The sequence below is a fragment of the Pseudophryne corroboree genome, chromosome 4 (genome assembly GCF_028390025.1).
Source record: "Pseudophryne corroboree isolate aPseCor3 chromosome 4, aPseCor3.hap2, whole genome shotgun sequence".
In the NCBI taxonomy this organism is placed as follows: domain Eukaryota; kingdom Metazoa; phylum Chordata; class Amphibia; order Anura; family Myobatrachidae; genus Pseudophryne; species Pseudophryne corroboree.
Genome location: NC_086447.1, coordinates 637,887,107 through 637,959,195, shown reverse-complemented (window position 1 = coordinate 637,959,195; position 72,089 = coordinate 637,887,107). Strand labels below are relative to the sequence as shown.

General features: G+C 45.2%; 1 protein-coding gene and 1 pseudogene across 1 annotated transcript; both read right to left on the bottom strand.

The window, feature by feature from the left end:
* Positions 1-30,460: 30,460 nt before the first annotated feature.
* Positions 30,461-30,580, bottom strand: LOC134911944 (5S ribosomal RNA; annotated as a pseudogene).
* A 390-nt stretch (positions 30,581-30,970) lies between these two features.
* Positions 30,971-33,800, bottom strand: LOC134911659 (uncharacterized). Its single transcript, XM_063919756.1, has 3 exons — positions 33,691-33,800; positions 32,190-32,595; positions 30,971-32,094 (listed from the first exon to the last, which is right to left on the bottom strand). Exons 2-3 carry the CDS (start codon positions 32,589-32,591, stop codon positions 31,519-31,521), a joined length of 978 nt encoding a protein of 325 aa, XP_063775826.1. The 5' UTR covers positions 32,592-32,595; positions 33,691-33,800; the 3' UTR covers positions 30,971-31,518.
* Between the last annotated feature and the right edge of the window lie 38,289 nt (positions 33,801-72,089).

Genomic DNA, 72,089 nt, shown 5'->3' with positions numbered 1-72,089 from the left:
CAAAGCGTGTAACGTGCTCTACCTGGTGCAATGTGTATAACGTGCATTACCTGGTGCAAAGTGTGTAACGTGCTCTACCTGGTGCAATGTGTATAACGTGCTTTACCTGGTGCAAAGTGTGTAACGTGCTCTACCTGGTGCAATGTGTATAACGTGCTTTACCTGGCGGAAAGTGTATAACGTGCTCTACCTGGTGCAATGTGTATAACGTGCTTTACCTGGCGCAAAGTGTATAACGTGCTCTACCTGGTGCAATGTGTATAATGTGCTGTACAAGGTGCAATGTGTATAATGTGCTCTGCCCGGCACAAAGTGTATAACGTGCTCTACCTGGCGCAGTGTGTATAGGAGGTTCTACCTGGTGCAATGTGTATAAGTGGCACTACTGTGTGGTGTAATGTTAATTGGCACTATTATGTGGTCACGCCCCTTCCCCACAAAGCCACTCCCCTAAATTTTTGCTGCGCGCCTTCGCGCGCACTGTTTCTTCTTTTGGGTATAGCAGGTGGAGCACCAATTCTGTTTCTGCCAAAGGGCGCCAAAATGTCTAGTTACAGCTCTGGTGCAGGGTGTCCTGTATGCTACACAGCCCAGCAGCACTGTCACCCCCCCCCCCCCCCCCCCTCCCCTTTGCAACACTTTTGTACTGTCCAAATCAACTCTGTGTTTTTATATTTGAATCATTAATAAGATTAATAAGAACCTTCATTCCAATGGGACCCAGAATAGGACAGGTAGGACCCCAATTTTTAATAGTGAGGGGTCCCTGGGACCCACTTTTTTTTCCGTTCAGCGTGATCACTGGGTTATGAGGTGTAATATTAATTTGAAGTATTAATCCCGCCTACTTTGGAATTGGTTCTGCCTACAGTTGGTTTGGTGCCACCCACATGAGGCCACTTTAAGAAATTTTTCCAGGGCCACTTTTGTTTCCCAATCCGCCCCTGGCTGTACCTACCTCTGTGTCACTGAAACATAGAAACATAGAATTTGACGGCAGATAAGAACCACTTGGCCCATCTAGTCTGCCCCTTTTTTATTTTATCCTTTAGGCAATCTCAACCCTTTTTTAACCTTGATTCTTTGTAAGGATATTCATATGCCTGTCTCAAGCATGTTTAAACTGCCCTACAGTCTTAGCCTCTACCACTTCTGATGGGAGGCTATTCCACTTATCCACTACCCTTTCTGTGAAGTAATTTTTCCTTAAATTTCCCCTGAACCTCCCCCCCTCCAGTCTCAATGTATGCCCTCGAGTTCTAATACTTCTTTTCCTTTGAAGAATGTTTCCCTCCTGAACTTTGTTAAGACCCTTGATATATTTGAAAGTTTCTATCATGTCCCCCCTTTCCCTTCTCTCCTCCAAACTATACATGTTAAGATCTTTTAGCCTTTCCGGGTAAGTTTTGTGATGTAGGCCATGCACCATTTTAGTTGCCCTTCTTTGTGTTAGGGTCTCCTGCCCTGTGCTGCCACGTCGTCATGGCAACCGGGAGACAAGTGCTAGTGGAGTAACCTGAGCGCAGCTGATACTCCGGTTCGGGTCTTTTGCTGTGCAGTGGTTATAGGCTCTGTGCACGGCAGGGGATCCGGTGCTGGTTTTTGTGCTCACAGTCTGTGAGGTCTGAGTGGGGCGTGGACAGCACCTGCTTTATAAGGCCTCTTTTCAGGGTAAGCAGATGCTGCTGAATCTTTGTTGGTTAGTCAGTTCATGAAAGTTAGCCAGTACTGTGTAGCTTTGTATTTGTTTGTTGCTTACTGCAAATAGGCCTGGGGATTTGGTATTACACTCTGCCAATCCAGACCTAGCAGTAAGACTGGAGTCAGTCGTTTAGCTTGCTGGGGTTCTGTTACCACTCTGTGAACTTAGCAAGTTTGCGGCTGTATTCTAAGACTTGCCTGTCTAATCCTGTCTCACTGTGCTAGGTGTCAGGGGTCAGTTTAGTGGCAGTAAGCTAAAACCTGTGCACTGCAAGTGAGAAATAGGATTGTGGAGACTCTCCTTGTGTCTATCATTCCATCTCTGACCAAGGAGTTTACTGCCACACCCGTTGGTAACCCTTTAGGGTTTTGCTGTTGCCTTTAGCAACAGCATTTCGGGTTCTCTATGTATTAAAACGCAACATCTTGCTTTTTCCATCTGTGCAGTTCTAATACAAAGGAGATACCCAGTTCCTTAGCCTCTGGGCTTCTCTGTTCACTTTGTGTGTATTTTGTTACCCTATTACCTTCTGTGTACGTTATGTCATATTCCCCAGTTTGTCTGTGAGTCCATTTGTTTTGCATAACAGTTCAAACACCAGTACATTCCTGCAGACACTGGAGTGCATAACAGTTCTGACACCAGTACTTTCCTGCAGGCACTGGTGTGCATAACATATTCAGCAGCCTAATACTCCTGTTGAAATTTTGTGGGAATATGGAGCATACCCCTCAAAATACGTTGCAACAGGTGGTCGATCAGGTGCAGGTCCTGACTCGACAATTTAATGATTTGTCCATTAAAATGCACACCTCCCAGGCTGCTGGTGGAGCTCCCGCAGCAGCAGCACCTGCAGGGGTTAAGGAGCCGAAAGTAAATCTCCCGGATCGTTTTTCTGGAGATCGCTCGCAGTTCTTTTGTTTCAAGGAGAGCTGCAAGCTATACTTCCGGCTTAGGCCTCAGTCTTCTGGGTCGGAGATTCAGCGGGTGGGCATAGTGATTTCCTTGCTACAAGGAGACCCACAGGTCTGGGCATATGGGTTGCAGCCTGACTGTCCGTCGCTTAAAAGTGTTGATGCTTTTTTTACGGCACTGGGCATGTTGTATGATGACCCTGACAAGACGGCCTCAGCCGAGGCTCAGATTTCGATCCTTAAGCAAGGGCGAAGGCCAGTTGAGGTTTACTGTACGGAGTTTCGGAGGTTGGCCCATGATACCCAGTGGAATGACCCAGCCCTGAGACACCAATACCGAAGAGGTCTTTCTAACCAGATAAAGGACCAACTGGTACAATATCCCTTGCCTGATAGCTTGGATCAGCTCATGCAGTTATCCATCCGGGTGGATAGACGGCTGAGAGAGCGTAGGCTTGAAAGGGAGACTGAGATTTCCTTCCTTCCCAAGGGAACCTCAGACTCTGAGGAATTTTCTGAGGAGCCTATGCAGATTGGGGCTACCCGCCTCTCCTCGCGTGAGAAGACGCGGAGGAGACAGCAGGGGTTGTGTTTGTACTGTGGGAATAAAGGTCATGTGGTAGTATCATGCCCAGAAAAGCCGGAAAACTTCAGGGCCTGAGGGTGATGGGAAATATCCTGTCAGGCCAGAAGTCAGAATTTCCCAAGAAGACTTTTATCATTCCGGTGACCTTGAAGATCCTCGGTCAAACTGTCAAGACTGAGGCCTTTGTGGACAGTGGGGCCGACGGGGTTTTTATGGACCGCCAATTCGCCCTGAAACACTCTGTTCCCTTAGTACCCTTGGCATCGGAAATTGAGATTTGTGGGTTAAACGGGGAACCATTATCCCAAGGTAAAATTACCTCTTGCACTAGCCAGATTTCTTTGTTTATTGGAGCCACACACTCTGAAAAATTGTCCTTTTATGTGACTGTCTGTACTTTTGCCCCATTGGTGTTGGGGTTACCCTGGTTAAGGGCCCACAATCCTCAATTTGACTGGGTCTCTAGGGAGATTCTTAGTTGGGGTACTGATTGTTTCAGGAGTTGCTTGAGCCTTCCAGTCAGGCTCTCGCAGCTAAGTTTGCCAGGATTGCCAGGGTGTTATGCAGATTTTGCGGACGTGTTCTCCAAAAAAGTTGCAGAGGTACTACCTCCCCATCGCCCCTATGACTGTGCCATTGATTTGTTGCCAAATGCTAAGCTTCCCAAGAGCAGGTTGTACTCCCTGTCACGTCCTGAGACTCAGGCTATGGCAGAGTACATTCAGGAGAACTTGGCTAAGGGATTTATCAGACCTTCACAGTCTCCAGTTGGGTCGGGGTTCTTCTTCGTGGGTAAAAAGGACGGTTCGTTGCGACCCTGCATCGACTTCAGGGAATTGAACCGTATCACGATTAAAAACTCATACCCACTGCCTCTCATTTCGGTCTTGTTTGACCAGCTTCGTACTGCCACCATTTTTTCTAAGATTGACCTACGCGGTGCGTACAATCTAATCCGAATAAGAGAGGGGGATGAATGGAAGACTGCCTTTAATACCCACTCAGGGCATTATGAATATTTGGTGATGCCTTTTGGGCTCTGTAATGCCCCGGCAGTCTTCCAGGATTTCATGAATGATGTGCTCAGGGAATATTTGGATAGATTCTTAGTTGTATACTTAGATGACATCCTAATCTTCTCCCATTCCCTGGAGGAACATCGGAAGCATGTACGCTTAGTCCTCCAGAAACTCAGAGACCACCGGCTTGGGGCGAAGCTGGAGAAGTGCGAATTTGAAGTTCAGCAAATCGCATTTCTAGGATATATTATCTCCCCAGAAGGTTTCCAAATGGAGGGTTCCAAGGTACAGGCAGTCCTGGATTGGGTGCAGCCCACTAGTTTGAAGGCGCTTCAGCGTTTCCTGGGCTTTGCGAATTTTTATAGACTATTTATCGCTGGATTTTCGTCTATAGTGGCGCCCTTGGTGGCACTCACTAAGAAAGGGGCGGATGTTGCTCACTGGTCTTGTGAGGCTAAAGCGGCTTTTGCCCGTCTCAAAAGGGCATTTGTTTCGGCCAAGGTGCTGCGACACCCAGATCCAGAGCGTCCTTTTGTGGTGGAGGTGGATGCCTCTGAGATGGGTATTGGGGCAGTGCTTTCTCAGATGGGAGTGTCTGATAATCGCCTTCATCCCTGTGCTTACTTTTCCCGTAAATTTTCGCCTGCCGAGATGAATTATGACGTGGGTAACCGGGAATTGTTGGCTATTAAGGATGCACTCGAGGAGTGGAGACACTGGCTTGAGGGGGCTAAGTTTGTGGTCTCAATTCTCACTGACCATAAGAATCTGGCATATTTAGAGTCAGCGAAGCGTCTCAATGCCAGGCAGGCACGATGGGCTTTGTTTTTTGCTCGCTTTAATTTTTTGATAACATATCGCCCTGGGTCAAAAAACATCAAGGCTGATGCGCTCTCGCGGAGTTTTGCTCCAATCCAGGAGACCACCGAGGAGCCGTTGCCCATTGTTTCCCCATCATGTATTAAAGTGGGCATTACCCAGGACCTCTTATCATTAGTCCTTAGAGCACAGGAGCAGGCTCCTCCAGACCTTCCGGTAGGTCTTTTGTTTGTGCCTCCTAGGTTAAGACAGCGAGTGTTCCTGGAATTCCATGCCAAGAAGTCGGCAGGTCACCCGGGTATTGCCAGAACTCGGGAGTTGCTATCTAGGGCGGTGTGGTGGCCCTCGGTGGCTAAGGATGTGGATCAGTGGGTTCGGGCATGTGACATCTGTGCCCGAAATAAGACTCCTAGAGGGGTTCCTGTTGGCCCATTACATCCACTCTCTATCCCATCTAAGCCATGGACCCACATTTCAATGGATTTTGTGGTGGACTTGCCCAAATCCTCGGGGATGACAGCCATCTGGGTTGTCGTTGACAGGTTTTCGAAGATGGCGCACTTCGTTCCACTGGTTGGGCTGCCATCAGCCAGACGCCTGTCTGAATTATTTATGCTGCATGTTGTGCGTCTCCACGGGTTGCCACTTGATGTGGTCTCTGACCGCGGATCCCAGTTTGTGGCCAAATTCTGGAGGGCATTTTGTTCCGATCTCCAGATTTCTGTCAGCTTGTCGTCAGGCTACCATCCGCAGTCTAATGGGCAGACTGAAAGGGTGAACCAGTCCTTGGAGCAGTTCCTCAGGTGTTATGTCTCCAAGTGTCAGACTGACTGGGTTGCTCATCTGTCCATGGCGGAGTTTGCCTATAACAACGCGGCTCACTCTGCTACAGGGATCTCTCCCTTCCTTTGTGTGTATGGGCATCATCCTAAGGCCAATTCTTTTGACCCCCTGGACTCCACGCCTGGTGGTTCCTCTGTGGTTTCGGTCCTTAGAGGTATTTGGCGGAAAGTGAAGAAAGCCCTTGTGTCTGTGTCATTAGTGACCAAAAGGGTTTTTGATAAGCGGAAAAGACCCTGCAGCTTCAAATTAGGAGACTTCGTCTGGTTGTCTACCAAGAATTTGAAGTTGAGACAGCCATCTCATAAGTTAGGGCCCCGGTTCATCGGCCCTTATAAGATCACCAGGGTTATCAATCCGGTGGCATTTCAGTTAGATCTGCCCCGTTCTTTGGGTATCAATAAAACATTTCATTGTTCCCTTTTAAAACGGGCGATTAGTAATCCTTCTTCCAGTGGAAGACCTTCCCCTCTTCTGATACGTGGCCAGAGGGAGTTTGTTGTTGAAAGGATTCTTGACTCCAAGGTGGTTCGGGGTCGGCTGTCATTTTTGGTGCACTGGAAGGGGTATGGCCCGGAGGAGCGGTCGTGGGTGCGCAGTTGTGATCTTCATGCCCCCAGACTGATACGCTCTTTCTTCTCGCAGTTCCCCGATAAACCCGGTGGTAGGGGTTCTTTGACCCCTCGTCAGAGGGGGGGTACTGTTAGGGTCTCCTGCCCTGTGCTGCCACGTCGTCATGGCAACCGGGAGACAAGTGCTAGTGGAGTAACCTGAGCGCAGCTGATACTCCGGTTCGGGTCTTTTGCTGTGCAGTGGTTATAGGCTCTGTGCACGGCAGGGGATCCGGTGCTGGTTTTTGTGCTCACAGTCTGTGAGGTCTGAGTGGGGCGTGGACAGCACCTGCTTTATAAGGCCTCTTTTCAGGGTAAGCAGATGCTGCTGAATCTTTGTTGGTTAGTCAGTTCATGAAAGTTAGCCAGTACTGTGTAGCTTTGTATTTGTTTGTTGCTTACTGCAAATAGGCCTGGGGATTTGGTATTACACTCTGCCAATCCAGACCTAGCAGTAAGACTGGAGTCAGTCGTTTAGCTTGCTGGGGTTCTGTTACCACTCTGTGAACTTAGCAAGTTTGCGGCTGTATTCTAAGACTTGCCTGTCTAATCCTGTCTCACTGTGCTAGGTGTCAGGGGTCAGTTTAGTGGCAGTAAGCTAAAACCTGTGCACTGCAAGTGAGAAATAGGATTGTGGAGACTCTCCTTGTGTCTATCATTCCATCTCTGACCAAGGAGTTTACTGCCACACCCGTTGGTAACCCTTTAGGGTTTTGCTGTTGCCTTTAGCAACAGCATTTCGGGTTCTCTATGTATTAAAACGCAACATCTTGCTTTTTCCATCTGTGCAGTTCTAATACAAAGGAGATACCCAGTTCCTTAGCCTCTGGGCTTCTCTGTTCACTTTGTGTGTATTTTGTTACCCTATTACCTTCTGTGTACGTTATGTCATATTCCCCAGTTTGTCTGTGAGTCCATTTGTTTTGCATAACAGTTCAAACACCAGTACATTCCTGCAGACACTGGAGTGCATAACAGTTCTGACACCAGTACTTTCCTGCAGGCACTGGTGTGCATAACACTTTGTACACTCTCTAATGTATTTATATCCTTCTGGAGATAGGGTCTCCAGAACTGGACACAGTATTCCAGATGGGGCCGTACCAATGACCTATACAGTGGCATTATCACTTCTTTTTTCCTGCTACTGATTCCTCTCCCTATGCAACCAAGCATCTGACTTGCCTTTCTCATTGCTTTGTTGCATTGCTTTCCTGCCTTCAAGTCACTTGAAATAGTGACTCCTAAATCTCTTTCCTCCTCAGTAGTTTCCATTATAGTACCCTTGATACTATACTTAGCCTTTGGGTTTTTGAGACCCAAGTGCATGATTTTGCATTTTTTAGCATTAAACTGTAGTTGCCACGTTCTTGACCATTTCTCAAGCCTACCTAGGTCATTAATCATTTGTTTGACCCCTCCCGCTGTGTCTACCCTGTTGCATATCTTTGTATCATCTGCAAAAAGGCATATCTTCCCTTCAATACCATCTGCAATGTCACCAACAAAGATATTAAAGAGAACTGGACCAAGTACAGATCCCTGGGGTACTCCACTGGTAACATTTCCCTCCATAGATTGCACTCCATTAACTACGACTGTCTGTTTCCTATCCTGCAACCAGGTTCTTATCCATTTAACTGATTTATAATCCACCCCCAGGCTTTCAAGTTTATTTAGCAGTCTGCGATGTGGGACAGTGTCAAATGCCTTACTAAAGTCTAGATATGCTACATCTACAGCTCCCCCTTGATCTATTATTTTCATCACAGAGTCAAAAAAGTCAATAAGATTTGTTTGGCATGATCTCCCACCAGTAAATCCATGCTGTTTTGGATCCTGTAAGTTGTTTGCTTTAAGATATTCCACTACTCTTTCTTTTAATAGTTTTTCCATTACTTTCCCTACTACTGATGTAAGGCTTACTGGTCTGTAGTTACTTGCTTCTTCCTTGCTTCCACTTTTGTGCAGTGGAACTACATTTGCTCTTTTCCAGTCCTCTGGAATAGCACCTGTATTTAGTGACTGGTTAAATAATTCTATTAAAGGTGTAACCAGCACATCTTTTAGCTCTTTGAGTATCCTTGAGTGTATCCCATCTGGTCCCATTGATTTATCCACTTTTAGTTTTGAAAGTTCTGTTAGGACCTTCTCCTCTGTAAATGTATTTTCATCTACCTTATTTTTATGAATGTCCTTGCAATTTAACTGTGGCCCCATCCCTTCTTCTGTAGTAAATACTGAGCAAAAATAATTATTTAGGTGATCTGCTATTGCCTTGTCTCCCTCCACCAAATGCCCACTCTCTGTCTTAAGTCTTATTATTCCTCCATTTGATTTTCTCCTTTCACTTATATACTTAAAAAAAGTTTTGCCCCCTTTATCTACTGACTGGGCCATTTTCTCCTCAGCTTCTGCCTTTGCACGTCTGATCACTTTCTTAGCATCCTTCCGTCTGTCCAGATACACCTCTTTGTCGTTATTATTTTGAGTCTGTTTGTATTTCCTAAAAGCCATCTTTTTTGCTTTCACACTAGTTGATACTACTTTTGTGAACCACACTGGCTTCCTTTTCCTGGTGCTTTTCCTAACCATTTTGATACAAAGGTCTGTTGCACTTAGTAATGCACTTTTCATTATTTTCCACCTCTCCTGCACTCCTTCCAAGTTCCTCCAGTCTGCCAATGAATCACTTAAACATCTCCCCATTTTTGCAAAGTCTGCATTTCTAAAATCCAACACCTTTGTTTTTGTGTGAGAGGAGTTGGATCCTGTCTTTATACTAAACCATACTGCTTGATGATCACTGGATCCCAGGTGCTCACCCACATATATATCAGATATCCCCATTTGTAAGAATTAGATCTAATATTGAGTCTTTGCGAGTGGGCTCCCTCACCAATTGCTTGAGAGATGCTCCCTGTAAGGAATGTAGAAATTTGCCACTTGTAGCTGAACTCAGTGGCGCACCCAGGGGGGGTTTACGAGCACCCAGAAACCCCCCTCCACTAAAAAAAAAAAAAAAAAAAAAAATATTTTTTTTTTTTTTTTAGCTGCATGAGTATTATTAATGGCTGTCTAGCGTCCTCTGCAGCCTGCTGTCTTCCTGGTGGCACTTGTAAGTGCAATAAAAGTTTACTTTATTTTAATTATAGTACATATATATCCATGTGCATACATATATACACATGTATATACATACATACATATAAACACACACACACATGATATATATATATATATATATATACACACACACATGTATATGTGTACTGTATGTGTGTGTACATATATATATATATATGTATGTATGTATGTTTAATATGCTATGTATATTTGTATGTGTGTGTGTGTGTGTGTGTGTGTGTGTATGTATATATATATATATATATATATATATGTGTGTAGATATATATATATATATATATATATATATATACACACACACACACACACACACACACACATAGTTTTACGGACCCAGCATATACTGGGTCACCTCAGTCCCCACCCCCGTGATTGGCTCCGCCCAGTTCTGGAAAACCCCCCATGCAAATCCTGCGTTTGCCACTGGAACTTGCAAAAGACCCCTCCCAATTTACATCAGGTAAATTAAAGTCTCCCATGATTATGACTTCTCCCTTAAAAGCCATTTTAGAGATGTCCAACAATAGGTTCCTGTCCAAATCCTGCCCCTGGCCTGGTGGTCTATAGATCACTCCAATGCGAATAATGTCCTTCTTCCCAGTTTCTATGGTGACCCAAAGGGCCTCAGTTTTGGCTTCAATATTTTGTATTAAAGTAGCATTTATGCTTTTTTTCACATACATTGCTACCCCTCCTCCTATTCTTCCTATTCTATCTTTCCTAAATAAATTGTAGCCTGGTATAGCTAAGTCCCAGTCATGATTCTCATTGCACCAAGACTCTGTAATTGCCACAAAATCCAGGTTATCCCTTGTCATTATCGCAATTAGCTCTGGAATTTTGTCTCCTAAGCTCCTTGCATTTGCAGACATAGCTTTAAGAATTTTTTCTATGCATTTGTTAGTAGTAACCATGTCCAGAGCGTACAAAATAAATGACAAGTTTAAAGTTGAAATTACCTGTTTGGGGATGTTGCTCAGTATTTGTTTTCTTTTACTAATCAGTAATCATACTCTGTCCTTTACACCATGACTATACCTTACTAAATATAAAGACATAGTACACCTGACCACAATGGGTAAATGTTCAAAGGAGGTAAACACCAGTCAGTATGCAATAATACACTGTTTCACTGAGCAACTTCCCCACACATGCAATGACATTTACAAGAAATCATTACATAAAGAAACATACATAAGTTTGCCTAAGAGAGAACTGTAGTGAGCAGATTGGGGATGCCTTTTCATAGGTTTTTTAAAAACAGATAATATGCATAAGATGAATTACATACTTTTGGGGCATTAAAGCAGTCCTTTTGTGGTAGTGTTGGTGTGTTGATGTTTCCCTTCTGTTTTCCTTCGGTTTAACGCAGGTATAACGCTATTTTTATAATAACACTTTTATGTCAGCACTTCCAGAGCCGGCCCTAACCAATATGATGCCCTAGGCAAGATTTTGGCTGGTGCCCCCTAGCACCACCGCTGGTTCTGCCTCTGACCTTGCACCTCTTTCCCAGCACCATCACCCCTCACCCATAGCAGTCCTTGTACCCCCTATATTTTAAATAGGAACAGTTCGAAAATTTGACGCACAGCCCAAAAAGGGGCATCTTCTTGCTGGGAAAGGGCATGGCCACACAATAGCAACTCCAATTCCAATTACGCCACACAGTACTGCAACTTTATTCACATTTTATCTTACGATAGTGTCCATAATTCATATTACATCCCACAGTAGTATCACTTTACCTTATAAACATTACTCCTCACAGTAGAGCCGCTTATTCACATTACATCACACTGAATTGCTCCTTATTCACATTACACCACACTTTATTGCTCTTTATTCACATTAGACGACACAGTAGTGCCCTTTCTATATGCAACGCCACATAGTAGAGCACCTTATACACGTAATGCCACACATTAGTAATGCATTTATACACAATTCCACACAGTAATGCCCCTTACACATATAAGACACATTAATGTCCATATAAACATAATACGCCTTATACATTATGACAACCTTTATTAATGCCCTTTTACACATAATGTACCTTACACATATGGCGCACACTATTAATGCCCTTATACACATAATGACACACATAGTGCCCCCTACACATTTGCTGCACATTATTAGTGCCCCTATACACATAATGACACACATACAGTAGTACCCTGTTACACATATGCCGCACATTATTAATGCCCTTATACACATAATGACACACATAGTGGCCCTTTACACATATGTTGCACATTATTAATGCATTTTTACATGACACACATAATGCTCTTTACACATATTCCGAACACTACTGCACAACCAACCCACTCACATGCACACAGCACTCACACTTCCACTAACACTGTGACCTCTGCATCTGCTTGGATACAGATGCGTCCTCACAAATCTTGCATCAATGCTAATGTAGGGCACCTTTTTTAATGAAAATGCATCTTTCTTGCATTGCTATGTGGCTAGGATGCACAAGCAGCTTCTGCTGACTAAACTGATATGCAGCATGCCTATATACTGTGTGAGACTGTGGCTGTATCTGCATATGAAATGCTACATACAGAATATAGGCATGCCGCATATCATTTTAATCAGCAGAAGCTGCTGATGCCCCTAGGCATATCAAAAGCCCTAGGCAATTGCCTAGTTTGCCTATGCCTATGGCCGGCTCTGAGCTCTTCTATGGAAGCACGACCAGCCGATGGCTATCCAGCCGTATACGAGACTTCAAATAGGAACAATATCCATGTGAATGCAATGATTGCAAACTCCACCCAATACAACCCCCCCTTTAAGCTAAGGCCATAAATTAGCTTAGAAAAACAGACATTACATACCAATAAGGCAGCCAACTATATCTTTACAAAGAGAAAAACATACAAAACAAAACAACACCCTTTTTCAATATACCTAGACTATTCAATCATGATATTCATTTGACATAATCAGCAAATGCAGTACAACTTGCTGGGATGTGTAGTTCCACGTGTCGTCATTAAGTATACTAGTATATTCTACTATATACTATATATCTACTATATATATACTATATATATATATATATATATATATATATATACTATATATCTACTATATACTACTACATTCTATACCTGTGGTGCATTTTAGTTTTGCAGTTTGCTGACAGGAAGGCCACTGCTGTACCTACCTCTGTGTCGTCAAGTATACTATCCATCCATACCTGTGGTGCATTTCAGTTTTGCACAGTTTGCTGACCACCAGTATATAATATATAGCATTACGGTACAGTAGGCCACTGCTCTATCTACATCTGTGTCGTCAAGTATACTAGCTTAGTCACACAGCGACCTTGGTGCGCCTCTTTTTTTCTTTGCATCATGTGCTGTTTGGGGACTATTTTTTTGAAGTGCCATCCTGCCTGACACTGCATTGCCACTCCTAGATGGGCCAGGTGTTTGTGTCGGCCACTTTTGTCGCTTAGCTTAGCCATCCAGCGACCTCGGTGCAAATTTTAGGACTAAAAATAATATTGTGAGGTGTGAGGTGTTCAGAATAGACTGGAAATGAGTGGAAATTATGGTTATTGTGGTTAATAATACTATGGGATCAAAATGACCCCCCAAATTCTATGATTTAAGCTGTTTTTTAGGGTTTTTTGAAAAAAACACCCAAATCCAAAACACGCCCGAATCCGACCCCAAAAATTTCGGTGAGGTTTTGCCAAAATGCGTCCGAATCCAAAACACGGCCGCGGAACCGTATCCAAAACCAAAACACAAAACCTGAAAAATGTCCGGTGCACATCACTAGTTAAAAGTAAATGTAAGGTGGTGATGCCCCAAGGTGGCCCAGCCAGAGCAATATAGGGAGCTCCACGCCCCAAAAGCTCACCCCCAAACCATACTTGCCTACTCTCCCGGAATGGCCGGGAGGCTCCCGAAAATCGGGTGACCCTCCCGGCCCCCCGGAAGAGCAGGCAAGTCTCCCGGAATCAGGAGTCCCCCTGCCCGTCCGCCCACTTAATGTGTAAAGTGGGCGGTCCGGGCAGTTGATGACGCGATTCTTGCTGAATCGCGTCATCATAGCCACGCCCCCTGCAGTGTAATGCCGGGGATCGCGGCATTACAGAGCGGGGGCGTGGCTTAAAGGATGTACCGCCAAAACTCCGCCCCCGTCCCGCCCCTGCTCCACCCCCATCCCACCTCCGGTCAACCTCCTCCCCACGCTACAGTCCTCCCCTGCCCCCTTGCTGAGCCGACCTGGCTGCTCTCTCCCGCAGAGAGCAGCCAGAATGTCGGCAAGTATGCCCCAAACTGACTTTGTATATAATTAAAAGGATCATACCTATGTCTTTTGTGCAGTCAGAATGTGCTGGTTCCCTGTTTAAAAGTCTGAGAGGCAGTGGGTGGGGTGCTAATCCAGAGATGAAGGCTGTCCCAATCCCTCAGGTGTGTATACACACACATAATATAGACCAGTGGTTCTCAAACTCGGTCCTCAGGACCCCACACAGTGCATGTTTTGCAGGTAACCCAGCAAGTGCACAGGTGTATTAATTACTCACTGACGCATTTTAAAAGGACCACAGGTGGAGCTAATTATTTCCCTTGTGATTCTGTGAGGAGACCTGCAAAACATGCACTGTGTGGGGTCCCGAGGACCGAGTTTGAGAACCTGTGATATAGACTATATGGAAACGAGGCCTGGACTGCACACCCTAGCTCAGAGGTTCTCAAACTCGGTCCTCGGGGGCACACACAGTGCATGTTTTGCAGGTAACCCAGCAGGTGCACAGGTGTATTAATTACTCACTGACACATTTTAAAAGGTCCACAGGTGGAGCTAATTATTTCACTTGCGATTCTGTGAGGAGACCTGCAAAACATGCACTGTGTGTGCCCCCGAGGACCGAGTTTGAGAACCTCTGGCCTAGCTTATTATAATGGGATGTGCTACCTTGCTGGGATTAAGTACTGTAATACTACAACATAGGAACAAAGGGTGCAGGTGCACCATTAAAATTATTATAACCATAATATAATATTAGAGGTTCTTGGCATATATTGGCCAGTATATGAACCTGCCCACCTCATACCTCCCAACTGTCCCGATTTTGGCGGGACAGTCCCGTTTTTCACGGTCTGTCCCGCTGTCCCACCCGCGGGTCGCAGTGTCCCGTGAGTGGAGGGTCAGTTGGGAGATCCCTCCCTGTCACTCGCTGCTCTGTGGAGAGCAGCGGTGAATAGATGCTGTGCGCATGCGCACAGCGTCTATTCACGGCAGAGAGGGACAGGGGGCATGACCAGCAGCTCTCACAGCGCTGTTCATGCCCCCATAATGACGAAAACGGGGGCGTGGCCTGTGATCGTGGCACTTGCTGCGAAGCCACGCCCCTTGTCATTAGGCCACACCCCCTAAAACGGGCACGCACCTTCGGCGCGCGTTGCCGTCCCTCCACCGCTGAGATCAAAGTTGGGAGGTATGCCACCTGCTTCACGGTGACCTCATCGGATAGGTCCCTAACACTATAGGGGTTCACCGCAGGGACGGAGAGCACCCCCAGACCACCCCAGCCAAACCACCCCAGGGCATCACACAGAAAAAAGGATAGGAGTGAAAGATCAGTGTTAAGCAAATGAAAGAGGCTGCTGAATGTAAAAGAAAAGAAGAGGACAGCAGTAAAGTGTTAGAATGTGAAGTTTAGCTGAGCAGTGTTAGAAGTGTAAAAAATATGTGAAAAAAGCTACATAAATATAAAACAAACACAATGTGATAGAAGTGTTAAAAGTAAATGTAAGGTGGTGATGCCCCAAGGTGGCCCAGCCAGAGCAATATAGGGAGCTCCACGCCCCAAAATCTCACCCCCAAACTGACTTTGTATATAATTAAAAGGATCATGCCTATGTCTTTTGTCCAGTCAGAATGTGCTGGTTCCCTGTTTAAAAGCCTGAGAGGCAGTGGGTGGGGTGCTAATCCAGAGATGAAGGCTGTCCCAATCCCTCAGGTGTGTATACTATCCCTTTATCCCGGGATGCTCATGGGTTACACAGGTTCTGTGGCTACTTAATACCAGGTGAAATGCAGGCTTTTAGTCAGCCAACCACAGAACCTGTGTCCCAGTTTAAAGAGATAGTATGGTAAACCGATATTATAGACCTTTTTAAATTGGAAGGCAACATACCTAAAATGAACCAGGCAAATGTCTCACTTGTACATATTTGCATGACTACTTGAGTAGTCCTAAAAAAAATAATACATTTATGGAAGTACATACACCATTCCCCAAAACAATTTTACTTTATTACCCTTTCACTATCATTTTGTGTAAACTGACATCATACTGCAGGCATTCCGAACCTCGGTCCTCAAGGCACACTAGCAGTCCAGGTTAGTGAAATCCATGCTTGCGCACAGGTGACGTAATTAGTTCTTCTGTTATTTTTTTATTTAACAATCTGAGCTGAAGCCAGGATATCACTAAAACCTGCATTGTTAGCGTGCCCTGAGAACCGAGGTTGGGAATGCCTGTCATACTGTATGTTCTGTGGGATTTGCTGAAGATCTTTTATGTTAATAAATGCATAGAGGGCGGCAAGGGGAAGGGTGAAATCTTCACTCCTAACAACAGATCAGATTACAGCTCCATCGAAAGCATGACGTGGGGGTTGAGTGAAACTTCTGTAAAAGGGAAGGGCTGTGTCCAAATAGCTCCTTCCTACAGTCATACAAATATGTGCACAGTGCATTACAGAGATAGAGAGCGTACCATGCAGCTTACACAGAGAGCAGACAGAAGGTCCTGAGAACACTGAGGACAAAATAAACCTATTACATCATTTGTGCGTAATTAAGTAATTTATATTTCTATAGACTGATGAATGTGCAATGTGAATGAAGCTGCACATGCATACTGTACGAACATTATTTGATTATTAAGTACTTAATTCGAAAACCATACCTTAAATTAAAAAAAATATATAAAAAATCTGATATACTTCTGTGTAAGGGGCCATCATACTTTCCAACATGGCTCTTTCCAGGAAAGACAAAATGCACTATTCCTGTACTTCCCTCTTAACTTATGTTTGCCCTCACCTGTGTTGAACAGATTAAAAGATAAGAAAGGTGTTTCAACACAGGTGAAGGTAATCATAAATGAATAGGGAAGTCAAAGAGCAGAGCATTTTGTTCCTCCTGGAATGGGTCATGCCGGTAGATATGGACCTGCTCATTTTCACTAATAGGTGTGTTACACATGCGGAGATGCTAGTTTCGACCCCTAATAGATAGCGTTGATTCACAGAGTTCCACTACTAGCTATTAGAAGGAGGACCCGGGTTGCGCAGAGGGATCCAAACGGATGCCTCTGCCATCTTTACACGCTGCCCTTATGGCTGCAAGCATAGATGACCACACGCATGCGCACTGGGTCTCGGCACCTGTACGTAACACTGTTACTTCGATAATAGTGTTAGGGATAGAGGGGACAGATGATTTTTTTTGGAGCAACTGTCCTCGCACCGAAGCAATACTGAATTGCTCATGTTATTACGTATTTATCACCACAACTCGCAGCGAGTTGAATACGTAATCATCATGGGCCAAAATCTGACTGGTTGTGAACTGTAATCACTGACTAAAGTTCTTGTGAAATGTCAGGTCTCAAAACCGTTTGTCAGCAGCACTGCACACCAAAGTAGTCAGCATGTTAACTTCCTTCATGAACTCGTTATGGAGCTCAACAGTGGCCACTGGAGAGTCATGACCTTCTATGACTACAAGAGTGAGCTGCAACAGCAGGAGAGTTTTGACTGACTGCAAGCTGCATTTGGGGATGAAGCACTGTCCCGAGCCACTATGTTTGAATGGTTTGCAGAATTTTTGCTGCATCCAACCAGTATCCGCCATCATTGAGGTCAGCATTGCTGCCATGCAGGCCACAGAAGATTTGATCTCATTGGGATCCATCCACTTGGTATTCCATGAAAAACTTGCCCTTAGCAAGGTTTTTTCAGACTGGGTACCCCATCAGCTGACTCAAGTGCGGACGGAGGCTCAGGTGACTTGGTGCCGCCACAATCTGGTCAGGTTTGATGGTGTTCGCTCAAACTCTGTCTGCGATATCATCAGTGGTGATGAATCCCAGATCTACAGTTTTGACCCCAAGACCAAATAACAGTCGGCCCAGTACAACCCAGTTGGAGGTGCGCCGCCACAGAAGTTCCAATGTGAGCGTAGCGTGGCCAAGCAGATGGTAGCTTTTTTTGTGGCCAAGACTGGTTATGTAGCTACTGTACCACTCATGCAGCAGCACACCATCACTGGGGCCTGGTACGTCAACCAATGCCTGCCGCAAGTACTGGAAGCCATTTCCAGGTGCCATCCAATAACTCTTGCACGTGATGCCCTTCTCCATCATGACAGTGTACCTGCCCACAAGCCGGCCAATCCTGCCTGTCATCATCAGGGTCCAACTGCTTCCTCTACCAGGACTGCCTCCCACTCACTCCTTTGCTTACCTCCTGAGACCTCTCTGTGGCTAGCACTCGCAGACCACTTTCGCCAGACCTGCCTGGTCCCTGCCTGTGTGTATCTCCCTTGAGCTTAATCTCTCCATTGTCACATGAGCGACCACTGGCCCTGCCTGCTGCTCCTGGTTCCCCGCTGTCTGGATAAGGCTAGCTGTGTGCTGCCCTGGTCATCGGGCTGCTGCTGCGGCTACTCTTGTTTGGGATCCACTGCTGCTCCACCGGCCTTCATCCTCTGAATGCTAGCGGACATTTTGTGTTTTACCAGTGAGGTATATGTTTCTCCTGAGCCTCCTCTAGCCCTGCTTGCTGTGCTGTGGTGAGTTTAGGAACCCCAAGGCTGGTCCTGGATTTCTTCACCATAAATTACTGTACAGCTTTCTATGATGGCTTTGCTTTTCCTTGAGTAGTGCTCCGGTGATCTAGGATGCTGGTGTGACCTCTCCTCATATCTCACCACTCATGTTTTCTGGGGGGTCATTCCGAGTTGTTCGCTCGCTAGCTAGTTTTAGCAGCCATGCAAACGCTAAGCCGCCGCCATCTGGGAGTGTATCTTAACTTAGCAATAGTGTGAATGATTGCATCGCAGAACGGCTACAAAAAAATATTGTGCACTTTCTGTGTAGCTTCAGGCCTACCCAGCGCTTGCGATCACTTCAGACCATTCAGTTCCGGATTTGACGTCACAAACACGCCCTGCGTTCAGCCAGCCACTCCTGCGTTTTTCCTGGCATGCCTGCATTTTTTTCGAACACTCCCTGAAAACGGTCAGTTGACACCCAGAAACGCCCACTTCATGTCAATCATTCTGCGGTCAGCAATGCGACTGAAAAGCTTCGCTAGACCTTGTGTGAAAATACATCGGCCGTTGTGAAAGTACGACGCGCGTGCACACTGCGCCGCATACGCATGCGCAGAAGTGCCGGTTTTACCCTTAATCGCAGCTCAGCGAACATTTTCAGCTAGCGATCAACTCGGAATGACCCCCTTTATGCATATCTACTAGTTCATGTTTCTGAACCAATGCAGTTCCTTGTCTCCACAGAGAATGCGGCACATTACACCATAACTGAAGACAATCGTTAAGCACCCTGATGCAAGGTAGGCCCAGTTTTACGTGGCAGAGGACCACCCAGTAGATAGCAGTATCTCGTACCATAGGGTGTTTTTGAAATCAGAAACACTTCCAAACGAACAGGGGAAGCGTAAAAAAAAAAGGAGCTTGTGACTGCTTCTGTAATGAGTATGTGATATGTGGTGAAGCGTACCTGGAGTCTCACGCCTGTCCAGTTGCGGCCGATCCGGTCGTCCAGTTCTTGCTTGTCGCGACGTCTGCCGGGATCTGCGTAGGATACCTGCGTAGGACCTGGGCAGAAGGACGGAGATACCCCAGTACGAGCAACACCCTCCCAGATGTGTAGGGACCACTACGGTGGGATACGATAACAAAGATTTTATTATAGAAGCGACTGGTCCCCGTTCAGGGAAACTGGGTTGGTGGGTAGAAAATTTAGTGCATTTCGGTTAGAATCATTACCATTTCTTACATAACATTCACAAAAGTAATATGAACATGGCATAATAATGACACAAATACATTTCAGAACTTTATCATTCCAGACAGGGGTTTCAGACAAGAAGATTTTACGAATACACTAGCAAGATGCTAAACTTGCCACTAGGTGGCACTATGAACTCAGTAGAGGGGTCTCTGGCCCAATGTATAGATAATCCGGAGAAGTCCAAGTGTATGTCCTTGCAAATAGTCCTACACAAAACGTCTGGCAAGTGCCCTCCTGCAGACAGGGCAGTGACACAGGGTCCTGTCTAATTTGAAGCGTATACAGCTGCAGAGGGTCGGTGAGCTACAGACCCAGAAAGTCACCAGTAACTCCTTGAATTTCCTTTACACTGGTTAGTGGTTGATTCAGCATACTATAGGCAACTTTTGGGGCTCAGAATGCTACCTCTGGTAAAGTGTGTATCGGAGGGACCATATAGTTGGCAGTGGTGTGCAGTATAAACTGGCAAGGTGGCTGGAGACACTGTGGGAGTCTTAAAATGGCTACCAGTGGTGTTGGACCCTATATAATCTGGTCCTGGGGGAGCTCAAGGTGGGGGTGTCCTCGTGGGCTTTCATTCGCTACCAGGGCACATTAGAGGGACGGGTACCTGATCGCCGCTGCACTCCCCAGGCGGCGCCGTCTCTTGGTGGTCAATTGCCGCTCTCAGCTCTCTCGGGCGCTCGCCTCAGCGCCTTCCGCCCGCGGCCCTCTGTATCTCCGGCAGCAGCGGGTTTTCCTCTTTCGGGCGCTCGCCTCAGCGCCTTCCGCCCGCCGCTCTCTGTCTCTCCGGCAGCAGCGGGTCTTCCTCTCTGCCTGGCGGCCGGGTGTGGCGTCACTCCCCGTCTCACTCTCAGAAGCGGCACAGCGTCGGCGGCTCTGGTGGTAGCGTCCACACCGCACCTCTCCTCCAGCCGCAGCTCGCAGCTCTCCCTTCTCTCCGGTCCTCTCCCCACTGGTCAGCGGCAGGGCGCACTCCGTCTTGTCAGCCGCCGCTCCGTTCATCTTCCTCCTCACGCATCAGCGATCGGGCGCACTCTGTCCCTCTCCCGCCTCCTAGCTTCTCTAGGCGCCAGTCCCGCCTACCTTTCTCCCGCTCTCTGGGCCGCCAATCCCCGTGAGCCGGCAGGTTCTTCCCTCCCGGGTCCTAGGGTCCTGCAGGTAGTTGTCGGGACCCGCTTTTGTTGCCTAGCAACTGGGCAACCCATTAAACCCTGCGGGTCAGCAGCTGCAGTTGTAGTTAGAAGGGGTCAGAGGGCCAGGTGCTAGGCATCACAAGTACACCAACCATTCCTTCCTAAGAACGCCCCCAGACACCTGTGACACTAGCCAATGGAAGTCTGGGGGTGGGTTTAATGAGGAAAGACAAGCTGAGTACTGTGTCCCGTGGAGCAGCAGCTTAGTGAAACACAGCAGCACTGCTGGTCCCCATTTAATGCAGCCAGCACATATATTAAATACAACATTACATGATAATTAATAATTTATCTCTAAATGGATCATATTTTCCTATTAAAATGTAAACCTAGTTGCATTGGTTTCTAAGATACATTATCATAGATGCATATAACTTTTAATTGTATTGACTGAATTGCCTTAGACACTCCCAATATACCAATCCATAACATATTATCATCTGGATTTAGTTAACACAGAAAGCTTTTCACATTTAAATTGTTCTCTTACCTACAGGTAATGAATAGTGGAACTACACTTACCAGCAAGTTGTATTGCATCTGCTGATTATCACAACTGAATACCATGATTGTATAGCTATAGGTAATGAATAGTTGATTTATTGTTATAAACAGATTTTAGCTGGTTTTATTATAAGTTATTTGGGGAATCTTTGATGGTCTCATCCCCACGCACCATTTGTTTGTTTTATTGCTTCAAATTGGTGATGGGCTAGGGGTGGGTCTAATCAATCAATGTTTGTTGGTCTTGATACTATGTGTAGTTTGGCTGAATAAGCCTTGGCTGAATCAGTCTGGGATGAATGTTTCTAAGGATGTCGTCTGTGACTTATTCTGGACTTAAACTGGACGAAAACTGAAATGAAACAACAAACAAATGCGGAAAATCCTTCGAAGGCCAACAATACTTGGACTGCATCCCAACTACAAATGTATGTTCACTACTAATATTCTCCATTCCTCACTGACTAGGGAAATTATACAATCACTTACTGCAAAAAACACCTGTAATGCAATTTTTACTTGGACCCTGGAAAGCAAAATTTGCACTGAGAAGCATAATTTATGAAGGAAGACCAACTTGCTATTTGCAAAAACTGTGTTATTTTCCATCCAGAAATTAACCACATTTTAAATACTTGCAAATCGTCTTTATTTCTGCTATTCTACTGCTCTCTCATTCAGCCACCACTCTTCCTCCTAATCACATTTTACTACCACTATTTACCCCATACACACTATGGCCAGGCTGGCAACATCCCCCATTAATCATTGTCTTCCTAATCCTTTATTCTGTCCCCTTGTAGCACCTCTATCCTTCTCTCCCAGTCTCCTACTTCTCATCCTCTCTCCTATTCTCTGTCTCCCATCCTCCCCTCTGCCTCCCTTCCTCTCCTCTTCTGTTTCCCCATTGCAATTACTTCTGCTCCTTCACAGGCTCTCTACCCCACCACTTAACCCTGCTCTCTCCCTCCTCTACCTGTCACCTCACCTCTCCTCCACCACTGTCATACTGCACTCCCTCCATGCCTCACTCCTGCAGTCTCCCTTCCTAGCCAAGGACACAGCATTAATTAATCTTACCTCAACGCTACAGCAACCCTGATAATCTCATTCACATCTCTCCCACAAACTCTTACCCCCTATCCTGTGCCCTCTGGAATGCCAGATCTGTTTGCAACAAACTGGCCCCTTCTCATGACCTTTTCATTTCCAACTCCCTGCATCTCCTGGCCTTTACAGAAACCTGAATTACTCCCTATGACACCACTTCTCCTGCTGCTCTCTCTGTTGTGGGCCTCACATTCTCACACTCACCCTGACCCAGGGGACGCCATGGTGGGGGTGTTGGGGTCCTTTTACCCTCTTGTTACACATACCAACTTATACCTCTAGAACCATCCCTTATATTCTCTACATTTGAGGTCCATGCGATACGCCTCTACCAATCTACTAATCTTCGAGTTGCTGTCATCTACCGTCCACCTGGCACTTCCTTCATATTCCTCAACAAATTTGCTTCCTGGCTACCTCACTTCCTCTCTTCTGACATTCCCTCCATTATCCTAGGTGATTTCAGCATCCCTATCGATAACCCCACAAAATCACCGGCCTCTAAACTCCTTAACCTCACCTCTTCACTTGGTCTCTCCCAGTGGACCACCTCACCCTCCCATGTGAACGGGAGCTCACTGGATCTGGTTTTCACTCACCGCTGCGATATTTCTGATTTCTACAATTCCCCATTTCCCCTTCCCTCTCACCAACTCTGACATCTTTCTCAGATGTATCTGGTGAGGAAGTCATGGTTCTCATCTGTTCCCCCCCCCACTACCACCTCCCCACTTGATCCTATCCCCTCCCACCTCCTCTGCTACCTCTCTCCTTCTGCCTGTTCCCATCTTTTCCACCTTCTCAATTTCTCCCTCTCATCAGACACTGTTTCCTCTGCCTTCAAGCATGCTCTTGTCTCCCCTATTCTTAAAAAACCTATCCTTGATCCAGACACCCTCTCCAACTATCGATCCATCTCTCTCCTCTCTTTTGCCTCCAAGCTCCTTGAGCGTATTGTCTATAACCGCCTCACTGCCTTTCTTTCCTCCCACTCACTGCTTGACCCATTCCAGTCTTTTTCCATTCTCTCCACTCCACTGAAACTGCCCTCAAAAAAGTCTGCAATGACCTCTATGCAGCCAAATCTAAGGGCCACTACTCTCTGCTTATTCTTCTTGACCTCTCTGCTGCTTTTTGATACTGTGGACCACGCTCTCCTTCTGCAAATCCTTCACTCTTTTTGTCTGCATGATACTGCCCTCTCCTGGCTGACCTCCTACCTCTCTGATTGTTCCTTCTCTGTCTCCTCTCATGACGCTACCCCCCCTTCCACTAACTGTTGGTGTCCCCCAAGGTTCTGTTCTTGGTCCTCTCCTTTTCTCTCTCTCTATGTCCGCTTCAGGTGAACTCAGTTCTTTTAACTTCCAATATCACCTCCAAGCTGATGACACTCAAATCTACCTTTCCTCCCCTGATCTCTCCCCAGCTCTCCTCACTCGTACCTCCAACTGTCTCTCTGCTATCTCTTCCTGGATGACCCAGTGCTTTCTTAAACTCAACATGTTCAAGACTGATCTGATCATCTTCCCACCCTCCTGCACAATCACCTCCCACAATATCATTATCCATTGATAGCACGACTACCTCCTCTAGCCCCCAAGTACACTGTCTTTGCGTAATCCTTGACGCCTCCCTCTCCTTCAAACCACACATTCAGCATCTCTCACAAACCTGTCATTTTCATCTCAAAAACATTCCCAGGATCATATCCTTTTCTCATCCAGGATCATTATCCACTCACTGATTATTTCCAGACTGGATTACTGTAATCTCCTCCTAACTGGCCTTCCTGACAATTTCCTCTCTCCATTTCAATCTATCCTCAATGCTGCAGCCTGGCTCATCTTCCTCACCAAACGCACTGCATACACCTCTTCTCTCCTACAAGCCCTTCACTGGCTTTCGCTTCCCTTTCAGAATCCAATTCAAACGTCTCACACTCACTTACAAAGCACTCACCCACTCCTCTCCCACTTACATCTCTGACCTTATCTCGCTTTACTCTCCCACCCGTCCTCTTCGCTCTGCTAATGCACGCCAACTCTCCTGTCTTCTGATTACTTACTCCCACTCCTATCTCCAAGATTTTTCACATGCTGCGCCCTTACTCTGGAATTCTCTACCACTCCCCCACAGACTCTCCACCTCTCTACAGAACTTCAAACAGGCTCTTAAGACCCACTTCTTTACCAAACCCAGCCAAATCTCATCCTATCCCTCTGTCCCATGCTCGCTCTACCCCATCTGTGTCACCCCTGTCTGTCTGCCCCTCCCCTTTAGAATGTAAGCTCTCACGATTAGGGCCCTCTTCCCTCATGTGTTTATCCTTTTCTTACTTTAATTATCCTCAACTGCCCAAATCCTGCAGTTTTCGGCCACCTCGATACTTTTCTCAGTGTCGTCTACTGATGTAGTTATGCTTAGTTACCCGGTACTTGTCACTGTTTTCCTGTTTTGATTATGTGCATATGTACTCTGTAATTGTGTGCTGCAGAACCCTTGTGGCTCCATATAAATAAAGGATAATAATAATAAATCCTTTAAATAGATTTGTAATGCACTTGGCAGTGGAGACCTCTTTTGTAGCATTGTGGTATAGTTAATTAATGGTTGTCTTCATATTCCCCCATGGTTTACCCCATATTACCCCATGACGTAATCAGTCACATTACTATCTATAGAATACACTCCATATGCAATCTTCATTCCCTACCATACACACTAGATTTAAGTTTGTTGGAAGCCAGTAAACCTATTAGTATGTCTTCGGAGTGTGAAAGGACCCAGTAGAAACTCACACAACCAAATTAGAACATACAAACTACACACAGATAGGTACTCAGTCAAAGTCAAACCAGTGACCCCAGGACTGTGTGGCATCAATGCTAAACACCTAGTACATTACCTCCAGGAAACTCCCACTGAGAATTTTGTCAAAATTGGCAAGTATGCACCGTAATTATGCAAAGAAATTAGCTGTAGAATTTACTAAAAGGCCAAATGTATGCTACTGTAATGATATCTCATATAATTTTTGGCTAAGACCTCAGGCTGTGACCTCAGGTAAGAGTGAAATCGGGATAAATAAGGGAGCAAAGAAGAGCAGAGAGTAATACAACAGCAAAAAACTCATCAGTGTAGTCTAACAGGACAAAAAGATGGCCACATGCTCTGTGACATTACAGCATACTTAACTACTTTTGAAAAAGTATTTTAGGGAGATTGTGAAGGTTACACTTATCAGCGCGGACGTATACTGCTACATCTGAGAGGCATGCCATAAAATTGACTTACGTCCAAATGTATATGAGCCCCAGAATTAGTAAGATCTACTTGTTATAGAAAAGACACTGATATTTTGCAAGATTTGTTCGTGTATTGGCCCTCATTCCGAGTTGTACGCTCGCTAGCTGCTTTTAGCAGCATTGCACATGCTAGGCCGCCGCCCTCTGGGAGTGTATCTTAGCTTAGCAGAATTGCGAATGAAAGATTCGCAGAATTGCGAATAGAAATTTCTTAGCAGTTTCTGAGTAGCTCCAGACTTACTCAGCCATCAGTTCAGTCAGTTTCGTTCCTGGTTTGACGTCACAAACACACCCAGCGTTCGCCCAGACACTCCCGTGTTTTTCCCAGAAACGCCAGCGTTTTTTCGCACACGCCCAGAAAACGGCAAGTTTCCGCCCAGAAACACCCACTTCCTGTCAGTCACAGTACGATCACCAGAACGATGAAAAATCCTTGTTATGCCGTGAGTAAAATACCTAACTTTTGTGTAAAATAACTAAGCGCATGCGCTCTGCGAACCTTGCGCATGCGCAGTAAGCGACTAATCGCAATATAGCAAAAATCGGCAACGAGCGAACAACTCGGAATGACCCCCATTGTGTTTTACCTAGAGGTTCCATATACTGTAAGTGGCCATGAGAAACCTTATTTAAAATGCATGTAGTCATAGGGATCATTGTGCCTTATAACTGTTAGGATATGGTGCACTCTGAGCCTGTCTCCTTCTACACAGCAGTCTATGGGTGCATCCCCTAGTGTTAATCCATACCTCCCAACTGTCCTGATTTTCACGGGACAGTCCCGTTTTTTGGGGACTGTCCCGCTGTCCCACCCGTGGACCGCAGTGTCCCGCGGTGGGGGGGACAGTTGGGAGGCTCAGTCTGTCGCTGCCCTGCTTAGCTATTCAGTGCAGACAGGGGGAGAGGGGGCATGCCAGCGGCTCACAGAGCGCTGGGCATGACCCCTCAGTGACAAAAACGGGGGCGTGGCTCACGATCGTGGGTCCTCCCGTGAAGCCACGCCCCCTTTTCATAGGCCATGCCCCTTTTCGGGAGCGCGAGCACCTTCGCCGCGAGTGTGTCCCTCTTTGAAATCGGCCAAAGTTGGGAGGTATGGTTAATCCCATAGTGCCAAGAGTCACTTGGAGGCGGAGCTATGTGATGTAAGCCCTGCTCCTCCATTTTAGAGTGAGTGAGAGAGTAAGAGAAACTGAGTCCTGGTGTGTGCAAGCGTGCAGAGCTGAGACCAGGAGCAGATCTCAGCTACAGAGACTCACAGCATTCCATTGCATGTATCTCCGGAGCTGATGCTGAGCCAGGCACCGCATCTTCTCTACAGCAGGAGTCAGAATGCACAGCTGTGCAGTCCTCTGTCCCTCACCACTGGAGACAACTCCTGATAAGTACCACTACCACTGCTGTTACGTTGTATGATATAAGGGCCCCTTATTGCCTATATCAGTATTATATCTGAGTCACCTGTGTTCACTGAATAAACCTGCATCACTGTTTAAGTCATTAAGTGTGTGGACTGACGTCACTGCACTAGGCAATTCCAATACACTCTGCCAACAATAACCAATGCAGGAAAGTGGAACTGCTGAGCCCATTTGAATGTATCTATCTCTGATTTCTCTTTTTCCCTAACACTGTAACAGCTACATAATGGGGGTAAGGTGCAATCATGGCGATTGCTGGACTATTCAGGGAGATTGCTACTATTTCAGGGAGTCTCCTGCAGAATGCGGGAGGGTAGGCAACTGCATTACAGTTAAGAGCTGGCAACTGGGCCAATATTGCAGCATGACAGTCTTGACTAAAACCCATAATCTAATCTGAACTTTCCGAACTCTTTGCTCATGAAATCCCAGCGCCTCTATGACTCCTGGAGGTTTAAAGAACCATCCACTCCTAAGTATATATTTTATTCCCCACCCAAACCCCCCAAAACATTTGAATTCTCGCATCAATATAACTTTGCTATCCATCTCCATTCGGCCCCAGGTTCACTCTCTCATTTGATATGACCAAACTCCCATCTCTATTGTCATTTCTGGCCTACTACCCCATCCTCGCACCCTGACATCTTAATAACTTTCTACTCCATAACCCAGACATGCCGTCATGCCACAAGTCTCAAATTAAAGACTGCTTTGACCTGAATGACCACCCCGAATATTTCCAGATTTATCTTTGGATGGTGCGCAAAACAGTCTTGTGGGGGTAATTGATCAGTATGGTTTCTAGCAAAAAGAATCTCTTGCCCAGACCAACAAATTTTCCAGTTGACTTAACAACTTAGATTCTGCACATAAAGCAACTTCCACACCTGCCACCCTGACTGTCCTATAGGAGACCAAGTCGAATCTTGACCTCCTTCTCTCTAAACAAGATGGCTTTGCCAAACTTCTTATGAAAAAGGGGACAAAGCAAACAATTTTCTGCAACATGCCTCTGCTCAGCTAGGACCCACAAAAATATAATTTCCATGCACAACGCCCATGGGCAGTTGATCCATGACCCAGCGGCAATTAGGTCTCTATTTCAATCCTACTACTACAACCTCTAAAAGCTTGTGGGTCCCTCAGCTACTCCACCATCCATGCCCATTTCCCAGCTAATTTCTGATATTTTTGCTAAATCCCAACTTCCTTAGTTCTCCAATAGTGCTCTTGAGCACCTGAATGCTGAGATATTGTCAGCTGAAATTGAACAAGACATAAAAATGACAAAATCAGTCCCACACTCATATGGATTCACAGCTGTGTACTATAATAAGTTCTTGAATCGGCTTGCCCCCACCTTCATTCCCTCACAAATAATGTTTTCCAAGGAGCCTTTTTCCCTCCTGACCAGGATTGTTGTGATCCCTAAGGAGGGCAAAGACCAACTTCATTGTACCAGCTATCTCCCTCCTTAACCTTGACCTAAAAATATATGCTAAGATCCTGGCCAACTGACTGAACACTCTCTTTCCCTTCCCTGATCAACTACAACCAGATCGTCTTTATTTCTCGTTGCCAGGCTAGCAATAGTACCAGACATGCGGTTGCCCTTATCCATATTGCAAATTCCCCTATCATGCTCTCCCTTACAGCTAAAAAACATTAACAGGATCTCCTATGGTTTCTTGAAGGCAATGCTTAAAGTGTTTGGCTTGACTGGTGATTTCCTCGCAGGAGCCCTTGCTTTTTGCTCAGCCCCCTCTGCCAAAGTTTAATGGTATCCCCTTTGATCTGTTCCTTATTAGCAATAGTACTTAGCAGGACTGCCCTCTCTTCTCACTGATTTTTGCCCTTTTAATATTACCACTTGCCTCTCAGATTAGATCCCACCCTGACATATGGGGGTGCAGTTGTGGAGCACTCTCTAGGAGATCACTCTTTTTGCAGATGATATCCTGTAACTCATCCATTGACTTCCCTCCGCAACCTCTTTGCTGTTCTGCAGTCCTACAGCGCTGTCTCTATATACATCTCTGATTAATTACTCAAAATCCATGTTCCCTCTGAAATCGCTGAGACCCTTAAGTCCAATATCAATTTTAAATGGCAATCCAGATAGATTCAATACCTAGGGATCAATCTCACCTCCCGTTATGATCTTCTCTTTCATGAGAACTTCCCGCCTCTCTTCTCAAAAATTCACATCGATAATAAAGTTTTACACAAAAAAAAGGAGCCGCAGAAGACTGGGAAGTAGGGAAGTATAAGGGTAAGGAAAGAGTTAGCCTCACCAAGCCTGCATAACCTCTTCTCATATATACCCAATTTCTGATTACCCAGGCTTAACCATTTCATTAAAGATCAGATAATTTAACGGCAGATAAGAATCTCTTGGCCCATCTAGTCTGCCCTTTTTCATTTATGCTTTTCAACTTTATCCCTACTTGTTCCTTAGGTCTTTGTAAGGATATTCTTATGTCTATCTTAATTATTGTTTTTATGCAAATTAATTTCTGTTAGAGATGAGTGGTTTGGACTTTTGGAAATCTGAACACTCCCGAAAATAGAGAATCCAAGCTGGTCTTCCTGCCGGGCTCGGATTCAAAATTGAGGCAAAACACAAAGATCCTGGCATCAGATCTCTGTGTTTTGGTTCGGAAAGCATCCTCTGCCGGATCCAATCAGCTTCCAATACTATAGTAACAGCTAATCTGTGGCCTGTTACCATGGTAGCGCCCGCTGATTGAATTTGCAGATAAATATAGAAGAGACAGAAGAACAGTAGACTCTTGTTGGAGAGCACTCGATTTCAGACGTACAAAGATTTGTTATGAATATCTGTTTAGATCATAATTTTTATTAGTTTAAGGTTAATATTATGGAGTTCAAGTTTTGCCAATACATGCGAAATTATAAAAATATATTATACATAATAAATAGCTTTGGCTATGATAGATAACTAGCCGGATTCCTGGTGTTATAATTAATGTAATTCCGAGGTATGCTCAATAAAGTGGTATCTTTGTGTTACGAAAAAATTCTTATGACCATCATTTGATCTGCATAAGCAACTTTAAAGAAAGGTTATTGCAGAAAATTGAATCATAGGTCATATGTCTAATTGACGGTGTCCCGTTCTTATATACTGCTTCCTGTTAGCAAACAAGTGGATCTAGTATGCAGCCATAGATTGCAGTACCTGGGTGTTCCAAGGTGGTCTCCCATCCGAGTACTGGCCCGGCCCTCCACTTCTTGGCTTCCAAGATCAGATGAGATTGGGCATCTCCAGTGGGGTATGACCACAAATTGCTGCGCTTAGACCTCTCGTCTGAATAGACAGTGGAAACAAGCCTTAATATTTAGCAAAAAGAGTGGGAAGAGAATGTAATATTACTCAGTTCAAGCAGTAACCGCTTCCACTTGTAAAATATTGGCTAGTTTGTGCAGTGGTCACATCCAGATAGATATTTTCACATGTGTATTGATAATCACAGGTGAGAGTGCAGGGAGTATTAATGAATTTCCTGCTTTAAAAGTAATGGGCCCTACACACTTGTAGATTTGAAAGATTTAAAAGATGAAAGATATGATAGATGAAAGATTTCCCATGAACGATTATGTGCATACACACTGAACAATGTCTGATGAAAGATTTGAAAGATTTGACAGATCTAGCTCATTTAAATACTGGGCATGGTTTTAGGAATGTGGGCAGGTCTTCTTTGTACAATAAATAACAGCATCCATTTAAAATCACTGCATATCTACTCTGTAGTTTGTTTGGTGCAGTGTATACCTGGTAAACCTTTTAGCACTACCCATAAATAAAGACTCCACACAATTTTTAGTAACAATTTGTAATTATAAATTTTAGAAAAATAATAAATTAGAAACATTCTGGGCTGGATTCATCGATTTTTGTGCCAATGAGTGCCATGACAGCAGGGATTACACCAATAGAGGCATCAGGCATTCCAACAATTAGCCAGATACAGTGCAGCAAAAACAGTGGTGCCAACATAACTGGGGATGAAGTAGAGGTAAAAGAATCTGAGGACAGTATTTCAAAAGTGCACATGAAATAAAAGCATTCCCAACGTTCTATTACAGGGTCAAATGAAGTGTAGAAAACCAACATTATGGTACAATTGACTTCAAGAAAAAACATATTGGATGAGGAAGGTCAAATACAAATCTGAAGACAGCAAACCTAAACGCAAATTCAAAAATTCAAAAACATTTTTATTAAAAATTTAGGTCGCCTTGAACAGTGGAGTGTGCACTCAACAGAGTGGTGAACACTCCACCTGAAGAGGTGCCAGGGAAGGGGGATTGTGGCATTTGGTAACCCGGAGCAGGATATGTGGGGTATTGTTGAGGAGGAATTACCGGCGCAGAATACATGGGAGGGTGAGTTGGGGGAGGGGCATAAGATGTACTAGGCACCTGTCTGGTATCTAACACAACGCCACTGTGGTTGGTCAATTCATCATCCTGGCCATGTGATATAATGGCATATACCAGACGCTGGGCGTATTTTTGCTGAGTGGGGTTCATCTCCCGCAACTCACATGCTAAATGGTCTCCAATAGCTTCAAATCTATCCGGTCTGTTTTTTAGGACCTCCTCTGCCTGCCTCAGAATTGTATCTGACCTGCTGGACGAGACAGATCTTCTAGGGATAGCTGGCCGGCATCTCCTTCTAGCCGGAAGCTGGGGTGTTCCCATCGCCGCCTCACTCTCCTCCAGCTCCGGCCTTACAGTGGCTTGGTCTGCCGGCTCATCCACTGCAGGTTCCACGTCCAGCTCCCTCGAAGACAGCTGAGTTATCCAACAAAATGAAGAAAAATATGTGAAAATAATAAGGCAACAAATTAAACAAGAAACAGTGACATCTGTATTGTGCGGACACTTACCGGATCCACACTCTCCTCTTCCTCAGGCTCGAACATCTCGGGCGTGTTCGGCTCCTCCGTGCTCCGCGCTGTCCTCGAAGGCTCCTCATCCAATACGAACTTCATCAAGTCATAATACCATAATGTTGGCTTCTTGACTTGATCTGACCCCGCTCCTGAACGTTGGGAATCTTTGTATTTCCTGTGCTCCTTAAGAAATACTGTCCTCAGATTCTGGATCTTCCTCTTCACCCACTTGATGTCGGCACCACTATCTTGGGCAAGGCTGTACCTGGCCAATTGCTGGTATGCCAGATTTTTCTTTCCTCTGTTGGCGTAATCCCTTGTTCCCACACGCCACAAGCACTCATTGGCCTGGTAGAGATCGATGAATCCAGCCCAGAATTCACGGTTTGCATCCATGTCTCTGTGAAAGGTGAGATTTAATTTTAAAATATTAAAATCATAACTTAACACAGTAATCAGATATAATATAACATTGGCCGTGCCAGGAGACCATGGTATGTGTAGCTGCAAGCCACTGCAGCAGAGTTACTTTTCAGTACGGGAATTGCTAGGACCTTTTATGTTTGTCTGTTTATATTCTCTATGTACCTCTGTGACCAGGCCCAAGCCTGTGTATGCTGTGCTACAGTGTCTGATGTCATTAAAGATACTGTGGTTATAACCTGAAAATCTGTCTACGAGTCCTTATTTACAATACCCATGTTACCAAAAAAAAAAAAAAAAAAAAAATATATATATATATATATATATATATATGCACAAAATAATATAATAAAAATGTTTGTGTGTGTATGTATATATATATATATATATATATATATATATATGTAGAGAAAACAAATGGAGGCTGCAGGCAATGAGTACACGACTTATAACTCTTTTAATATGAGTATATGTATACATACATCTAGTTTCAGTATCATAGCACAGAGGGCTATCGCTGGCGCCTCCGGACAGCACACACAGAAAGCCGCTACCTGCCGCTCATCAGATACTCCTGGTCTGAGACCGCACACCGTCGGGTCAGCCAAAAGAAGTGTCACACCCCCTGACGAAGTCCTTGGGACGAAACATGTTGGCATGATAGTGGGACACTGGACGTACTACGTCTCTTTGGCTTACCTGACGGTGTGCGGTCTCAGACCAGGAGTATCTGACAAGCGGCGGCTAGCAGCTTTCTGTGTGTGCTGTTCGGAGGCGCCAGTGATAGTCCTCTATGCTGTGTTACTCAAACTAGATGTATGTATACACATATACTCGTATTAAAAGAGTTATTAGTTGTATACTCACTCCCTGCGCCCTCCATTTGTTTTCTCTAAATGTGCATCATTGAGCTTGTGGTACGGCTCTATCGGGAGGACGCTGCAGGGAAATCATTCAGTGGATGATAATCAGAAGCCTGTTTAAAAATTGACAATACAGGATACGTGAATTTGCGTGATATAGTTTTGACTTGTTATATATATATATATATATATATAATACAAAAACGTACCTTATTAAAGCAGATTAGCCCAGTGATGTGTATATAACTGTGATTTGATTTCTGCTTTCCTGGAGTGGCAGTCCTTTGCTCCTGTGTAAATATATATTTATATATGCTTCACTTTTTGCACATTTTGTTATATTACAACCTTATTCAAAAAAGGGAAAAAAAACACTTTTTCCCTAAAAATTCTATACACAATACCCCATAATGACATTGGGGTATATTTACTAACATTCGTAATTTTCGGAAAAAGGTCAAAGTTCAATCACGAATGACATCGAAAGTGTAAACTTGCAACTTTTTGAATTGATTACGACTAATTTACTAAGCTGTCGTATTCTGCATTTTCATTTGTTCCGATGTCGATGTCATTCGTGTTTTTTTTACATTTTTTACGGCAGTGATTAGCAAAACACTGCCGACTTTTTAAAAATGAATCTCGGCCGGATCTGTGTGATCCGTGCTGGGGTTCATTTTTTATTTTATTTTAAACTAAACACTGTAAAATCTCTAAAAAAAATTGCGTGGGGTCCCCCCTCCTAAGCATAACCAGCCTCGGGCTCTTTGAGCCGATCCTGGTTGCAGAAATATGGGGAAAAAATTGACAGGGGTTCCCCCATATTTAAGCAACCAGCATCGGGCTCTGCGCCTGGTCCTGGTTCCAAAAATACGGGGGACAAAAAGAGTAGGGGTCCCCCGTATTTTTAAAACCAGCACCGGGCTCCACTAGCTGGACAGATAATGCCACAGCCGGGGGTCACTTTTATATAGTGCCCTTCGGCCGTGGCATCAAAAATCCAACTAGTCACCCCTGGCCGGGGTACCCTGGGGGAGTGGGGACCCCTTCAATCAAGGGGTCCCCCCCCCAGCCACCCAAGGGCCAGGGGTGAAGCCCGAGGCTGTCCCCCCCATCCAATGGGCTGCGGATGGGGGGCTGATAGCCTTTGTTGAAAATTAAAAGATATTGTTTTTAGTAGCAGTACTACAAGTCCCAGCAAGCCTCCCCCGCATGCTGGTACTTGGAGAACCACAAGTACCAGCATGCGGGGGGGAACGGGCCCGCTGGTACCTGTAGTTCTACTACAAAAAAAATACCCAAATAAAAACAGTACACACACGCCGTGACAGTACAACTTTATTACATACATGCACACTTACAGTCATACATACTTACCTATGTTGACACGAGGCTCGGTCCCCTTGTCCACGTAGAATCCATGGGTGTGCGTCATGCACACTGCCGGGGAAAAAACCTCTGCCCACCAATGTATATAATATATCCCCTGGCCACCAATGCATTATGTCCCCCGGCAGTGTGCATGCAGCATGTGTTCTCAGTACACAGCATGTCAATATGCATGCTGTGTACTAGGAACACATGCTGCATGCACACTGCCGGGGGACATTATGCATTGGTGGACAGTGGATATATTATATACATTGGTGGGCAGCGGTTTGTCCCCCGGCAGTGTGCATGCAGCATGTGTTCTCAGTACACAGCATGTCAATATGCATGCTGTGTACTAGGAACACATGCTGCATGCACACTGCCGGGGGACATTATGCATTGGTGGACAGTGGATATATTATATACATTGGTGGGCAGCGGTTTGTCCCCCGGCAGTGTGCATGCAGCATGTGTTCTCAGTACACAGCATGTCAATATGCATGCTGTGTACTAGGAACACATGCTGCATGCACACTGCCGGGGGACATTATGCATTGGTGGACAGTGGATTTTATCAAATTCATTGGTGGCCAGTGTTTTATACATTGGTGGCCAGTGTGTCATTGGTGGCCAGTGGTTTACACATTGGTGGCCAGTGGGAACACTGTCCTATACTTACCGAAGACGCGCTGCTCCTCTCTTCCACGATGCTGCGGCTGGCTGTGCTGCGGCTGCGCTCCTCTTCACTGACGGCCAGGAGTTCCTCTGATGACGGACGGACAGGCGTGGCGTTCCGGCGGCGGGGCGGAGGATCGTGAGGATCGTGAGTATCGTTCATCGCTGATACATACACAATGAACGATACCGCACATTGTATATGTCGGTATCGTTCAGATTGACTTGCATGTATCAGCGATGATAGACCAGCGATGAACGAGCGCGGGGTCGCGCATCGTTCATCGCTGGTATATACACACTGCACGATTTGAACGAGTTCTCGTTCATTACTGAACGAGATCGTTCAAATCGTGCAGTATTATCTACAAGTGTGTAGGGCCCATTACACAGTACACTGACTATGATCTCTAGGATTGTGATCATAAATATACCACAAGAGTATGATAAATCATAACATTTCCATATATCTGGAATTAAAGCAGTCCTCCAGAGATAACAATTCCTGTGTCATAGGATTAATTTAATGCACCTGTATCTGCAGTAATGTGATCTTTCAGAAAATGCCAAGAATAGCAAAGAATAGCAAGTTCCTGTATAGAACGAGAGACTCATAGACATGGGGTAATATGCCACAATATAGCTCATATACTGTTAGAGCTGAGAATTAATACCACAAGCTGAAATTTAATTACCGTTGGCGCCTAGAGTTCAATGAAGAAGTCAAAAGAAAGTCTCCCAGCGCTATTGTTATTAGGTATAAAATGGTTAATTAATGGTAATATTAACACAAAGAATAAAAATATTCATAAAATCAATGTTAGTTAAAAAATAGTATTTTTATTTACACAAGAAAAAAACACTTTTCCAAATATTTTCTTATTCCCTAAACGTGATCCTAATACCGGTAAACACGGGACAATCACATACAACATTAAACATATAAACGTATAGATATACCAGTGATACGCTAAATAGCGATTTATTCACTAGGTAGGAGTTTTGTTTTCCTCAGGTAAATGCAGGTATATACATGTAGTAATTATATAACAGTCCCTTATTGTTTAGGAATTTGTCCAAGGAGTCTTGGTTAATACCAGCTGTTTGTTATAATTTCTTTTCCAGAATTGGAATTAGCGCATGCGGACAAGAATCCTCAAATCCTTACTAGGAAATGTCCAAAGTTTATCCAAAGACACTTACTTCAGGGTCGCAGGATGGTTACTGGAACAGGTGTCTGCCGGCAGACATGTCAGACATTTCCTAGTAAGGATTTGAGGATTCTTGTCCGCATGCGCTAATTCCAATTCTGGAAAAGAAATTATAACAAACAGCTGGTATTAACCAAGACTCCTTGGACAAATTCCTAAACAATAAGGGACTGTTATATAATTACTACATGTATATACCTGCATTTACCTGAGGAAAACAAAACTCCTACCTAGTGAATAAATCGCTATTTAGCGTATCACTGGTATATCTATACGTTTATATGTTTAATGTTGTATGTGATTGTCCCGTGTATACCGGTATTAGGATCACGTTTAGGGAATAAGAAAATATTTGGAAAAGTGTTTTTTTCTTGTGTAAATAAAAATACTATTTTTTAACTAACATTGATTTTATGAATATTTTTATTCTTTGTGTTAATATTACCATTAATTAACCATTTTATACCTAATAACAATAGCGCTGGGAGACTTTCTTTTGACTTCTTCTTTTTACCAATATTTGGTGGGGATTGTGGATATCCTCATTTACACTCCCTAGCTGCTTTAGTTGATTAGGAATAGCTTACGAGCGCAGTCCCCTACTCTTGCTTCTTTGCCTAGAGTTCAATGCCATACACAGTATGATCTCTCATTTAGTGCTAAAAATAGCAATTCATTTATGAAACAAGAAACTCAAACATTAATATGCCACAGTATAGCTCATCTCCGGTTAAATTGGTACATACCGTAAATTGGTAAGAGCTTACTGGCGTGTACCAGGGTTCTGTTCTCAGGCAAGCAGGAAAGCAATGACCTGTCTTACTTGCATGAGGAAGAACATTTGGTAAGGTAGTACTAACAGAGCCATCCCATATCCCTCCTACAGACGGACCTTTTCAGGTAATACAAATCGACTTCGTACAGTTAACACCCTTTAGGAATTATTGTTATGTATTGGCGTGCACTGATGTTTTCCCAAACTGGGTAGAGGCATTTCCTGCCGCCACGGATGCTGCTGTGTTTACCGCAAAGAAAATTGCGCAGAAATTTGTGTGTAGATAATGGTACACCTAGGAGTAGGAGCAAAGTTTGAAATTGGACTATTGTGGTCATAGACACTGCCACTAGTATTATGTAGCATCGGAACCACTCCCATCTTCACTTAACGAATCACCCTCTTCGAAATTTGTTTTTGTGGTTTTTTTTTTTTTTGGAAGACAACCTCATGTCATGAATAATCCGCACAATGATCAGAAATACACCAATGCGGTGACAGTACAGTACCTTATCGAGATGAGCCAGCATTTGAGAACTTGACAAAAGAACTTGAAACTGTTAATTCCTGGTATGCCAAATACTAACTGTCTTGATTGTGAACCAAGAGACTGTGTGATTGTTCTTACGCTTAGGTTGCCTAATAGACAGGTGGAAAGGACCGTACCAAGTTTTGTTGACAGCACTATCCCAGTGAAAGTAGCCGAGAGAGAGACATGGGTCCACGATTCCCATTGCAGGAAAGTCGGTAGTCCGGAAGGAACTCGTAAATGGAGTAAGATCGCAAAAGTATCACCAGAGAGTCTGTTCCGTGAAGACTGAGAGGCGGCACTGTTGAACACTACCTGAGCGTGCTAAAGGATTACAGATATACCAGTCATTGTAATTGATTTGCTATGGACAAGATTTGTTTTGTTCTATTTTTTTTCTTTCCTCTTTCCCGCTGACAAACATTTTTTTTTCAGGACATTCTATTTTTGCGAGGTTTTTCATGAGGAGTCGAGTGTGGGACTGGAACTGGTTCTGGAGGAAGGAGTGATTTATTTATAGGATCCCAGGATTAACCGATCAGTTTGTTAAAGCCAAAGAAAATCAAAGGTCTAGTAGTTACGGAGTTCAGAGGTAACGTGGTAGGCTATTGTCTGAGGAATACTGTATTTTGTAGTTATTGTGACCCCATATTTGAAGATGAGAGCATCCAGAGATGTCAGTCTAGCAATAAGGTGACAGACATCCCTTGAGTGATTACCACTCACTAGTGGGTAAGGTCTTAAACCAAACGCAATGTTGGAAGTGCTCACAGGTACCTCTAAGATAAAAAGATGCAGGATTAGTGCCATATTTTTTTTTAGAGTTAGCTGAGGTACTTGAATTACATGGAAGGGGGAGGGGACCAGTGGACAAAGAATATAATATAACTAGACCACCTAGCCTTAAGATCCACCAGTACCATAGATAAATCCTTCGTATGTTTAAATCTCACCAATTTCAGGAACAATCAGACAATGGCTATTCACACATAGCAGATCAAGAGCTCATTAATATGTGTGGAAGAAAGGTTTATGACTGGCTCTCCCCGAACTCTGAAGGTTTATGTAATCTAGGAAGGAAACTACTTATAACCCTTGTTCAATGATGAAACAGACCTAGCAAATGTTCCAGAAAAGGAAACAATGTTTAGGGAATGATAGGAATGTATACCATGAAAATTTTATATGTCACTTTCACGATTTGTTTGTGTTTTCTCCCTCTAATCAGCAAAACCTCTATCGAATCCGAACATCAGTGTACAAAGACGTAGGTACATGTATGTGTGAAATGTTCGCTCAAATCAGACATCATAGGCCATAACACTGTCCCAGCATACTCTATAGGTTGAATGTTGTCCCACACCCAACCAGTGGTCCCGTTGCCGCCGAGTGCATATAGAGGATGTCTCGTCCTCCTCCCTGTCTTCCCCTAATATGGTCAAGTGTCTGATTTGCGAAATGAATACATACGTGTGTCTAGGTCACCGATTATTGTTTGAAATATTTTTCTTATGTTGATAATTTATGGCAGTTATTGTTTACTGCCAAAGGGTGAACTGTCGAAGTCAAAAATATTACATAGAGAGAACATAAAGACTCCACACATTATGAGTCGCTATGCTTGCAAATACGCGCAGCAAGCACAGCAATATATGGTAACATACGCATTTACACAGACATGCCACAAAGACATATTCAACACATATTTCATACAGCACATAAATTGAACATATCAAGCGCCAGACATCATAAGGTTTTAAATTATATAATGGAGTAACGTCATGTATGTGTATTATTGAAACGGAGCAAGATGGACATGTCGTGCTTGGTATCAAAGTAACCAGATTAATGTGTGTATCAATTTGATGCCTGTTATTAAGTTGTAGCTCATTGCAACAAGTAGATATGATTACATGTAGGAATATGAAGCCACTTTTACTAGAACAAAAGATATGTTCAAAAGAGCATGTGATGGACAGGAAACCAGTGACTAGCAACCTTGAACAAAAGCCCTCACACTGACCAATGACTCATCATGAATGAGAAAGTTCCCTCCCCTAGACCAATAGCAAGAGATCTGTATACCCCCAACGGTCTCAGAGATATAGCTGATGCCATATAGAAGAGCTTCCTGTTTTGTCCCAGATGATGATGGAGATGCTGTCTGTCCAGTGGCTGCATGATTTCCCTGCAAGGATCACCTACACCGGCACTCAGGTGATTTCTAGACTGTCTGTAAAGAACTATATATTACACCAGAGACTACTCACTAAAGTGATCAGGAACTGATCCTGTATGGAAGCCGCATACCACACTTGAATATCGCAAGTAGACGGAGCATACTACACCCAGTGGGGTAAAACGCTGTTAAGTGTACCCACAGGTGGGAGATCTATATTTGTTTGTATTGTGTCAAATGTTTGTCTTTGTATACCGGTATTAGGCAGTGTCCAGCATTAATTATATCCAGTATCAATTTTGTCCAGTAGAGGGTGCAAATACATGAGAAATAAAGAATAAGAGATTCATAGATATCTATACCTTTTAATACATGTACGCATATAACATTCATAATATAGTGTATATACATGAATTTTTACATTGCATAAAGACTTTTTAAAGATTCTTAATAAATATTCTTTGAATTCAGTATAATTGATTGAGGTACCTATTTATTTATTTATTCATTTTCTCTATGAGGATGATTATGATTATGAATTTTTTATATTGATATATAAACACATGTACAGGGAGGAAGGTGAGCGGTGAACAAAAAAACCCTTTTTTTCCACATTACGCAACATAGAGTGGGTGTTTATAGTGCACCCACCATTTGTTCGTAGCTGCCACCAGACTCTTACAGCTGTATATAGGATTGGCGCAGTTCCTCATCCAATAACCTATTGTTTACAATAGCAAGAGATCTGTATACCCCCAACGGTCTCAGAGATATAGCTGATGCCATATAGAAGAGCTTCCTGTTTTGTCCCAGATGATGATGGAGATGCTGTCTGTCCAGTGGCTGCATGATTTTACTGAGAGAGAGAGAGTGTGATATGGAGCGTAGTGAGCATTTGAGCAAAATATGGTGATGTATTACTGGCCGTGTCTGTATGTGAATTAGTTTGTAATAACTGCTTACTGTATAAATTGTAACCATGTAACTATATATATACTGTACATTGTGATATATTGAATACATATCCTTTTAATAACAAATATATACATCAATGAGCTTTGGAACTCAGATAATGTGTGGGTGTATTGTTTCCTCTTATGGGATGTAGTGTTTTTGCGATGTATAGCGCACATTCATAGCACATGGTAATAAGATGCGCAGGCGTCCACAGTATATATTAGAGCTGGCATTTTAAATATTTGTTAGAAAGAAATTTGACATTTACACCATCTTTACGTGTACTGCTTCCTACATGTGCAGATGGTGCAGAAATGGCGGAAGGAGATGAAAGAGGATTCTCTATGAGGACAGTGTGAGAAATGTCAGACTCCTCACTGGCAGTTGCTGAACTACCACTTATAAATAAAGGCCAAGGCCTGAGCCTTTCCTTGCCACTTTGTGTGGTGAATGGCATATTGACAATTTTATGTTTCTCTGCAGCTAACTTTCCTTTTGATGTTTTTTTCTTTACCACGTTAAAATTATATTGCTTCTTTGTTTTTACATGCCCTGACTTAAGTCGTCTATGCCCTTGGGGCATCTGCCCTAGTAGATGACGTTGATGGACTTGTATCGTCATGACTGGTGGCAGCAACTCCGCCGCTAGTATGTGCTTTCTGCTCTCCTCTCAAATGTCCATCCTCCATATCTATCGACAAACACAAACAAAGTGGGGTACAGCACACACCACAATTTGTACAAAAAAACCTACAGTGTCACAATACATGTATGAGTCAGAAATAGTGGTCAAACACTTCGGTTTAATTTCACCAAATGTAGCACAAATAATATGTGCATGAGTACGAAAATAGGATTTTAATTGCCTACCGGTAAATCCTTTTCTCGTAGTCCGTAGAGGATGCTGGGCTCCACATTAGTACCATGGGGTATAGATGGGTCCATCAGGAGCCATTGGCACTTTAAGAGTTTGAGAGTGTGGGCTGCCTACTCCCTCTATGCCCCTCCTACCAGACTCAGTCTCGAAACTGTGCCCGATGAGACGGACACCTTCTAGAGAAGGATTACACAGATAATGGCGAGATTCACACTAGCTCACACAAGGCAAACCAAGCTAACTAGCTTGACACATCAGCAACAGCTGAAAAACATTACTTGACCAAGTAATAACGCAGTACAAAACTAAAAACAAAGTCGTACTGAATCAAGTAAACATTACAGGTTAACGAAGCGCTGCGCGGACGCCCAGCATCCTCTACGGACTACGAGAAAAGGATTTACTGGTAAGTAAATAAAATCCTATTTTCTCTTACATCATAGAAGATGCTGGGGTCCACATTAGTACCATGGGGATGTACCAAAGCTCCGAGAACGGGAGGGAGAGCGCGGGGGCTCCTGCAGAACTGATTGACCAAACTTTAGGTCCTCAGAGGCCAAAGTATCGAACTTGTAGAACTTAGCAAACGTGTTCGACCCTGACCAAGTAGGCGCTCGGCAAAGTTGTAAAGCCGAGTCACCAAGGGCAGCCGCCCAGGAAGAACCCACCTTACGAGTAGAGTGGGCCTTAACAAATTTTGGACACGGCAATCCTGCCGTAGAATACGCATGCTGGATAGTGAACCTTATCCTTCGAGAAATCGTCTACTTAGAAGCAGGACCCCCAAGTTTCTTGGGATCATACAGGACAAACAGAGTCCGATTTTCTGTGACGAGCAGTCCTCTTCACATAGATTTTCAAAACCCTCACAACATCCAAGGTCTTAGATGTAATTGAGGAGTCAGTAGCCACTGGCACCACAGTAGGTTGGTTGATATGCAAAGCCGACACAACCTTTGGAAGCTCAGCTCTATCTTCATGGAAGATCAAGTAGGGGCTGTTACACGACAAAGCCCCCAACTCTGACACACGTCTAGCAGAAGCTAAGGCCAACAAAGTTACAGCCTTCCATGTGAGAAACTTGACCTCAACCCAGGGCCGAAACTAGGGGGGGGCTAGGGGGGCAGGCGACCTGGGCGCCGGATTGGAGGGGGCGCCGAGACCCCCAAACACCGCCGCGGCACTTTTAAACCCCCTTCTCCCGAGTGCCCAGCTCGGGGGGCGGGGTTTCGCGGAATGACGCGATTGCGTCGTGACGTCACGGCGCAAACGCGTCATTCAACGAAGCCCCGCCGGAGGAGGGAGAACTGAAGGGGGAGCCCGGAGCCGCGCAGACGAGGAGGGAGAGGCGGCTGAAGAGCGGCGAGAACCGCTTCAAATGTAAGTCAGCCCCTCTCCCTTCCTCTCTCTCTCTCTCCCTCCCTCTCCCCACCACCTGCCGTAATGTTTAAAATGGGGACCTGTGCCTGCGTACTGTGTAAAATGGGGACCTGTGCCTGCGTACTGTGTAAAATGGGGACCTGTGCCAGCGTACTGTGTAAAATGGGGACCTGTGCCAGCGTACTGTGTAAAATGGGGACCTGTGCCTGCGTACTGTGTAAAATGGGGACCTGTGCCAGCGTACTGTGTAAAATGGGGACCTGTGCCAGCGTACTGTGTAAAATGGGGACCTGTGCCAGCGTACTGTGTAAAATGGGGACCTGTGCCAGCGTACTGTGTAAAATGGGGACCTGTGCCAGCGTACTGTGTAAAATGGGGACCTGTGCCAGCGTACTGTGTAAAATGGGGACCTGTGCCAGCGTACTGTGTAAAATGGGGACCTGTGCCTGCGTACTGTGTAAAATGGGGACCTGTGCCAGCGTAATGTGTAAAATGGGGACCTGTGCCTGCGTACTGTGTAAAATGGGGACCTGTGCCAGCGTACTGTGTAAAATGGGGACCTGTGCCAGCGTACTGTGTAAAATGGGGACCTGTGCCAGCGTACTGTGTAAAATGGGGACCTGTGCCAGCGTACTGTGTAAAATGGGGACCTGTGCCAGCGTACTGTGTAGAATGGGGACCTGTGCCTGCGTACTGTGTAAAATGGGGACCTGTGCCAGCGTAATGTGTAAAATGGGGACCTGTGCCTGCGTACTGTGTAAAATGGGGACCTGTGCCAGCGTACTGTGTAAAATGGGGACCTGTGCCAGCGTACTGTGTAAAATGGGGACCTGTGCCAGCGTACTGTGTAAAATGGGGACACTTGCCAGCGTACTGTGTAAAATGGGGACCTGTGCCAGCGTACTGTGTAAAATGGGGACCTGTGCCAGCGTACTGTGTAAAATGGGGACCTGTGCCAGCGTACTGTGTAAAATGGGGACCTGTGCCAGCGTACTGTGTAAAATGGGGACCTGTGCCTGCGTACTGTGTAAAATGGGGACCTGTGCCTGCGTACTGTGTAAAATGGGGACCTGTGCCAGCGTACTGTGTAAAATGGGGACCTGTGCCAGCGTACTGTGTAAAATGGGGACCTGTGCCTGCGTACTGTGTAAAATGGGGACCTGTGCCAGCGTAATGTGTAAAATGGGGACCTGTGCCAGCGTACTGTGTAAAATGGGGACCTGTGCCAGCGTACTGTGTAAAATGGGGACCTGTGCCAGCGTACTGTGTAAAATGGGGACACTTGCCAGCGTACTGTGTAAAATGGGGACCTGTGCCTGCGTACTGTGTAAAATGGGGACCTGTGCCTGCCGCAATGTGTAAAATGGGGACACTTGCCAGCGTACTGTGTAAAATGGGGACACTTGCCAGATTACTGTGTAAAATGGGGACACGTGCCTGCCGCAATGTGTAAAATGGGGACACTTTTTCCTGCCGCAATGTGTAAAATGGGGACACTTTTTCCTGCCGCAATGTGTAAAATGGGGACACTTTTTCCTGGATATGAAATTTATGTTAGAAAAGGCAGTTTTTCAGGTTAAAAAGTTCTAAAAGAGATATATATATATATATAATATTTTTATTCATTTATTTATTTATTTATTTTTTATTTTATTATTTTTATTTATTTATTGTAAAATAATTTTATTTATTTTTTGCGGGGGGGGGGGGGGGGGTGTCAAATGACTACCTTGCCCCGGGTGACAGAAATCCTAGTTTCGGCCCTGCTCAACCTCCTGTAGAGGCTCGAACCAAGCCAATTGGAGGAACTGCAACACCACATTAAGATCCCAGGGTGCCGTAGGTGGCACAAAGGGAGGCTGGATGTGCAGAACCCCTTTCAAGAAGGTCTGAACCTCAGGGAGGGAAGCTAGCTGTTTCTGGAAAAAAATGGATAGGGACGAAATTTGAACCTTTACGGATCCCAACCTCAATCCCATATCCACACCTGCTTGCAGGAAGTGGAGAAACCATCCCAGTTTAAACTCCACTGTAGGAAACTTCTTGGATTCACACCAAGAGACATACTTTTTCCAAATGCGATGGTAATGTTTAGACATTACTCCTTTCCTAGCCTGTATCAGGGTAGCAATAACCTTGTTCGGAATGCCTTTCCAAGCTAATATCTGGCGTTCAACCTCCATGCCGTCAAACGTAACCGCAGTAAATCTCTATAAGCAAACGGCCCCTGTTGCAGTAGGTCCTCCCGAAAAGGAAGAGGCATCAGATCTTCCAGCAGAAGACCCAGAAGATCCGCGTACCAAGACCTTCTTGGCCAGTCCGGAGCAATGAGGATTGCCTGAACTCTTGTTCTCCTTATGAGTTTAAGAACTCTTGAAATGAGTGGAAGTGATGGAAACACGTACACCGACTGGAACTGATAATGTCGATATTATCTTGGACCGAAAAGCTATACCTCTAGATACACTATTACCGTGGAGCCGCTATGGCCGCTAGACTGAATACACACGCTACGTACTTTGTACGCTATTTGCGTACAGAGTCCTGCACGTGGTACGTACTTGGCGTACACACGCCGCGCTGAGTGTACAGAGTACACACAGCGTGCGCACACACAATTAATAACCTTTAAACCTTGTTAATGATACAATGTAATGATATGATTACACTTTAAACCCTTAACAGGAAAGTACTGCAACGATGTTATACCTTAAACCTTAAGTAGCGCTGACGGTATAAAGTACCCGCAGTGCGTACACCTTATCAATACCTATACACCTTATACAGATAAATACACTCTAAAACCCTTGCAGGAAAGTGAAGACACAACACCGATTTGTAGTTGCAACCACAGGGTTCTAAGGCCACAATGGATTATTCCAAAAGGTAAACAGTACAAATCATACACTACAGGCTAACAAAATAAATCTAAACAGAATAATGGCTACAGAGAATGTACATACGTGAGAATGTTCGCAAGCACAACCCGGCCGGTCCTCCGCTAGTCAGATAGAAAGCGTTCAGAGTCTTCTGACCGGCCAGGCAACAATGGGCTTTTTATACACAACATGCATACACAATACAATGGTCACTGTAATCTCATTGTCCATTGGACACAGGGATGTGTCTTTACATTACAGAAGAGGTCATAGGTGGATTTGAATAGATGGGCGATGTCTTTCCCCAACTGCTCTTGTGGGTGGTATCCTCTGGATTCCCGCCGCATACATAATATACAGTAAATACAGTTAATATCTATATTCTACTTTTGCACATAACTATACGCAGGAACATGCAATCTTTCTCTAACCAACACCGGAATGTTACCCTCAAAATACCCTACAGCTGGATACTAGACATCACCTTCCAACCTTTATCTGACCCTTCCTATCATGCAAAGGCGAATCTCTTAGTCCAGGAACTGTTTAAACTATTAATACTCGCTGATGTGGTGTAGGGGAGTTATATCTAAAATGTACACTATTTGGGTTAAATATGTAATGTTCTAATAACCCTCTACGCGCTCACAAACTCCGCCGTAAATACCCATATCACGCGCATGATCGCCGGAGCGATCCTACGCAAATTGCGGATATGTTCACGCACGGAGGACTGAGTGCACGAGCAGCGGGCATGTGCATGGGGTTAGTACAAGGCATATGTATTACAATATTTTTCGACTTTGACAGTCCACCCTTTGGCAGTCAACAATAACTGCCACTATCTAAACATTAAACAGAAAAATATATAATACAATATCTACATATGGTTGGATAAAAATATACAATACATTATCCATAAATGATTGGATGGTAGGAGGAGAGGTGTAGGCGGGAAGTGTATGACCTAGTGGGATAGTAAAAGCATGTATGTATGAAATCCATGTCTGAGGGGCATGTATCATCTTGCCGTATATGTTCTAGATAAGCTTCGAGGTATTGCGAAGTATACATAAAATCCTTCTCATCCCGTATTAAGGGTCTGTAAGTGGGCCAACAAACACTACCGAGCTCTTTTCGGCTTCTTGTTCCAACAAATGGGGTGCACATTTAGTTGATGATACATGGAAGGGGAACACATGTGAATGCTAATATGTGGATATCACCTGTCGACTATGTGTGTCACTACCTGAAGGTTGTAGAGATGAAGATAAGAAACATATCAAAAATACAATCACATAACATTTGTGCAATCGTTCTTGGGTGTTGATCGAAGTCTTGTCCGGATGGGTGTATTTTTGCTGAGAGTGTTCATCAAAGTCTTTTCTGGGTGGGTGTATTTTTGCTGAGAGAAAAACAGAGGAAAAACGGGTGAAAGAAACGGACCGTGGAATCACGTTTTATCACAACATTGTCTCTATTGATGGGTCATAAATTAAATCAGTTGCTGTAACAATGCCCCTGCTCCTCAAACTCATCACTTTGGTACCGCGCTTGCGCCGCGTTAAAATTCGAACACACCTAAATATCAAACCAATCATTATGACAACTCCCAGGATACAAAGGAGAAACCTTCCTACACTCACGATAACATTTTGAGCCCATTCTCCTAAACCTGTGAACCAATTGCGTGGGTTCAACCATGAGACCTAGCCGGTCAGTTCATTACTCACAGCAGTAAGGGTAAGGTTGTGTCTCCTCCGGAACTCCCACTTCAATTGCAAGATATCGTCCATCTTTTGATCTATGACCTCGGTTGGGTCATCAGTGCTGTTTGTGATGTACGTGCAACACTTCACACCATACTGAGTTGCCAAGGTGACACAGTACCCGCCTGTCACCGCTGTGATATAATTTAGAACCATCCTGTGCTGGATCAGTTCCGTTTTGTAAGCTTGCAACTCCCTCCCTGTATACCTGAAGGTGTCATCATACATCTCGGTGATATTATCTATCAGGTTCGCTAGCGCATGAATATACCTATAATTTATAATTCCTCTGGCGGTACGGGTGATATCTAACGCGAGTAGGAATTGAATTCCGGTGGATTCGTGGATCAAGTCAGAGGCTGCGTGCTCTGTTCTATCTATAAGGTGTCTCTTAACGATGTGTTCATAGTGAGTATGAGTGTAAGGAGCTTGAGCATTGCGGTGAACGTCTTTCATCTTATTATGGGTTATGGTCATAACTTCTGGCAACACTCTTCCAATGTAACACAATCCCTCTGAGTTTGGGGCAAGCCACTTATACGCCTTCCTCCCGCATATGAAATATGCATCATCGGGGAGAACATATGGGACAGAATATGACATTGCCATATTTCAAACCTTCCAAGTGAAAAATCCTATCCCTAACTCTCTCATCTGTTCAGTACACGTATCAGGCTGTATGATATGCGCACAGTACCCTGGTGACACTTCTCCAACCCGCATGGTCCTACTTCCTAGAGTATACCTGTACCGAAAATACCTTCCACCGTCGGCTATTTGGCGTATAAGTTCAGAGTCTACGGGTATTCTGTCGGCTCTGTGTGAAAATGCCATGGTTTGGTTATTCCATGTCACTTCCCAATTTCCCGGCTTTCGGGAATTGGAAATGTTGAAACATACTAAGGATCTATCCACATGATATTGGTGGAGCTTCAAACTAGGGGGCCTAGAAATATTAAATTTCTTGTCCACCAGTCTCCCACCCCTTAATTTAAGTACCTCATCTATTGTTAATGGATACGGTACTAGTCCTGACTTGCTCTGACCTTGAGGTACTTGTGAGCACACCCAGCATTCTGTTTGGTTTAAAACCTTACCCACTAATGAGTGATAATCACTCAATGGATGACGGTCCATGTTGATATTAAGGCTGGACTGACATCTCTTGTTGCACCCGTCCTCAACTATGTTTTCACAGTTTCTACAAATACAATTTTCCTCAGCCAATAACCCTTCACAGTGCCTCCTAGTTTCTTGACTACCAGATCGTTTTCTGATACTCGCCTTTGCTCGGTGGATGTGTTGCTCTTGGAATTCTACAAATCCGTCCTTGTCATCAGAATCCATTCCAGATCCTTTCTCGACCTCTCTGGTACTCTCACCGAAATAGACTGCTCTGGTCAACAACAGGGTCAACAGGAAAACCCGGAATGCAGTCTCTTGGGGTAAGTCCATCTTGTTAAGGGGAGAGAAAAAGGAGCAAGGAAGGGGGGAAAGGAGGGTAATGGGAGATGGAGAAAATAATAAAAAGGAAAAAGAAATTTGGTGCGATAACCGCCTCTGGTCTTGTAGTTCTCTGTGCTCAGGTTCCGTGACAACAGTCCTGCCTCTCAACCTTCCCGGAACAGGCACTCCAGTGATACGATTTCCTCTACACTCTGCTCTTTGTCACGGGCTCTCTCTGGGTCAGCGACCTTCTTACAGTGGGACGAGTGGACCCAAGTCTCTCTCTCGGCAACCTTTAATGCTGTTGTGCTGGTTAGTAAGACTTGGTACGGTCCTTCCCACCGGTCAATAAGGCAACCTGAGAGTAGAAAATTTAGAATCATTACATAATCCCCAGGTTCAATGTCATGACAATTACTGTTTGGTAGGTCAGGAATCACCAGCTTTAGATTTCTGTTTTGATTTCTCAGCTGCTGGCTCATCTTAACCATATATTTTACAGTCACCTCATTATTGCATTTCAAATCATCCTGGGGGTCAATCATTACATGGGGTTGTCGACCAAAAAGAATCTCAAAGGTGATAGGTTAAGGGGGGACCTGGGGTGGTTCTGATGCTGTACAATACAAGTGGCAAAGCTTCTGGCCATAACAATCCAGTTTCAGCCATCACTTTGCTCAGCTTCTTCTTAATAGTGCTGTTACTCTTTCCACTTTCGCACTCGCCTGTGGGCGGTACGGAGTATGCAGCTTACTATTAATTCCCATCAGTTTACACATAACCTGAAAGACTTTCCCTGTAAAATGGGTACCCCTATCGCTTTCAATTATCCTAGGGATACCATATCTGCACACAAATTCCTGCACAATTTTCTTTGCAGTGAACGTAGCAGTATTTGTGGCAGCGGGGAACGCTTCTACCCAATTTGAAAACACGTCAATACAAACTAACACATACTTTAAATTTCGGCAGGGTGGCAACTGTATGAAATCAATTTGTATTACCTGAAAAGGGCCGTCTGTTGGCGGGATATGGGATGGTTCTGTTGGTATTGACTTTCCAATGTTCTTCCTCAAGCAGATAAGACATGTCATTGCTCTCTTACCCGCATGAGAAGAGAATCCTGGCGCACACAAGTAGGCTCTCACCAGCTTACACGTACCCTCTTTGCCCAGATGAGTCAGACCGTGTGCCGCCTCAGCTAAGCTTGGAAGATATGCTCTGGGGGCTACTGGCTTACCCTGTCCATCTGTCCAGAGTCCTGAGGACTCCTGGCCATATCCTTTTGACCTCCAGACTGCCTTTTCCTGTGGAGAGCACAAATTTTGCATTTCACTTAATTTTTGTGTGTTGACGGTATTGAATACCATCAGTTGTGTGATATCTGTCTGTATGGGGGTGCTGGCTGCTGATTTAGAAGCTTCGTCTGCCCGGCTGTTACCAAGTGACACTGGGTCTTGACTGTAAGTGTGGGCTTTGCACTTGATAACAGCCACTCTGTCAGGTTCCTGTATTGCTGTTAGAAGCCTTTTTTTATATGGGATACATGCGCTACAGGTGTGCCAGCTGCCGTCATGAAATTTCTGAGGTGCCATAGGGCCCCGAAATCATGCACTACTCCAAAGGCATACCTAGACTCTGTATAAATATTGGCTGACTTACCCTTAGCCAATTCACACGCTCTGGTTAGGGCGACCAGCTCAGCAACTTGTGCTGAGTGCGGTGGGCCCAGGGGTTCAGCTTCTATGATACCTTTGTCATCTACGACTGCGTATCCAGTACACAAGTCTCCCAAGTCCGTCTGTCTGTGGCAACTACCGTCAGTGTAAAAAGTAAAATCTACGCCTTCCAGTGGGTTGTCACTAATGTCGGGTCTTGCAGTGAAAGTTTGGTTCAGATATTCCATACAATCATGTGTGTCAGTGTCTGTACTAAATCCTCCTTCACCATCACTCTCATCCTCCACCCTTTGTGCCTGTCCAGGCACACCTGGGAGATAAGTTGCAGGATTTAGTGCGTTGCATCTCTTTATGGTGATGTTTACAGGTGCCATTAGTGCTAATTCCCACCTTGTAAACCGTGCTGATGAGACATGTCTGGTTTGGGCAGAGTTCAGTAAGGCTGATACTGCATGAGGTGTATGGATGGTCAGGTTGTGTCCCAACACTACATCTTCACTTTTACTCACTAGCAATGCTATCGCTGCAACACTTCGCAAGCATGTGGGGAGAGACCGTGCTACGGTGTCCAACTGTGCACTGTAGTAAGCTACCGGCCTGCTGGCATCACCATGTCTCTTGGTTAGGACACCTGCCGCACACCCAGCACTTTCCGTACCGTACAACTCAAAAGGTTTCCCATAATCTGGCATGCCTAATGCAGGTGCCTGTGATAGGCATTGTTTAAGTCTTTCAAATGCCAGTTCGGACTCATCTGTGTGAGAGATCCGATCTGGTTTGTTCGAGGAGACCATTTCCTACAAAGGTACAGCCAGTATGGAGAACCCTGGGATCCAGTTTCGGCAGTACCCACACATTCCAAGGAAAGTGCGGATCTGCTGCTGGGTTTGTGGCAGAGTCATGTCGCGAATCGCCTGTATTCTATCAGCGGTGAGGTGTCTCAGTCCTTGTGTCAAGCAATGTCCCAAATATTTCACCTTGGTCTGGCACAACTGTAACTTATCCTTTGAAACCTTGTGTCCCATATTAGAAAGGTGAAACAGAAGCTGTTTCGTGTCTTTCAAGGACGACTCAAGTGAATCTGAACATAGCAGTAAGTCATCTACATACTGTATTAATACTGATCCGCTCTCAGGTTGAAAGTATTGTAAACAGTCATGCAAAGCCTGGGAGAAAATACTTGGGCTGTCAATGAAACCTTGGGGTAGACGAGTCCAGGTGTACTGTACTCCCCTGTATGTAAATGCAAACAAATATTGGCTGTCAGGGTGCAGAGGGACCGAAAAGAAAGCAGAACAGAGGTCAATGACAGTGAAAAATTTCGCAGTAGGGGGAATTTGCATGAGGATGACAGCTGGATTTGGCACTACGGGGAATTGGCTCTCAACTATCTTGTTTATCCCCCTTAGATCCTGCACTAGCCTGTAACCCCTCCGCCCACTCTTTTTCACAGGGAAGATGGGACTATTGGCAGTGCTGGACGTCCTAACTAGGATGCCCTGTTGTAGCAAGCGCTCTATGACTGGGTACACTCCTAATTCCACCTCTGGCTTCAGAGGATACTGTGGGATTTTTGGAGCTATCCTACCATCTTTTACTTGCACTACTACAGGAGCTACATTTGCCATCAATCCAGTGTCTTGTCCATCTTTGGTCCAGAGGGATTCCGGTATCTGGGAGATCATTTCCTCTACCTTGGATGGACACCTGTCTATAACAGCAGAGTGTGACATCAACCTTTGTGGGGTGTCTAACATATCCTGCACTTCCTGAACGTGATTCTCGGGTATATCTAAGAAGACACCCTCAGGAGTACAATATATGACACACCTCATCTTACACAATAAATCTCTCACAGAGGGAAAAGGGCCCTAATTTGCACACCTTAATAAGGTAGTGAGGTGCTACTCTGCTTGAGACTTAGTAAAGTGTACAGAGGGAAAAGGTAGCAGGTGCACTATCTCACACTAGCTCAACCTGTAGTAACCAGAGGCACTTAGCATATTCCTGGCCAGGGCTATGAGCTTACCCACCGCATCAAGGAAGCCTCTCATTGGGTAAGTTCCTAACACTAACTATAGGGGTTCAGGTCCGGGGGGCAGGACACCCCAGAGCCACCCAGCCAGACAACCCCAGGGCATCGCAGGAGTGATAAAAATATAGGGTTAAAGAGGAAGGAGCAGCTATTGCTGCATGTGTGAATAATGTGAGGAGTAAAGGAAAATTATGTGAAGGTGTTACATATATATAAAACAAACTATAAGTGCCATGGAGTGATGAAATAGTGTTAAATTGCGATGCCCCAGGGACACCCAGCCACAGTAGGCACAGGGAGCCCCGCACCCCAGAGAATTCCCCCCATTATGGACTGCCATATTAAACAAAATGTAGGAGTCTTACCTCAGTGTGCTCATTCCAAATGTAAAGGCTAGAGTGTTGGACTATTTAAAATCAGAGGGGTGGGTGGGGCAGGGTGCTAAATTAGGGTGAAGGTGTCTCCTACCTTCAAAAATGTATGAATACATCAGTTACAGAGGGAAAAGGGCCCTAATTTGCACACCTTAATAAGGTAGTGAGGTGCTACTCTGCTTGAGACTTAGTAAAGTGTACAGAGGGAAAAGGTAGCAGGTGCACTATCTCACACTAGCTCAACCTGTAGTAACCAGAGGCACTTAGCATATTCCTGGCCAGGGCTATGAGCTTACCCACCGCATCAAGGTAGCCTCTCATTGGGTAAGTCCCTAACACTAACTATAGGGGTTCAGGTCCGGGGGGCAGGACACCCCAGAGCCACCCAGCCAGACAACCCCAGGGCATTGCAGGAGTGATAAAAATATAGGGTTAAAGAGGAAGGAGCAGCTATTGCTGCATGTGTGAATAATGTGAGGAGTAAAGGAAAATTATGTGAAGGTGTTACATATATATAAAACAAACTATAAGTGCCATGGAGTGATGAAAGTGTTAAATTGCGATGCCCCAGGGACGCCCAGCCACAGTAGGCACAGGGAGCCCCGCACCCCAGAGAATTCCCCCCATTATGGACTGCCATATTAAACAAAATGTAGGAGTCTTACCTCAGTGTGCTCATTCCAAATGTAAAGGCTAGAGTGTTGGACTATTTAAAATCAGAGGGGTGGGTGGGGCAGGGTGCTAAATTAGGGTGAAGGTGTCTCCTACCTTCAAAAATGTATGAATACATCAGTTACAGAGGGAAAAGGGCCCTAATTTGCACACCTTAATAAGGTAGTGAGGTGCTACTCTGCTCGAGACTTAGTAAAGTGTACAGAGGGAAAAGGTAGCAGGTGCACTATCTTACACTAGCTCAACCTGTAGTAACCAGAGGCACTTAGCATATTCCTGGCCAGGGCTATGAGCTTACCCACCGCATCAAGGTAGCCTCTCATTGGGTAAGTCCCTAACACTAACTATAGGGGTTCAGCGTCGGGGGGCAGGACACCCCAGAGCCACCCAGCCAGACAACCCCAGGGCATCGCAGGAGTGATAAAAATATAGGGTTAAAGAGGAAGGAGCAGCTATTGCTGCATGTGTGAATAATGTGAGGAGTAAAGGAAAATTATGTGAAGGTGTTACATATATATAAAACAAACTATAAGTGCCATGGAGTGATGAAATAGTGTTAAATTGCGATGCCCCAGGGACACCCAGCCACAGTAGGCACAGGGAGCCCCGCACCCCAGAGAATTCCCCCCATTATGGACTGCCATATTAAACAAAATGTAGGAGTCTTACCTCAGTGTGCTCATTCCAAATGTAAAGGCTAGAGTGTTGGACTATTTAAAATCAGAGGGGTGGGTGGGGCAGGGTGCTAAATTAGGGTGAAGGTGTCTCCTACCTTCAAAAATGTATGAATACATCAGTTACAGAGGGAAAAGGGCCCTAATTTGCACACCTTAATAAGGTAGTGAGGTGCTACTCTGCTTGAGACTTAGTAAAGTGTACAGAGGGAAAAGGTAGCAGGTGCACTATCTCACACTAGCTCAACCTGTAGTAACCAGAGGCACTTAGCATATTCCTGGCCAGGGCTATGAGCTTACCCACCGCATCAAGGTAGCCTCTCATTGGGTAAGTCCCTAACACTAACTATAGGGGTTCAGGTCCGGGGGGCAGGACACCCCAGAGCCACCCAGCCAGACAACCCCAGGGCATCGCAGGAGTGATAAAAATATAGGGTTAAAGAGGAAGGAGCAGCTATTGCTGCATGTGTGAATAATGTGAGGAGTAAAGGAAAATTATGTGAAGGTGTTACATATATATAAAACAAACTATAAGTGCCATGGAGTGATGAAATTGTGTTAAATTGCGATGCCCCAGGGACACCCAGCCACAGTAGGCACAGGGAGCACCGCACCCCAGAGAATTCCCCCCATTATGGACTGCCATATTAAACAAAATGTAGGAGTCTTACCTAGGTGTGCTCATTCCAAATGTAAAGGCTAGAGTGTTGGACTATTTAAAATCAGAGGGGTGGGTGGGGCAGGGTGCTAAATTAGGGTGAAGGTGTCTCCTACCTTCAAAAATGTATGAATACATCAGTTACAGAGGGAAAAGGGCCCTAATTTGCACACCTTAATAAGGTAGTGAGGTGCTACTCTGCTTGAGACTTAGTAAAGTGTACAGAGGGAACAGGTAGCAGGTGCACTATCTCACACTAGCTCAACCTGTAGTAACCAGAGGCACTTAGCATATTCCTGGCCAGGGCTATGAGCTTACCCACCGTATCAAGGTAGCCTCTCATTGGGTAAGTCCCTAACACTAACTATAGGGGTTCAGGTCCGGGGGGCAGGACACCCCAGAGCCACCCAGCCAGACAACCCCAGGGCATCGCAGGAGTGATAAAAATATAGGGTTAAAGAGGAAGGAGCAGCTATTGCTGCATGTGTGAATAATGTGAGGAGTAAAGGAAAATTATGTGAAGGTGTTACATATATATAAAACAAACTATAAGTGCCATGGAGTGATGAAATAGTGTTAAATTGCGATGCCCCAGGGACACCCAGCCACAGTAGGCACATAATTTTCCTTTACTCCTCACACTATTCACACATGCAGCAATAGCTGCTCCTTCCTCTTTAACCCTATATTTTTATCACTCCTGCGATGCCCTGGGGTTGTCTGGCTGGGTGGCTCCGGGGTGTCATGCCCCCCGGACCTGAACCCTTATAGTTAGTGTTAGGGACTTACCCAATGAGAGGCTACCTTGATGCGGTGGGTAAGCTCATAGCCCTGGCCAGGAATATGCTAAGTGCCTCTGGTTACTACAGGTTGAGCTAGTGTGAGATAGTGCACCTGCTACCTTTTCCCTCTGTACACTTTACTAAGTCTCAAGCAGAGTAGCACCTCACTACCTTATTAAGGTGTGCAAATTAGGGCCCTTTTCCCTCTGTAACTGATGTATTCATACATTTTTGAAGGTAGGAGACACCTTCACCCTAATTTAGCACCCTGCCCCACCCACCCCTCTGATTTTAAACAGTCCAACACTCTAGCCTTTACATTTGGAATGAGCACACTGAGGTAAGACTCCTACATTTTGTTTAATATGGCAGTCCATAATGGGGGGAATTCTCTGGGGTGCGGGGCTCCCTGTGCCTACTGTGGCTGGGTGTCCCTGGGGCATCGCAATTTAACACTATTTCATCACTCCATGGCACTTATAGTTTGTTTTATATATATGTAACACCTTCACATAATTTTCCTTTACTCCTCACATTATTCACACATGCAGCAATAGCTGCTCCTTCCTCTTAATCCCTATATTTTTATCACTCCTGCGATGCCCTGGGGTTGTCTGGCTGGGTGGCTCTGGGGTATCCTACCCCCCGGACCTGAACCCCTATAGTTAGTGTTAGGGACTTACCCAATGAGAGGCTACCTTGATGCGGTGGGTAAGCTCATAGCCCTGGCCAGGAATATGCTAAGTGCCTCTGGTTACTACAGGTTGAGCTAGTGTGAGATAGTGCACCTGCTACCTTTTCCCTCTGTACACTTTACTAAGTCTCAAGCAGAGTAGCACCTCACTACCTTATTAAGGTGTGCAAATTATGGCCCTTTTCCCTCTGTAACTGATGTATTCATACATTTTTGAAGGTAGGAGACACCTTCACCCTAATTTAGCACCCTGCCCCACCCACCCCTCTGATTTTAAATAGTCCAACACTCTAGCCTTTACATTTGGAATGAGCACACTGAGGTAAGACTCCTACATTTTGTTTAATATGGCAGTCCATAATGGGGGGAATTCTCTGGGGTGCGGGGCTCCCTGTGCCTACTGTGGCTGGGTGTCCCTGGGGCATCGCAATTTAACACTATTTCACCACTCCATGGCACTTATAGTTTGTTTTATATATATGTAACACCTTCACATAATTTTCCTTTACTCCTCACATTATTCACACATGCAGCAATAGCTGCTCCTTCCTCTTTAACCCTATATTTTTATCACTCCTGCGATGCCCTGGGGTTGTCTGGCTGGGTGGCTCTGGGGTGTCCTGCCCCCCGGACCTGAACCCCTATAGTTAGTGTTAGGGACTTACCCAATGAGAGGCTACCTTGATGCGGTGGGTAAGCTTATAGCCCTGGCCAGGAATATGCTAAGTGCCTCTGGTTACTACAGGTTGAGCTAGTGTGAGATAGTGCACCTGCTACCTTTTCCCTCTGTACACTTTACTAAGTCTCAAGCAGAGTAGCACCTCACTACCTTATTAAGGTGTGCAAATTAGGGCCCTTTTCCCTCTGTAACTGATGTATTCATACATTTTTGAAGGTAGGAGACACCTTCACCCTAATTTAGCACCCTGCCCCACCCACCCCTCTGATTTTAAATAGTCCAACACTCTAGCCTTTACATTTGGAATGAGCACACTGAGGTAAGACTCCTACATTTTGTTTAATATGGCAGTCCATAATGGGGGGAATTCTCTGGGGTGCGGGGCTCCCTGTGCCTACTGTGGCTGGGTGTCCCTGGGGCATCGCAATTTAACACTATTTCACCACTCCATGGCACTTATAGTTTGTTTTATATATATGTAACACCTTCACATAATTTTCCTTTACTCCTCACATTATTCACACATGCAGCAATAGCTGCTCCTTCCTCTTTAACCCTATATTTTTATCACTCCTGCGATGCCCTGGGGTTGTCTGGCTGGGTGGCTCTGGGGTGTCCTGCCCCCCGGACCTGAACCCCTATAGTTAGTGTTAGGGACTTACCCAATGAGAGGCTACCTTGATGCGGTGGGTAAGCTTATAGCCCTGGCCAGGAATATGCTAAGTGCCTCTGGTTACTACAGGTTGAGCTAGTGTGAGATAGTGCACCTGCTACCTTTTCCCTCTGTACACTTTACTAAGTCTCAAGCAGAGTAGCACCTCACTACCTTATTAAGGTGTGCAAATTAGGGCCCTTTTCCCTCTGTAACTGATGTATTCATACATTTTTGAAGGTAGGAGACACCTTCACCCTAATTTAGCACCCTGCCCCACCCACCCCTCTGATTTTAAATAGTCCAACACTCTAGCCTTTACATTTGGAATGAGCACACTGAGGTAAGACTCCTACATTTTGTTTAATATGGCAGTCCATAATGGGGGGAATTCTCTGGGGTGCGGGGCTCCCTGTGCCTACTGTGGCTGGGTGTCCCTGGGGCAACGCAATTTAACACTATTTCATCACTCCATGGCACTTATAGTTTGTTTTATATATATATGTAACACCTTCACATAATTTTCCTTTACTCCTAACATTATTCACACATGCAGCAATAGCTGCTCCTTCCTCTTTAACCCTATATTTTTATCTCTCCTGCGATGCCCTGGGGTTGTCTGGCTGGGTGGCTCTGGGGTGTCCTGCCCCCCGGACCTGAACCCCTATAGTTAGTGTTAGGGACTTACCCAATGAGAGGCTACCTTGATGCGGTGGGTAAGCTTATAGCCCTGGCCAGGAATATGCTAAGTGCCTCTGGTTACTACAGGTTGAGCTAGTGTGAGATAGTGCACCTGCTACCTTTTCCCTCTGTACACTTTACTAAGTCTCAAGCAGAGTAGCACCTCACTACCTTATTAAGGTGTGCAAATTAGGGCCCTTTTCCCTCTGTAACTGATGTATTCATACATTTTTGAAGGTAGGAGACACCTTCACCCTAATTTAGCACCCTGCCCCACCCACCCCTCTGATTTTAAACAGTCCAACACTCTAGCCTTTACATTTGGAATGAGCACACTGAGGTAAGACTCCTACATTTTGTTTAATATGGCAGTCCATAATGGGGGGAATTCTCTGGGGTGCGGGGCTCCCTGTGCCTACTTTGGCTGGGTGTCCCTGGGGCATCGCAATTTAACACTATTTCATCACTCCATGGCACTTATAGTTTGTTTTATATATATGTAACACCTTCACATAATTTTCCTTTACTCCTCACATTATTCACACATGCAGCAATAGCTGCTCCTTCCTCTTTAACCCTATATTTTTATCACTCCTGCGATGCCCTGGGGTTGTCTGGCTGGGTGGCTCCGGGGTGTCATGCCCCCCGGACCTGAACCCCTATAGTTAGTGTTAGGGACTTACCCAATGAGAGGCTACCTTGATGCGGTGGGTAAGCTCATAGCCCTGGCCAGGAATATCCTAAGTGCCTCTGGTTACTACAGGTTGAGCTAGTGTGAGATAGTGCACCTGCTACCTTTTCCCTCTGTACACTTTACTAAGTCTCAAGCAGAGTAGCACCTCACTACCTTATTAAGGTGTGCAAATTAGGGCCCTTTTCCCTCTGTAACTGATGTATTCATACATTTTTGAAGGTAGGAGACACCTTCACCCTAATTTAGCACCCTGCCCCACCCACCCCTCTGATTTTAAACAGTCCAACACTCTAGCCTTTACATTTGGAATGAGCACACTGAGGTAAGACTCCTACATTTTGTTTAATATGGCAGTCCATAATGGGGGGAATTCTCTGGGGTGCGGGGCTCCCTGTGCCTACTGTGGCTGGGTGTCCCTGGGGCATCGCAATTTAACACTATTTCATCACTCCATGGCACTTATAGTTTGTTTTATATATATGTAACACCTTCACATAATTTTCCTTTACTCCTCACATTATTCACACATGCAGCAATAGCTGCTCCTTCCTCTTTAACCCTATATTTTTATCACTCCTGCGATGCCCTGGGGTTGTCTGGCTGGGTGGCTCTGGGGTGTCCTGCCCCCCAGACCTGAACCCCTATAGTTAGTGTTAGGGACTTACCCAATGAGAGGCTACCTTGATGCGGTGGGTAAGCTCATAGCCCTTGCCAGGAATATGCTAAGTGCCTCTGGTTACTACAGGTTGAGCTAGTGTGAGATAGTGCACCTGCTACCTTTTCCCTCTGTACACTTTACTAAGTCTCAAGCACAGTAGAACCTTACTACCTTATTAAGGTGTGCAAATTAGGGCCCTTTTCCCTCTGTAACTGATGTATTCATACATTTTTGAAAATAGGAGACACCTTCACCCTAATTTAGCACCCTGCCCCACCCACCCCTCTGATTTTAAATAGTCCAACACTCTAGCCTTTACATTTGGAATGAGCACACTGAGGTAAGACTCCTACATTTTGTTTAATATGGCAGTCCATAATGGGGGGAATTCTCTGGGGTGCGGGGCTTCCTGTGCCTACTGTGGCTGGGTGTCCCTGGGGCAACGCAATTTAACACTATTTCATCACTCCATGGCACTTATAGTTTGTTTTATATATATATATGTAACACCTTCACATAATTTTCCTTTACTCCTAACATTATTCACACATGCAGCAATAGCTGCTCCTTCCTCTTTAACCCTATATTTTTATCACTCCTGCGATGCCCTGGGGTTGTCTGGCTGGGTGGCTCTGGGGTGTCCTGCCCCCCGGACCTGAACCCCTATAGTTAGTGTTAGGGACTTACCCAATGAGAGGCTACCTTGATGCGGTGGGTAAGCTTATAGCCCTGGCCAAGAATATGCTAAGTGCCTCTGGTTACTACAGGTTGAGCTAGTGTGAGATAGTGCACCTGCTACCTTTTCCCTCTGTACACTTTACTAAGTCTCAAGCAGAGTAGCACCTCACTACCTTATTAAGGTGTGCAAATTAGGGCCCTTTTCCCTCTGTAACTGATGTATTCATACATTTTTGAAGGTAGGAGACACCTTCACCCTAATTTAGCACCCTGCCCCACCCACCCCTCTGATTTTAAACAGTCCAACACTCTAGCCTTTACATTTGGAATGAGCACACTGAGGTAAGACTCCTACATTTTGTTTAATATGGCAGTCCATAATGGGGGGAATTCTCTGGGGTGCGGGGCTCCCTGTGCCTACTTTGGCTGGGTGTCCCTGGGGCATCGCAATTTAACACTATTTCATCACTCCAGGGCACTTATAGTTTGTTTTATATATATGTAACACCTTCACATAATTTTCCTTTACTCCTCACATTATTCACACATGCAGCAATAGCTGCTCCTTCCTTCTTAACCCTATATTTTTAACACTCCTGCGATGCCCTGGGGTTGTCTGGCTGGGTGGCTCTGGGGTGTCCTGCCCCCCGGACCTGAACCCCTATAGTTAGTGTTCGGGACTTACCCAATGAGAGGCTAACTTGATGCGGTGGGTAAGCTCATAGCCCTGGCCAGGAATATGCTAAGTGCCTCTGGTTACTACAGGTTGAGCTAGTGTGAGATAGTGCACCTGCTACCTTTTCCCTCTGTACACTTTACTAAGTCTCAAGCAGAGTAGCACCTCACTACCTTATTAAGGTGTGCAAATTATGGCCCTTTTCCCTCTGTAACTGATGTATTCATACATTTTTGAAGGTAGGAGACACCTTCACCCTAATTTAGCACCCTGCCCCACCCACCCCTCTGATTTTTAAATAGTCCAACACTCTAGCCTTTACATTTGGAATGAGCACACTGAGGTAAGACTCCTACATTTTGTTTAATATGGCAGTCCATAATGGGGGGAATTATCTGGGGTGCGGGGCTTCCTGTGCCTACTGTGGCTGGGTGTCCCTGGGGCATCGCAATTTAACACTATTTCATCACTCCATGGCACTTATAGTTTGTTTTATATATATGTAACACCTTCACATAATTTTCCTTTACTCCTCACATTATTTACACATGCAGCAATAGCTGCTCCTTCCTCTTTAACCCTATATTTTTATCACTCCTGCGATGCCCTGGGGTTGTCTGGCTGGGTGGCTCTGGGGTGTCCTGCCCCCCGGACCTGAACCCCTATAGTTAGTGTTAGGGACTTACCCAATGAGAGGCTACCTTGATGCGGTGGGTAAGCTCATAGCCCTGGCCAGGAATATGCTAAGTGCCTCTGGTTACTACAGGTTGAGCTAGTGTGAGATAGTGCACCTGCTACCTTTTCCCTCTGTACACTTTACTAAGCCTCAAGCAGAGTAGCACCTCACTACCTTATTAAGGTGTGCAAATTAGGGCCCTTTTCCCTCTGTAACTGATGTATTCATACATTTTTGAAGGTAGGAGACACCTTCACCCTAATTTAGCACCCTGCCCCACCCACCCCTCTGATTTTAAATAGTCCAACACTCTAGCCTTTACATTTGGAATGAGCACACTGAGGTAAGACTCCTACATTTTGTTTAATATGGCAGTCCATAATGGGGGGAATTCTCTGGGGTGCGGTGCTCCCTGTGCCTACTGTGGCTGGGTGTCCCTGGGGCATCGCAATTTAACACAATTTCATCTCTCCATGGCACTTATAGTTTGTTTTATATATATGTAACACCTTCACATAATTTTCCTTTACTCCTCACATTATTCACACATGCAGCAATAGCTGCTTCTTCCTCTTTAACCCTATATTTTTTTCACTCCTGCGATGCCCTGCGGTTGTCTGGCTGGGTGGCTCTGGGGTGTCCTGCCCCCCGGACCTGAACCCCTATAGTTAGTGTTAGGGACTTACCCAATGAGAGGCTACCTTGATGCGGTGGGTAAGCTCATAGCCCTGGCCAGGAATATGCTAAGTGCCTCTGGTTACTACAGGTTGAGCTAGTGTGAGATAGTGCACCTGCTACCTTTTCCCTCTGTACACTTTACTAAGTCTCAAGCAGAGTAGCACCTCACTACCTTATTAAGGTGTGCAAATTAGGGCCCTTTTCCCTCTGTAACTGATGTATTCATACATTTTTGAAGGTAGGAGACACCTTCATCCTAATTTAGCACCCTGCCCCACCCACCCCTCTGATTTTAAATAGTCCAACACTCTAGCCTTTACATTTGGAATGAGCACACTGAGGTAAGACTCCTACATTTTGTTTAATATGGCAGTCCATAATGGGGGGAATTCTCTGGGGTGCGGGGCTCCCTGTGCCTACTGTGGCTGGGTGTCCCTGGGGCATCGCAATTTAACACTATTTCATCACTCCATGGCACTTATAGTTTGTTTTATATATATGTAACACCTACACATAATTTTCCTATACTCCTCACATTATTCACACATGCAGCAATAGCTGCTCCTTCCTCTTTAACCCTATATTTTTATCACTCCTGCGATGCCCTGGGGTTGTCTGGCTGGGTGGCTCTGGGGTGTCCTGCCCCCCCGGACCTGAACCCCTATAGTTAGTGTTAGGGACTTACCCAATGAGAGGCTACCTTGATGCGGTGGGTAAGCTCATAGCCCTGGCCAGGAATATGCTAAGTGCCTCTGGTTACTACAGGTTGAGCTAGTGTGAGATAGTGCACCTGCTACCTTTTCCCTCTGTACACTTTACTAAGTCTCAAGCAGAGTAGCACCTCACTACCTTATTAAGGTGTGCAAATTAGGGCCCTTTTCCCTCTGTAACTGATGTATTCATACATTTTTGAAGGTAGGAGACACCTTCACCCTAATTTAGCACCCTGCCCCACCCACCCCTCTGATTTTAAATAGTCCAACACTCTAGCCTTTACATTTGGAATGAGCACACTGAGGTAAGACTCCTACATTTTGTTTAATATGGCAGTCCATAATGGGGGGAATTCTCTGGGGTGCGGGGCTCCCTGTGCCTACTGTGGCTGGGTGTCCCTGGGGCATCGCAATTTAACACTATTTCATCACTCCATGGCACTTATAGTTTGTTTTATATATGTGTAACACCTTCACATAATTTTCCTTTACTCCTCACATTATTCACACATGCAGCAATAGCTGCTCCTTCCTCTTTAACCCTATATTTTTATCACTCCTGCGATGCCCTGGGGTTGTCTGGCTGGGTGGCTCTGGGGTGTCCTGCACCCCGGACCTGAACCCTTATAGTTAGTGTTAGGGACTTACCCAATGAGAGGCTACCTTGATGCAGTGGGTAAGCTCATAGCCCTGGCCAGGAATATGCTAAGTGCCTCTGGTTACTACAGGTTGAGCTAGTGTGAGATAGTGCACCTGCTACCTTTTCCCTCTGTACACTTTACTAAGTCTCAAGCAGAGTAGCACCTCACTACCTTATTAAGGTGTACAAATTAGGGCCCTTTTCCCTCTGTAACTGATGTATTCATACATTTTTGAAGGTAGGAGACACCTTCACCCTAATTTAGCACCCTGCCCCACCCACCCCTCTGATTTTAAATAGTCCAACACTCTAGCCTTTACATTTGGAATGAGCACACTGAGGTAAGACTCCTACATTTTGTTTAATATGGCAGTCCATAATGGGGGGAATTCTCTGGGGTGCGGGGCTCCCTGTGCCTACTGTGGCTGGGTGTCCCTGGGGCATCGCAATTTAACACTATTTCATCACTCCATGGCACTTATAGTTTGTTTTATATATATGTAACACCTACACATAATTTTCCTATACTCCTCACATTATTCACACATGCAGCAATAGCTGCTCCTTCCTCTTTAACCCTATATTTTTATCACTCCTGCGATGCCCTGGGGTTGTCTGGCTGGGTGGCTCTGGGGTGTCCTGCCCCCCCGGACCTGAACCCCTATAGTTAGTGTTAGGGACTTACCCAATGAGAGGCTACCTTGATGCGGTGGGTAAGCTCATAGCCCTGGCCAGGAATATGCTAAGTGCCTCTGGTTACTACAGGTTGAGCTAGTGTGAGATAGTGCACCTGCTACCTTTTCCCTCTGTACACTTTACTAAGTCTCAAGCAGAGTAGCACCTCACTACCTTATTAAGGTGTGCAAATTAGGGCCCTTTTCCCTCTGTAACTGATGTATTCATACATTTTTGAAGGTAGGAGACACCTTCACCCTAATTTAGCACCCTGCCCCACCCACCCCTCTGATTTTAAATAGTCCAACACTCTAGTCTTTACATTTGGAATGAGCACACTGAGGTAAGACTCCTACATTTTGTTTAATATGGCAGTCCATAATGGGGGGAATTCTCTGGGGTGCGGGGCTCCCTGTGCCTACTGTGGCTGGGTGTCCTGGGGCATCGCAATTTAACACTATTTCATCACTCCATGGCACTTATAGTTTGTTTTATATATGTGTAACACCTTCACATAATTTTCCTTTACTCCTCACATTATTCACACATGCAGCAATAGCTGCTCCTTCCTCTTTAACCCTATATTTTTATCACTCCTGCGATGCCCTGGGGTTGTCTGGCTGGGTGGCTCTGGGGTGTCCTGCCCCCCGGACCTGAACCCTTATAGTTAGTGTTAGGGACTTACCCAATGAGAGGCTACCTTGATGCAGTGGGTAAGCTCATAGCCCTGGCCAGGAATATGCTAAGTGCCTCTGGTTACTACAGGTTGAGCTAGTGTGAGATAGTGCACCTGCTACCTTTTCCCTCTGTACACTTTACTAAGTCTCAAGCAGAGTAGCACCTCACTACCTTATTAAGGTGTACAAATTAGGGCCCTTTTTCCTCTGTAACTGATGTATTCATACATTTTTGAAGGTAGGAGACACCTTCACCCTAATTTAGCACCCTGCCCCACCCACCCCTCTGATTTTAAATAGTCCAACACTCTAGCCTTTACATTTGGAATGAGCACACTGAGGTAAGACTCCTACATTTTGTTTAATATGGCAGTCCATAATGGGGGGAATTCTCTGGGGTGCGGGGCTCCCTGTGCCTACTGTGGCTGGGTGTCCCTGGGGCATAGCAATTTAACACTATTTCATCACTCCATGGCACTTATAGTTTGTTTTATATATATGTAACACCTTCACATAATTTTCCTTTACTCCTCACATTATTCACACATGCAGCAATAGCTGCTCCTTCCTCTTTAACCCTATATTTTTTTCACTCCTGCGATGCCCTGGGGTTGTCTGGCTGGGTGGCTCCGGGGTGTCCTGCCCCCCGGACCTGAACCCCTATAGTTAGTGTTAGGGACTTACCCAATGAGAGGCTACCTTGATGCGGTGGGTAAGCTCATAGCCCTGGCCAGGAATATGCTAAGTGCCTCTGGTTACTACAGGTTGAGCTAGTGTGAGATAGTGCACCTGCTACCTTTTCCCTCTGTACACTTTACGAAGTCTCAAGCAGAGTAGCACCTTACTACCTTATTAAGGTGTGCAAATTAGGGCCCTTTTCCCTCTGTAACTGATGTATTCATACATTTTTGAAGGTAGGAGACACCTTCACCCTAATTTAGCACCCTGCCCCACCCACCCCTCTGATTTTAAATAGTCCAACACTCTAGCCTTCACATTTGGAATGAGCACACTGAGGTAAGACTCCTACATTTTGTTTAATATGGCAGTCCATAATAGGGGGAATTCTCTGGGGTGCGGGGCTCCCTGTGCCTACTGTGGCTGGGTGTCCCTGGGGCAACGCAATTTAACACTATTTCATCACTCCATGGCACTTATAATTTGTTTTATATATATATGTAACACCTTCACATAATTTTCCTTTACTCCTCACATTATTCACACATGCAGCAATAGCTGCTCCTTCCTCTTTAACCCTATATTTTTATCACTCCTGCGATGCCCTGGGGTTGTCTGGCTGGGTGGCTCTGGGGTGTCCTGCCCCCCGGACCTGAACCCCTATAGTTAGTGTTAGGGACTTACCCAATGAGAGGCTACCTTGATGCGGTGGGTAAGCTTATAGCCCTGGCCAGGAATATGCTAAGTGCCTCTGGTTACTACAGGTTGAGCTAGTGTGAGATAGTGCACCTGCTACCTTTTCCCTCTGTACACTTTACTAAGTCTCAAGCAGAGTAGCACCTTACTACCTTATTAAGGTGTGCAAATTAGGGCCCTTTTCCCTCTGTAACTGATGTATTCATACATTTTTGAAGGTAGGAGACACCTTCACCCTAATTTAGCACCCTGCCCCACCCACCCCTCTGCTTTTAAACAGTCCAACACTCTAGCCTTTACATTTGGAATGAGCACACTGAGGTAAGACTCCTACATTTTGTTTAATATGGCAGTCCATAATGGGGGGAATTCTCTGGGGTGCGGGGCTCCCTGTGCCTACTTTGGCTGGGTGTCCCTGGGGCATCGCAATTTAACACTATTTCATCACTCCATGGCACTTATAGTTTGTTTTATATATATGTAACACCTTCACATAATTTTCCTTTACTCCTCACATTATTCACACATGCAGCAATAGCTGCTCCTTCCTCCTTAACCCTATATTTTTATCACTCCTGCGATGCCCTGGGGTTGTCTGGCTGGGTGGCTCTGGGGTATCCTGCCCCCCGGACCTGAACCCCTATAGTTAGTGTTAGGGACTTACCCAATGAGAGGCTACCTTGATGCGGTGGGTAAGCTCATAGCCCTGGCCAGGAATATGCTAAGTGCCTCTGGTTACTACAGGTTGAGCTAGTGTGAGATAGTGCACCTGTTACCTTTTCCCTCTGTACACTTTACTAAGTCTCAAGCAGAGTAGCACCTCACTACCTTATTAAGGTGTGCAAATTAGGGCCCTTTTCCCTCTGTAACTGATGTATTCATACATTTTTGAAGGTAGGAGACACCTTCACCCTAATTTAGCACCCTGCCCCACCCACCCCTCTGATTTTAAATAGTCCAACACTCTAGCCTTTACATTTGGAATGAGCACACTGAGGTAAGACTCCTACATTTTGTTTAATATGGCAGTCCATAATGGGGGGAATTCTCTGGGGTGCGGGGCTCCCTGTGCCTACTGTGGCTGGGTGTCCCTGGGGCATCGCAATTTAACACTATTTCACCACTCCATGGCACTTATAGTTTGTTTTATATATATGTAACACCTTCACATAATTTTCCTTTACTCCTCACATTATTCACACATGCAGCAATAGCTGCTCCTTCCTCTTTAACCCTATATTTTTATCACTCCTGCGATGCCCTGGGGTTGTCTGGCTGGGTGGCTCTGGGGTGTCCTGCCCCCCGGACCTGAACCCCTATAGTTAGTGTTAGGGACTTACCCAATGAGAGGCTACCTTGATGCGGTGGGTAAGCTCATAGCCCTGGCCAGGAATATGCTAAGTGCCTCTGGTTACTACAGGTTGAGCTAGTGTGAGATAGTGCACCTGCTACCTTTTCCCTCTGTACACTTTACTAAGTCTCAAGCAGAGTAGCACCTCACTACCTTATTAAGGTGTGCAAATTAGGGCCCTTCTCCCTCTGTAACTGATGTATTCATACATTTTTGAAGGTAGGAGACACCTTCACCCTAATTTAGCACCCTGCCCCACCCACCCCTCTGATTTTAAATAGTCCAACACTCTAGCCTTTACATTTGGAATGAGCACACTGAGGTAAGACTCCTACATTTTGTTTAATATGGCAGTCCATAATGGGGGGAATTCTCTGGGGTGCGGTGCTCCCTGTGCCTACTGTGGCTGGGTGTCCCTGGGGCATCGTAATTTAACACAATTTCATCACTCCATGGCACTTATAGTTTGTTTTATATTTATGTAACACCTTCACATAATTTTCCTTTACTCCTCACATTATTCACACATGCAGCAATAGCTGCTTCTTCCTCTTTAACCCTATATTTTTATCACTCCTGCGATGCCCTGAAGTTGACTGGCTGGGTGGCTCTGGGGTGTCCTGCCCCCCGGACCTGAACCCCTATAGTTAGTGTTAGGGACTTACCCAATGAGAGGCTACCTTGATGCGGTGGGTAAGCTCATAGCCCTGGCCAGGAATATGCTAAGTGCCTCTGGTTACTACAGGTTGAGCTAGTGTGAGATAGTGCACCTGCTACCTTTTCCCTCTGTACACTTTACTAAGTCGCAAGCAGAGTAGCACCTCACTACCTTATTAAGGTGTGCAAATTAGGGCCCTTTTCCCTCTGTAACTGATGTGTTCATACATTTTTGAAGGTAGGAGACACCTTCATCCTAATTTAGCACCCTGCTCCACCCACCCCTCTGATTTAAATAGTCCAACACTCTAGCCTTTACATTTGGAATGAGCACACTGAGGTAAGACTCCTACATTTTGTTTAATATGGCAGTCCATAATGGGGGGAATTCTCTGGGGTGCGGGGCTCCCTGTGCCTACTGTGGCTCGGTGTCCCTGGGGCATCGCAATTTAACACAATTTCATCTCTCCATGGCACTTATAGTTTGTTTTATATATATATGTAACACCTTCACATAATTTTCCTTTACTCCTCACATTATTCACACATGCAGCAATAGCTGCTCCTTCCTCTTTAACCCTATATTTTTTATCACTCCTGCGATGCCCTGGGGTTGTCTGGCTGGGTGGCTCTGGGGTGTCCTGCCCCCCGGACCTGAACCCCTATAGTTAGTGTTAGGGACTTACCCAATGAGAGGCTACCTTGATGCGGTGGGTAAGCTTATAGCCCTGGCCAGGAATATGCTAAGTGCCTCTGGTTACTACAGGTTGAGCTAGTGTGAGATAGTGCACCTGCTACCTTTTCCCTCTGTACACTTTACTAAGTCTCAAGCAGAGTAGCACCTCACTACCTTATTAAGGTGTGCAAATTAGGGCCCTTTTCCCTCTGTAACTGATGTATTCATACATTTTTGAAGGTAGGAGACACCTTCACCCTAATTTAGCACCCTGCCCCACCCACCCCTCTGATTTTAAACAGTCCAACACTCTAGCCTTTACATTTGGAATGAGCACACTGAGGTAAGACTCCTACATTTTGTTTAATATGGCAGTCCATAATGGGGGGAATTCTCTGGGGTGCGGGGCTCCCTGTGCCTACTTTGGCTGGGTGTCCCTGGGGCATCGCAATTTAACACTATTTCATCACTCCATGGCACTTATAGTTTGTTTTATATATATGTAACACCTTCACATAATTTTCCTTTACTCCTCACATTATTCACACATGCAGCAATAGCTGCTCCTTCCTCCTTAACCCTATATTTTTATCACTCCTGCGATGCCCTGGGGTTGTCTGGCTGGGTGGCTCTGGGGTGTCCTGCCCCCCCGGACCTGAACCCCTATAGTTAGTGTTAGGGACTTACCCAATGAGAGGCTACCTTGATGCGGTGGGTAAGCTCATAGCCCTGGCCAGGAATATGCTAAGTGCCTCTGGTTACTACAGGTTGAGCTAGTGTGAGATAGTGCACCTGCTACCTTTTCCCTCTGTACACTTTACTAAGTCTCAAGCAGAGTAGCACCTCACTACCTTATTAAGGTGTGCAAATTAGGGCCCATTTCCCTCTGTAACTGATGTATTCATACATTTTTGAAGGTAGGAGACACCTTCACAATAATTTAGCACCCTGCCCCACCCACCCCTCTGATTTTAAATAGTCCAACACTCTAGCCTTTACATTTGGAATGAGCACACTGAGGTAAGACTCCTACATTTTGTTTAATATGGCAGTCCATAATGGGGGGAATTATCTGGGGTGCGGGGCTTCCTGTGCCTACTGTGGCTGGGTGTCCCTGGGGCATCGCAATTTAACACTATTTCATCACTCCATGGCACTTATAGTTTGTTTTATATATATGTAACACCTTCACATAATTTTCCTTTACTCCTCACATTATTCACACATGCAGCAATAGCTGCTCCTTCCTCTTTAACCCTATATTTTTATCACCCGGCGATGCCCTGGGGTTGTCTGGCTGGGTGGCTCTGGGGTGTCCTGCCCCCCGGACCTGAACCCCTATAGTTAGTGTTAGGGACTTACCCAATGAGAGGCTACCTTGATGCGGTGGGTAAGCTCATAGCCCTGGCCAGGAATATGCTAAGTGCCTCTGGTTACTACAGGTTGAGCTAGTGTGAGATAGTGCACCTGCTACCTTTTCCCTCTGTACACTTTACTAAGTCTCAAGCAGAGTAGCACCTCACTACCTTATTAAGATGTGCAAATTAGGGCCCTTTTCCCTCTGTAACTGATGTATTCATACATTTTTGAAGGTAGGAGACACCTTCACCCTAATTTAGCACCCTGCCCCACCCACCCCTCTGATTTTAAATAGTCCAACACTCTAGCCTTTACATTGGAATGAGCACACTGAGGTAAGACTCCTACATTTTGTTTAATATGGCAGTCCATAATGGAGGGAATTCTCTGGGGTGCGGGGCTTCCTGTGCCTACTGTGGCTGGGTGTCCCTGGGGCATCGCAATTTAACACTATTTCATCACTCCATGGCACTTATAGTTTGTTTTATATGTATGTAACACCTTCACATAATTTTCCTTTACTCCTCACATTATTCACACATGCAGCAATAGCTGCTCCTTCCTCTTTAACCCTATATTTTTTTATCACTCCTGCGATGCCCTGGGGTTGTCTGGCTGGGTGGCTCTGGGGTGTCCTGCCCCCCGGACCTGAACCCCTATAGTTAGTGTTAGGGACTTACCCAATGAGAGGCTACCTTGATGCGGTGGGTAAGCTCATAGCCCTGGCCAGGAATATGCTAAGTGCCTCTGGTTACTACAGGTTGAGCTAGTGTGAGATAGTGCACCTGCTACCTTTTC

What these genes read in the sequence shown, in the direction of transcription:
- LOC134911659 (XM_063919756.1), bottom strand. Translation starts at nt 32,591, where the DNA reads ATGGATGCAAACCGTGAATTCTGGGCTGGATTCATCGATCTCTACCAG. An exon ending in AAGAGGAGAGTGTGGATCCG is followed by an intron (nt 32,095 to 32,189) that starts GTAAGTGTCCGC and finishes TGGATAACTCAG; the next exon opens with CTGTCTTCGAGGGAGCTGGA.